Below are 70,422 nucleotides of genomic sequence, written 5' to 3' on the forward strand. Positions count from 1 at the left end.
AAGAGCTGAATTCTCAATATATTTGTTTTGTGCTTCTTCTGAGATTGTTAAGATACATGTCTCATATCAGGGAAATGCCATTTAAACACGAGAAGATCTGTTTCAAGGAGGTAACATCTGTGCATCCCAGTCAGTAAGCCCTGTGGATTACAGCGACTTTCCAACATCCATAGTAGCTGTACCCTGACACAAGTGCTCTTTTTTTGGCAACCCCTCTTACTGTTCTCACCATGACTCTTATTCCAGGCAAATTTACAAGAGTGATGATGCAGGACCCAAGGAGAAACAGCAGTCTCTTCCAAACACAGGTGATGCATGCCACCCTGGCCCCTTCTCAAGATTTCACTCCAGCCCTGAACTCTGACAGAACCTTCATTTGAGACAACCAACAGGGTTCACAGGACACAAGCAATGATGTAGGAAGTACATTCCTCCCAATTATTTTCCTTGCCTTTATTTTTTTTCTGTGAACGTTTGGGGCCATATGTGGCATGAGACAACAGTTAATTCTGTCATAGGTCTTAGGTTTAGCTTCCACCATCATGCTGTTATTACACACTTAGTCCCTCTCCCTTGTATTTCCAACAAAGAGCTGAGTTCTCAATATATCTGTGTCAAGTGTCTTCTGAGACCTTTAAGGAATATGTCTAAATTACCAAGGCAATGTCATTTAATCAGACAAGGCAGATGTGACTTTTCTTGGTTCTGATAGTTCAGAGGATCTCCACTTTCCTTGCAAATATTTCATTCTCTTCCATTCATTTAAAAAATACGATTAAATGTTTTAAATGAAAATGAAGAAAAGCTATCATGCAGTGCTACAGACAGTGGAGTCCTTCCATAGGGAAGTGAGGGTAGACACAACAAGTGCTGAGCACCATGGCCAGGAGCTGTAATCACAGCACTTCAGAAGTGGACTTTTGAATGAAGTGGCCCTCGTTGGCCACACAGCAAGTTCAAGAACAGCCTGCATGCACTAAATGAGGCCTCCATCTCACTTTTAAATGTGGGGCTGGGAAATGGTTCAGTAGGGAAAGTGACTGCCAGCCAGCAGGAAGACATGATTGTGACCCCCAACATAGATGTAAAACAGTAGCCAACATTTCACTGGGTTCTGAGACCGAGAAAGGTGGCTTCAAAGAGGGTGCTGGTCATCCTGCCGAGTTATAACTATGGGCTGACATTTAGAGCCATAATGGGATCCAGAAGAGGCTAACCTAGGGCTGGCTAGAGAGATATCTCTGCAGTAAGAGTACATGCTGCTCTTGCAGAGGGCCTAAGCTTGAATCCCAGCACACAAAACAGACAGTCAAAATGCAATGTAACTAAGCTCCATGTGATCTGACACTCTTCTGGTTTTTACAGCCATCCACATATATGTGCACAAACCACCATCAGGCACACATATATGCACATCATTGATAAATGAAAATCAAGAGTCTGGAGAGTATGTACTTGTCTTCCAGAGGACTCAGATAGACTCCTGTCAACCTCCTGCACCAGGAGGCTCACAACCACCTCTCACTTCACCTCCAAAAACACAACAGTCTGCCTCTGTAGGCATCTGTACACACACACACACACACACACACACACTTGCAGTTAATATAACAAAAATAGTCCAAGGTGATTCCCTCTCCAATTGTCTGAGTATGTGCCTTTTTCAGGAATGTAGCAAGTTGGAAGAAAACCAGGCATGTCTGAGGTCTCTGCTGATCAAGGAACACTTGTTTCCTTAGCCCTCCTCTGGCTGCCTACATGTATGCGGGGAAAAAAGAAAAAAAGAACAAAAATAAATGTTTTATATATTTTTATTACACATTTTCCTCATTTACATTTTCAATGGTATTCCAAAAGTCCCCCATACTCTCCCCCCTCCCCTATTCACCCACTCCCTCTTTTTGTCCCTGGTGTTCCCCTGTACTGGGGTATATAAATTTGCATGTCCAGTGGGCCTCTCTTTCCAGTGATGGCCAACTAGGCCATCTTCTGATACATATGCAGTTAAAATAAAGAGCTCCGGGGTACTGGCTAGTTCATAATGTTGTTCCACCTATAGGGTTGCAGTTCCCTTTAGCTCCTTGGGTACTTTCTCTAGCTCCTAAATTGCGGGCCATGTGATCCACCAAATAGCTAACTGTGAGCATCTACTTATCTGTTTGCTAGGCCCCGGCATAGTCTCAGAAGACACAGCTATATGGGATGGAGAGATGGCTCAGCTGTTAACAACAAAAATAAATTTAAAAAAAACTTACAATAATATGCAAAGTGCTAGAGGTTGTCCCTCAATGTTGACCTCTGCCCAGCCTTGTGAACAGATGGGTTCCTATCTTGAAAATACATGTGTAAACACATGCACAGACTACACATGCATAGGGTGAAATTGTTTTAATTAAAAGAGAGAAGTCAGTCATGTATTTGGATTGACACACAAAGCTTTTAATACTTCCACTATAAATGTTGTAAAAAATAATGGAATTTATAAAAAAGGAATTAGAGGAACTCATGAGAAAAGTGTTGACAAAGGTTATCAAACTGTTTTACAGATAACAATTAAAAATTCAGAAGAAATAAAAAATAAAAAAAATCTATAAATAAAAAATAACATGAGGACTCATTAGGTAGCTGTGAATATAAAATATCTTACCAGCAGTTCTAATGACCCGATTTCCATACCCAGGACCCACATAATGGAAGGAGAGAAAGTTGTCCTGTGATATCCACATAGGAAGCACTGGTCCCTTCCCCTCAGCAATAAATAAATGAAATAAAGTATATATCCTAACAGAATTATTTATAAAGTAAAGACAAATAACTTCATTGAATAAAAATCACTGCAGCAGCCAATAAGAGAACTGGTTAGACTTGAAGATTGGAGGGTTGAGAGTACTCAGTCTGAGGAATGGAAATAAGAGAAGAGGGTAGTCTAGAAGATGGGTCAGTTGAGAGTACTCAGTCTGAGGAATGGAAATAAGAGAAGAGGGTAGCCTAGAAGATGGGTCAGTTGAGAGTACTCAGTCAGAGGAATGGAAATAAGAGAGGAGGGTAGTCTTGAAGATGGGTCAGTTGAGAGTACTCAGTCTGAGGAATGGAAATAAGAGAAGAGGGTAGTCTAGAAGATGGGTCAGTTGAGAGTACTCAGTCTGAGGAATGGAAATAAGAGAAGAGGGTAGTCTAGAAGATGGGTCAGTTGAGAGTACTCAGTCTGAGAAATGGAAATAAGAGAAGAGGGTAGTCTAGAAGATGGGTCAGTTGAGAGTACTCAGTCTGAGGAATGGAAATAAGAGAAGAGGGTAGTCTTGAAGATGGGTCAGTTGAGAGTACTCAGTCTGAGAAATGGAAATAAGAGAAGAGGGTGGTCTTAAAGATGGGTCAGTTGAGAGTACTCAGTCTGAGGAATGAAGAAGAAGATTTTGAAAGTACTGGGAAGTGTGGGATTGGATGGGTAGGGAGAGTGGGCAAAAGTACCTTAGGAAAAGAAAAATGTAGGGGTTAACAGGATGCATCCATGGGTAAAGATGTTTGCATCCAAGCTTGGTGTCCTGAGTTTGGTGCCCAGGTTCCTCACAGTAAGACAGAACTGATTCCCACAGGTTGTCCTATGGTTTGTGGGTATGTGCCATGGCATACATCCCATAATACAAGGAAATAAAATATAAATTTAAAAAGAAAAATTGTGAGAACCCCTGAGTACAATGCCCAAGAATTAGAAGGTCTAGAGGAAGGGGGGAAATGAAGACTTGGAGAAATAATGGCAAAATGTGTAAATACTGCAAATCCTACACCATTAGCCAAGGAAAAAGCCTAACCTCATTAAAGCACCCTAAACTGAGATTGACACCAAGACTCTCCTGCTCCTGATAAAGAAAAGGATTGCTTGACAACAGCAGCAAAGAAGAAGCGCCTTATGCAAAGACACGTAAATATAAGGAAGAGCACTCTCGTGAACATGGGGGGCAGCAAGTACTGAGACCAGCATATTTAAGGCAGTGAAAGGAGCCTTGAAAGCCCCGTGGATGGATATTTCTAGATGTGACCAGAACAATTATTCAAAAAGGACAGAGGATGGTAGCAATTGCCATTATCCCAGAAACCAGGAGGAGGAAGCAGGAGGAACAGATTAACATTCTGGAGATGCTTACCGAACACTGTCTCAAAAATATTTTTTAAAGAAGGGACATAGAATAACAATATGAAGTGAGAGATGGGCAGTTGTAAAATGATATAGATTGCAATATATTATTTTAATAATGTATAATAAAAATAGAGCATCCAAAGGAAAGGAAAACACACCATAATAAAGCACAATAGATAAAGTGGATGTTCTAACCACAAGCAGCAATATACATATTGTTTACAAACATACAGGGAATATTCTCCACATAGATAATATAATAAGTGAAAACAACACTTGTCAGTAAATTATAAAAATTAAAGCAGGCTCCATGCACACTTCATAACTGTAGATTCCAGAATCATAAACGGGGAAATAAATGGTTGTCTTTATTTAGAAAGAGTGTCATTTTCTATTTTTAGATGCGGTCATATGTCCCTCTCTGAACACAAACTCACTCTGTACACTAGCATGGCCCTGGCATCTACCTCCTCACAGGATAGCATTACAATGCAGTTCAGAGATCATGTGACTTTAAGCATGCTGGGTAAGGACAATGCAAACTGAGCTACAGCCCTAGCCCTGAAATGTATGTCTTTACTGTTTTGACTACACTAGGTCTAGAAAAAACAATTCTCCTGTGCTTGACACAAGCAATGATGGGATTCAGAGCAAAGAGAGCAGAAAAACTAGGAAAGAGACACATGTAGGCTTCGTTGTGAGGTAGTTATCAGAGCTGTGAGCTAAGTCTTACTCAAGGAAAACTCCAGGGCTCCAGGATATTCCCACCCTACACTAGAAACAGTGTGGAAATATGATAGTGGTGCAGGGCCTTCTATTTTAAGAGTGAGCAGAACATGTTGGGAAAATGTGGCTGCATTGGGACGAGTCTGAGCACATACCAACACAGGGTCTGCTTGACAGACAGTCCTGGGATAGAGACCCAGGTATAAAAGCATGCTTTCTCAGAGTTCTGTGTGTGTGTGTGTGTGTGTGTGTGTGTGTGTGTGTGCGTGTGTGTGTGCCTTCGAGACAAATGTGACAAAGCTCAGCACAGGTATGACAAGTCTCATAGCTTTTACCAGTACTTACCAAAACTTGACAGTACTACTAACCTACCCGAATCCCTGCACCGCAAGCCCTGGTGAAGTTGAGCCCTCTGATCGTTCTTCTGAGCCAGCAGGACCAGCAAGTCTACCCAAGCTCCTGTAAAGGCAGAGCATGGAAGCACAACAAGCTCTGTGTTAGCTACCCTCCTCTTTACCTGGTGGCCTGCTTAGAGTTTCAGAGGGTGAATCCACAATCATGATGGCAGGAAGCATGGCAGCAGGTAGGCAGGCATGGCACTAGAGGAGTAGCTGGGAGCTTGTATCTTCTTCACCAACAGGCTCTCAAGAGAGGGGACATGTATTAATTTGGAATGGTGTGGGCCTTTGAAACCTGAAAGCCCACGCCTAACAATAAGCCTCTTCCCACAAAGCCAGACCTCCTCTAACAAGGCTATAGCCCCCAGTCCTTTCCAAGTACTTCTACCAACTGGAGACCTAGAATTCAAATATATGTGTCTATAGGCAGTCATTCTCATTCAAACCATCACAGGATCTAAGTTCACTTTCTGTGACAGCCCAAAGGAACAGGCCTCCTAGATAATCACATTGATGTAACTTCTTTTCTCTGCCACCTACCAGGGAATCAATGTGGAGCACTAGACCAAGAGGTAGTTCTACAAACATTTTCCTCAAGGGCTCCAGAGTTACTGGGAGATATTTTCTTGCTCCCCACAACTTGGCTTCTACACAGTTGACCACCATCCCCTCGGTAGGAATAAAATTCAATAAGGTCAGAGAAGTCAGCTGAGATGCAGTTTCAAAGGTTATTTCTGCATCTCTACTTCCCCGAGGTTTGTGTCCTCCCTGAAAACATACCCTGCTCATCCCAGCAACAAACTCCTCTCACCAGGGCACCTCAGGGTGAGCACCTAATGGTCCTCATTATAGCACCTCTGGGCACCTACCTCACCATAGCAACAGGTGATGAGCATGAAGCCAGAACGTTCCATCTCTAACTGGATACATAGTAATGTGGAACGGGCTGGAAGAAATCTCTTCCAGGTCAACGGTCACCGCTCTGCTCTATTACCGGAACTACCTCAGGATTACCACAGAGCTTCAAGGTCAGTCAACGGATGTGAGACTAAAATGGACAGCACCCAAGGTATGGACTGTTACAACATCAAGTACTTGTTCATTCGGGTAGTATATGAGGGTGAGGGTACAGGAGATGGTCAGTACGTAGCTGGAATGGTCAGTAGGTAGGTGGAATGGTGATATAACTATATCCCTGAGAGACATGGAGGTGGCTCGGGAGGCATGATGGGAATGGCGCCATGGGCAGCTGTCATCTCTGCGACTTGCTGCCTACTTTTGGCGGCAAGGTTGACTTTTCTCTATTTTCCCACCTCCAGGTACCAAGGTTTTGCCGGCTGAAGAGGGAAAAAATGAAGAAGATGGAGGACAGGTGGAGTCGGCATTGGGAGCCACAGCCGCAAGGGGTAGAGGAAAAGAAGCATTAAATGGAGAGAGTCCCGCCGCTGCTGGCACTGCAGGCCTTGTAGAGGAAGACAGGAACAAGGAAGATGGTGGCACCAAGGGAGGTGAGAAGAATGAGCAGGAAGTGAGGGAGCAGATTCCTGAGCATGTTGAAGGAGAGAGTGACCAGGCTGAAGCGCCAAGGCAGGTGCCACGACGTCGATTGCACCATAGATTCACCCAGTGGCAGCTGGACGAACTGGAGAGAATTTTCCGGATGAATTAATTTCTCAGTCTAGAAGCAAGGTGAGGAGATTGCCTGGCCTTTTCTCCTACTTGATGGGAGCAAGTGCTGGTCCGAAGTGACCATTAACCTCCTCCCTGCTCCCCCACAGAGCCTCGTTTTTGAATTTATATTTTAAATACAGACCTTCATTTATTTGGTGGGGGTGGGCATGTGGCGGGTCGGTGGATTTGCATGTGTGTGAGTATATGCACCACCTGGCACATGAGGAGGCAAGAGGACACTTACAGCGTTTAGTTTTATAATCCATCATGTGGGTACAAGACATCAAACTGAGAACATCAGGGCTATCCGGAAAGCACAGGGACCCACTTAGCCATCTTGTCAGTCCCCACAAACTCTTGCCTCTTGAAATCCTAATCACCTGGGAAATTCAGACTGCCAGATCCAGTGTCCTCCACTATGGTTCCGAGGTAGGGGTAAGAGTCATACAAAATGACCTTGAAGGTATTTTCATACAGTATTCACATGAGTCCAAGTACAAAACTTCCGTCCATGTCTCCTACAGTAGTTATGTTCTTTTAAAAGAGATATGCAAGGCTGAGCTATGGTTGCCATACTACAGAGGGGTATCCTGCTGTTCTTAAAGTTTTTGATATATCTGTACATCATGTATTTTTCCTTTAAGTGTTTTATAATTAGAAACTCACTGACAAATTTCTCTCCTTACCGACCACCTCCAAGATCTCTCTAGGAATCCCTTCCTGGTCTGGCACTCACATTATAGCAGCAGACTGATCTCAAACTCACAGAGATCCTCCCACCTTTGCCTCTCAAGTGCTGGGACAACATGCTCCACCAAGCCTGGCTCCCAACATTCTCCTAGTTTTTTTGGCTTTGCTTCCCCCCCCCAAACTGCCCACAGAAAATGGTCCACAAAACCAGGACTTAATATTGAGCATGTGTAAGAGCTTTTGTGCTGAGATCTAAGGCATGTTCAGCTTAGCTGGGTTTCCCTTTCTGTTTATTCTTGTCTGCTCACTCTGTAGTCCAGGCTCACCTGGAACTCACAGGGACCCATTGTCTGAATTTCCATCCTCTGTCATTCTGGGAATCCAAGAAGCATTTGCCAGTACTATGGAGGGTTGTTTTTCTTGTTCTTTGATTCTTTTGTGGATTTGTTTGATTGTTTCTTTTCTGTCTGAAGTGCTTTTGATATTTTCTTGCCCAAGGCTTGTGAGATTATGGTTCAGTGGGTAAAAGTACTTGCCACCAACCTGGAGAACCAGAGTTTTGTCCCCAGTATCCACATCCATATGATAGAAAAAGGAAACTAACTTCCAGTAGGTGCCCTCTAACATCTACATGTTCACTAGGGCATAGGAGTGTGTGTGTATGTGTGTATACACACCCCCAAAGAGTAATTCAAAGAAATGTAACATTTCATTTCCCCCAACACTCTGTACATTAGAAGTCCTCTTATACTAATGGCACATTAGAAATTTTCCTGTCCTCCCTATTAATCCATCTTCTCTTGAGTTTAACCTTCTGTCCTGACAAAGGGCCTCTCACAGCATTCCTGTGTGCATTTGCTTTGCAACTATTGCTCTGTTTGCTTTTCTCTTGTTTTTAGAGGCAGGGTCTCATACACCACCACAGAGAATATTGACAGCATTTCCTTAAGGTTTTTGACGCCTGTGTTGTGGCTTTTAATAATGCTTTCTAGGGGCATGCATGGATGCTCATGTGTATGAACGGTCCATTAATAATAAATAAAATTACATATAGAATTTGTTTAAATCTTCAAATCCTTCCAGATAAATGTCAAAGAAGTTGGGGAATGAGACCAACATTTTAAAGCAAATATATAAGATGATTCACATTTTTTTCTTTCATGTATATCGGTAAATACTGAACATCTATCCTTTTACCCTCAGTAAACAACTGGCCCGATGGATGGGTGTGAATGAAGCCATAGTGAAGGTCAGTAAACCAAAGAAAGACCTTTGGCAGGACAGCCAGTTTACAACTTGCCTTATGTCTTGGTCGCATTCATCTTATCCATGAAATTGTTAACATAAAACTGTTTCAGAGTATTTTCCAAGATTGTTTTATTTTTACTATGTGTATGTCTCTGTGTATAAAATATGTGGCCAAGTGCCAAAAAAATCCAGAGGAGATCATTTATTCCCTGACGCTGGATTTACAAAATCCAGAGGAGGACACTTATTCCCTGACCCTGGATTTACAAAATCCAGAGGAGGACACTTATTCCCTGAAGCTGGATTTAGAGGTCATCTTGATGCACCAGGCTCAGACACTGGGAAGCAAACTCTGGCCCATGTGCAGGAGCAGCAAGGACTCTTAGCCACTGAGCTGTCTCTGCTGTCTGCACCAAGTTACTTTTCAGCTCTAAGGTCTTTGTGAGTAGACATGGAATAAGGAAGCCTCACCATGCACAAAGGGCATATTTCAAAATGGAACGTGACTTCCTAAACAAATAAAGAAGAGCACTGAACGACTTTCATTTCTTAGACACATACCTATTACACATACATGTACTCTGTAGGTAAATTATAAATACAGATGTCTTAACTTATAACACAGGTATTTAGTAGAGATGATTACATTAATTATGTATACATATACAGACATACATACATAACTATGTGCAATTCCTTGTAATGCTGGTGTTTTAAGGTAGAGTTACTCTGTGACATCATACTGAAGTTAGGAGCTGCACAATCATAATCTATCTCAAATGCTCAAAACCAAACGTAAATTTTATCCTTGCAGAAGGAATATTAGTTAGGCCATAGCTGAAAGGCTGAACCCAGCACTCATAAAGCTGGTGAATAGGCTGGTGCATCTGCCTGAAAATGCTGCCCACTTGCTAAAATGTGAATTCAGTAGAGAGGGAAACAAGGTGAGCAACCTTTGAATACTTTTCTGGGACTATTTTGCAGTGCTGCTGTGGAAAGCAGGGTCTACAACATTCTAGGCAAGCGCTGAACAGCTTGCTAACCCTTTAGTCCCTCAGAAAATTAGAAAGAAGGGTTAGACACCAGGTTAAAGTAACACTGATATATGAACTTACATGGTATGCTTTTTTTTCAATTATGGTCCTAAAAGTTTGCTTCTCTGAACCAATTCCTTCTTCTCACTCATTGTAGAGATGGTTTCAGAAGAGGAGAGAACAATACAGGTGGTATAAGAGGCTATAAGGTCTCAGAAGTTCTCCTCCTGCTTCTCAGAACATCTTTCCTGAAGACTGTGGAGGAACCCTGCAGTGCCACTATCGCCAAGGCAACATAGAGAGAGGAATTGTTTTCTTCTCCTAACGATATGTTATTAAACTCTTATATCTGAAGCGATTATATTTCAATAACAATATGAATTTTCAATATAATTGTCCCATGTGCCTTTTGATTTAGTATAATATATATTTATAAGCTCTGTTTTTTCCATATTGTAACTTTTAAAATAGTTCCTGGTAAACACTTACAACTTAAAATTCAAGAACACAACTTTGTTCATGTTCTGGTCACGGTAATTCTGAAACACTCTACCTACATTGATGTGCCAGCAGTATACCAGCTGAAGAATGCTGGCCCTCACTATCAGGATCATGGCCCCCAGTTCAGAGATCAACATGTTCGAACTCAAATAATTTTTCCAGAAGAAGTATGGAATCTCTCATTCAGGAGCCTTTCACGATGAAAAAAAAACAAAAACAAAACAAAACTATGAAAAAATCCTGGTGGCTGTGTGGTACAAATTAGACGTCTCTGCTTCTCTGCAAGATTATGAGGAGAACATCTCCTAGCTGCTCTTTTCCTTCTATCACCATAGGCTTAGTAGTAAAGTTGCTTTAGCACAGAAGTCCAATTATCTCCTTGAAATAGTATAGCGTATCAATACATTTTACATCATACCTCAGTACAATAGAGAAATTCTTGTTGTGTTAATTATGTTTATTCTAAATTATAAATCTCTATAAGCAAGTCACTTTGGTGATAATATTCCTGAGAGACTACTTTACATGGACTAAAATAAATCCGTTTCATAAAACAACAATCCAAGAACACCGAGTGTACATCACTGTATTCACCCTATGGCACTGTGTGCCTGAGATCTTCCAGAGTCATGGAAGATTCAGAGATGCAAATTTACCAGAGACCATAGTTGCCAATGTGTTCATTACAGATGCAGAAGCTGACACTCTCCCCATCTTCTGTGGGGCTGGAATTCATGATTAGATGCCCTGTCAAACTCAGACCCCAGCTGCTTGCACCTTCTGCCATGCTGTACCCCTCACTCCTCATCCTGGAAATACGGGCTGGTCATTCACAGAGATGCAAGAGAGGCATCTTTCACTTAAGGGAGCCGAGAGAGGCATGGGATGATGTTTTCTCTCAGGACCTAGAGTACATAGATAAAATATAAGAAGCCAGCAGAAACCTCAATTTCAAAATTGATTTTTGTGATAAGTACAAAGGATGTATTTTCATAGATCGTTTCTGGAGTTCTTACTAGAAAACAAGAACCAGAAACAACAAATTGAGCTGGAAAAGAAACTCTGCAGGGTGCATCAAAGCCAAAAGAGAATAAAAGGAATTCTCATATAAAGAGGAAAAAGTCCATTAGAACAACACCAGAGTCCTCAGTGGAAACTCGGAAATCCTGAGGACCCTGGCGCAATGTTCTAAAGGATGGCAACTGCCAGTCTAGACTACTATACCCAGCAAAACTATACACCAAAATTGTAAAAGAAAGAAAAAAGGTCTTGTTACATGCATGGTAGAATTCATGTCCACCAAACCAGCTCTACAGAGAATATTGGAGGCAAAATGTCAGAATGAGGAGAAAAAATGAGCATATCAATTGACTCTATATGAACAGGTGAAGCTATGGTTACTGAAACACAACATGGGACCACACACACACAAAACAAAGAAGAACAATAAAACTGCTGCAAACAACACACACATTTCAATAACACCTTTAACGATTCATAGCCTTAACTACTCCACAAAAAGACACAATTTGGATGAACAAATTAAGAAAGAAACTCTAACTTTTGCTGTCTAAAAGAAACTCTTCTTATCTTGAAGGACAGTGAAAGGTTGTGTGGAAAAATATTCCAAGCAAATGGGACCAGGAAACAAGAACATGGTCCTATCCTAATATCTGAGCAAAAATCCCCTTGCCTTCCAACTAAAATTGATCATAAACAATAAGGGAGAACACTTTATTCTAAGCGAAAGACACTAAACACATACACTCACACACACATGGATAAATACAAACATGTAAACACTCATATACACACACTCACACTCCACCTTACACACTCAGTTAAAGTCACACATGCACTCACACTAACACCCAAAACACAATAACACAACACACACTCACTCCCACAACTCTCTTTCATGCACACTCATATACATGCACACACTCACACATTCACACATACTCACACACTTAACCATTATACCACACTTAGTAGAGATACACACTCATACAGAAATACAGTAATTCAGTCACAAAAGAACACACATGGCATGCACTCACTAATAAGTGGATATTAGCCCAAATGTTCAGAATATCCAAGATTCAATTCACAGACCATATGAAGCCCAAAAAGAAGTAAGACCAAACTGTGGGTGCTTTACTACTTCTTAGAAGGCTGAACAAAATATTCACAGGAGCAAATATGGAGAGAAAGTATGGAGCAGAGAGTGAAAAAAGGCCACCCAGAGACTGTACCACCTAGGGATCCATCCCATATATAGCTACCAAATCCAGACGCTACTGTAGATGCTGGGAAGTGCTTGCTGATGGAAGCCTGATATGGCTGCCTCCCGAGACACTCTGCCAAAGCCTGACAAATACAGAGGTGGGTGCTCACAACCAACCATTGGACTGAGCACAGGGTTCTCCGATGGAGGAGTTGGAGAAGGGACTGAAGGAGCTGAGGGGCTTTGCAGCCCCATGAAGGGAGCAACAGTGTTAACTGGCCAGATCCCCTGGATTTCCAAGGGACTGGACCACCGATGAAAGAATACACATGGAGGCGCCCATGGTACTGGCCACATATGTGGCAGAGGATGGCCTGATGAGACATCAGTGGGAGGAGAGGCCCTTGGGACTTAGGGTGTAAAAAAAGAATTACAGAGTGTGATGAATTGTGCCAGAAGAAGATAAATATGTGGACAACATTATATAGTTAAATTAGTATTACCTATAGTATATATTACATTTTATAGTAATATTTTATATTAATATAATGTATTTACATTAATGTTTTATAGCAAAATATTATATTATATATTTATATTCATATCATAAATTGTTATACATTATTAACATAATGTATAACAATTATTTTTATCAATATTTAGAGTCTATATGAAAAGTAGTACAAGACAATACTTTTGCTAGTGTAAGTTACAGGAGAGAACTTTTTTCTCTTTTCTCTTTTCCCCTCTTTTTATTAAAAATAGGGCTTCGGTCATACAATGTATCCTGATTACAGTTGCCTTACCCTTCCCTCCACTCCTTCCAGTAACTCCCTCTTCCCCTTTCATCCTGGTCTAATCCTATTTTCTTTCTGAGGAAGGAATAGGCTTCTGATAGATAACAACAAAACATAACAAATGTATACATATATTGTAATAGAACAAACACCATCATATGAAAAGTAAACAATCAAACCAACAGGAGGAGAACAGAAAAATCAGAGAACACACACCTAGCACATGGTAGCTCACAATCATCTGTGACTCCAGTCCCAGGGAATCCTCAGCCCTCCTCTGGACTGCTCAGGAACTGCACAGATGTAGTGCAGAGCCATTCATGCAGAAGAAAGCTGTGTGTGTGCATGTGTGGGGGTGTATGTGTTCTGTAATATATATAAAATGAAAGTATCTTAAAAGAAAAATCTGCCAGAAAATGAAATATTAAAAATGCAGAAACAGACAAGTAAATTTCAAAGAAATGTACCATGACCTTAATACCAGGCAAGACTAAATTCTGGGTAAAGACTTCAGTGAATTAAAAATTGCTTCAAAATCATGTAGACTGAGATCAAAATGGAGAGGTAGTATTTCACTTCCTACATCATCAGTTTCTCTTTATGGTGATTGCCCAAGGGATATGTATGCATGTGTTGGTGTGGTGTGTCCATGTATGCTTGTGCACTCGAAGTCAGATGACTATGTCAGGTGTCTTTGTCAACTGCAATCTGGTTTTGTTTGTTTTTCTTTTTTGTTTATTTTTTTCATTAATTTATATTATTCACTTTATATCATGATAACTGCCCCATTTCCTCCAGGTACCTTCCAAGCAGGACATCTGCTACATATATATGGGGGTTTAAGTCCCGCCGGTGTATACACTTTGGTTGGTGGTTCATTTTCTGAGAGCTCCCAAGAGTGACTTGATCCTGTTGGTCCAACTATGGAGTTCGTAGCCACTCCAGGTCCCTCACTCCTTCTACAAACTCTTCAATAAGACATCCAACAAATTCGATCACTGAACATCTCAGGACATCCCATGACTCCCGGGAACTTTGAATCTTCACCTGACACCCAGCTCCATCAGCCCTGGGTTTGGAGATGTCTCCCGCAACTGCATTGCCTGAACTTTTTACATGATGTTGAGAATTAAAGGGGAAAATGCTTGCAAGCCAAATACAGGCATATATTTAAAAAATCAATAAAGTGGCAGGATACAAAACCAAGTTACAAAATCCAGTTGCCCTTGTATACACTAACAATTAGACATAGTGACAAGAGAGATCATGGATTCATTCCTACATATACACGTGTCAAAAAAAAATGTCATGCTGCAGAGATGGCTCAGTGGTTATGAGCACAGATTGCTCTTGCAGAGGTATTGATTCCCAGCAACCACATGGTGGCTCACAACCATCTGTAATGGGGTCCAATGCCCTTGTGTGTGTGTGTGTGTGGGGGGGTGTCTGAAGACAACCACAGTGTACCCAAACAAAGAAAAATCTGACAGACCACTAAAATCAAGATATCAAATGACCCAATTAAAAAAAAAAAAAGAAAGAGGGTCTATGGATCTGAACACAGAGGTCTTAGGATAGAAAATAAAAAACGATTAAAGTAAAAAACCAAATCTCTAATGTGTTCAACACCCTTAGCAATTAGAAAAGTTCAAATGAAAACTACTTTTAAATTCATCTTCCCCCAATCCACAGTGGTTAAACTCAGGAAACCTGTGAAGCACAAATGCTGCCAATTATGTGGGAAAAGGGAACCTTTGTTCACTGGAGGTGTGGCCACAAGCTGATGTCATCACTCTGAAAATCAGTGTGGAGAACCTTCAAGATACTGAAATTATATACAGAGTGGTTCCAGGACTTCCAGGGGCTACAGAGAGAAACCTAGTCTTGAAATTAAAACCAAAAACAAAGAAACAAACAAACAAAATGCAAAAGGAAAAAAAAAAAGAACAGAGAAGAAAAGAGAAGAAAAAAAGAAATGACTGTTACGGATTTGCCAAGGAGAACATTATGTTTGTTAGGCAAGGATTCTATGTAGCAAGCTGTATTTTTCAACACAAAAATTGATATCTCTATAATCTTGACCAGAATTATACATAAAAAAAATATCCAGGTTCTGTGCACCCTGAAACCACAGTAGTTTCAGGCTACACAACAAAGAACAAACAGGGCCAGAAACATGTATGTGTAAGTTTGGTTTTAAGAAAGGTCCAGAATATTGAGGTATGTCTTTTGGGTGGAGAAGAACCCCTCCTCTGGCATCAAGACCCCAGAATATTCCCACCCTAGAAAAACAACCACCTGGAGATGGCCTAGTTCCTAGGGGCTATTCCTAGTCTCTGAGTGGCCAGAGCCTGTTGTAAAATGTTTGCTCCTAAAGACCAGTTTGACCACATGCCTGCAGAGGGGCTGCTTATCTGACAGTATCTGGATAGAGACTGGCGCCTGCTCTCGACCCTTTGACCTTCCAGCGAACACATTAGGAAGGCCCATTCAAGAGAAATGCAGGGAACCTTAGCAAGGTATGGCGATTTACTCAGTCCTTCACAGTTTTAACCAGTCTGTCCAGGACTAATAACCCCCCATCCTCACCCAAGCTCCTGAAAAGGCACACCATGGACACATGGCAGACTCTAACTGAGCTTTCTGTGAACACTCAAAGGAAGAGACCTGGTGGATCACCTTCTCCGTTTAATTTCTCTTCTCTATCAAGTAACAGGCCGCTAGTATAAACTACTAGGCCTAGAGGAAAGACACTCTGTGTTTTGAGAGGAGGTGGTCTCACTGTGGTTCTGGTTTTCTGAAAATCACCATGTAAACAAGCCTGGCCTGAAACTCAGAATCCACTTCATTCTTTCCCCTGAACGCTGGGATGAATGTCGTGAAAAGACACCCCCCAACTAAACAAGAGATATTCTAAAAACACTTGTGTATTGTCTCCAGAGCTTTTCTTCTTCAGTACGAGTCGTTTGGCACAGTTGAACATAGACAGTAATTTATCCAACTGCGAGGTGGGTCACCACATGTGCATCCATACCAGCTTGAGTACCATGCGGTCCCTGCAATGATATCCTGCTCCTTGCAGCACAAACCTGTTCTGTTTTGCACCTGAGGCTCAACCCATAGCTGCAGGAGATCAAATGGAGGTCAGGATAGCTCACCTATGATTGGACACTTGGTAACCTGCACTACCGCCCCCAAGGGCTATGAGAGAATCTCTTCCTGGTTGCAAAGCTAGGTTTTCGGCTTTCAGCTTTCGGCTTTCGGCTTTCGGCTTTCGGCTTTCGGCTTTCGGCTTTCGGCTTTCGGCTTTCGGCTGTCGGCTGTCGGCTGTCGGCTTTCGGCTTTCGGTTTTCACAACCTCAGGAACTCCGACTCAGAATCTGCTGGGGAAAGCTGCAGGGAAGCACTCAGGACATGGAGCATCAAAACACCAACTACCTACTTCATGAGGGACTTGGCAAGGACAAGGAAAATTTGAATGGTGAGTGCCTTCTGGGAATGGTGGATTGTCCACATCCATGAGAGGAGGAATGTGTCCCACAGAGGTGACTTGAGAGTTGCAGTGCTCTGGAGCCTTTCCTGAGACTTAACAACACCTCAGCACCAGCCTAGGCCCTGATGCCTGTTTGTTTGTTTGTTTGTCTTGTTTTGTTTTGTTTCCCCACATACAGGTGGGAAGACACAGACAGTCTTACCACTGGATGGAGAGGGAAGAAATGAGGGAGAGAGTGTACTGGGCCAGTCCGGAGCCGCAGCAGTGGAATGGGACAAAGCAGAAGAATTAAGTGGAGAAGGTGGGCCTGCTGCTGGTGATGCAGACCTCATGGATAACAGCAACCAAGAGGACCAGGACACCAGTGGCAGTGCCCAGGAGGAGGAGAAGCTGCCAGAGGAGCCAGTTCTCAGGGATGCTGTGGTCATAGACAAAGTGCAGCCTATTCCAGTGCTGGTATCTGGTGTGCGGCCTAAGTCAGTGTGGGTACAGCAGCGTAGCTTACACTACAATTTCCAATGGTGGCAGCTGCAGGAGCTGGAGCGCATTTTCCAGCAGAATCACTTCATCCGTGCAGAGGAAAGGTAAGCAGATTCTTGTTTCCTGGGAGCACAGAGCAGTCCATAGTGGCTGTCGGGTCCTTCAACTGCTACCCCCTTAAAACTGCACATTCTCTCTGTATTTGTTGATTTGTCTATGACAGTGCACGTGTGTTCATGTGGGTGTAGAGTACAGCTTGTGTTAGGCTGTTCTCTCCTTGCACCTAGTGAGTCTCTGTGTCAAATGTAGGCCGTCAGTCACTTCCTTCACCTTCACCTTTGTCTCTATCTTTACCTTCTTCACCTTAATCTTCTGGGCTATTTCCTCAGCTGGCCTGTTACCCTAAATTAAAGCCACTTCCAAAATCAAGGCTGCCAGAATCCTGCATCCTGTAGTAGTGTGGTAGGGTAGTGTGCTGGGGTAGGTGGGAGACTTGTGCAAATGTTTGTTCTGGATACTTTGATATCCACATAAGACAAGCTAGAGTTCTCAGAGAGGAGGGATTCTCAGTTGAGAACAAGTTTCCATAAGAGCAGGCTCTGTGATGAGCGTCACAGTATAAGTGATGAGGCCTCAACAGTTAGGAGCAATAGCTGCTCTTCCAGAGGAGTCAGACTTAAACCCCAGCACCCAGGTGGCAGGTCGCAATGGTCTGTAACTGCAGTTCCAGAGGATCTGGCACCCTCACATACGCATGCCTGCAGGCCAAACATCAATGCCAATAAAATAAGGAACATATATGTTTTTTAAGACCAGGTGATAGAAGTCTTTAGGGTACTTTCATGATTGTTGGTTAAAGTGAGAGGGCCCAGCCTATTGTGGGTGAGGCCACCCCTGGGCTGATGGTCCTGGATTCTATAAGAAAGGAGACTGAGCAAGTCATGGGGAGCAAGCAGCATTCCTCCATGGCCTCTGCATCAGCTCCTGCCTCCAGGCTCCTATCCTACTTCTGTTCCTATTCTTAGTGTTAGCGAAATACGGAACTGAGCAAAATAAACTCTGTCCTCTCCAACTTCCTTTAGGTCAGGTAGTTTCATCGCATCAATTGTAAATCTGTCTAAGACAAAGAGGATGAAGGTATTTTCAGATAGTATTTAAATGTATCAGAGGAAAACTTCAGGCTATGTATTCTCTATAAGCAGGGCCCTACTGAAAGTGTGAAAGGTGGATTGTTTGGAATTATAGCAACTTCGTAAATCTGTATATCGTGTGTTTGACTTTTAAGTTCCTTTGTTTGTTTGTTTGTTTGTTTTACTTATGAGTGCATTATCTCTTCAGGGTCTCCCTAAATATACTTGTGTGTGTATATATATATATATGTGTGTGTGTGTGTGTGTGTGTGTGTGTGTGTGTGTGTGTGTGTGTGTATCTCGCTGGCTGGCATGGAACCTATCTAGCTCAAGTGGTGGTGCAAGCCTTTTATACCAGCACTCGGGAGGCAGAAGCAGGGGAATTTCTGAGTTCAAGGCCAGCCTGGTCTACAAAGTGAGTTCCAGGACAGCCAGGTCTGCACAGAGAAACTCTGTCTCAAAAAAAAAAAAAAAAAAAACAAAATAAGAAAAAAGAAAAGAAAAGAAAAGAAAAGAAAGGAAAGAAAAGGAATTCATAAAATTTTCTGCCTGCGTTTGACTTCCAAGTGCTTTCATTAAACATAAAAACCACAGAACCTGGTGACACCTTTCCCTTAGTTAATGGGGTTTTTGTTTTTTCCATACATTTTGTTTCCCTTTCCTTAAAAAAATGGTCTGTAACCAAGATTCAATACTCGGCAGGATGGCATCTTTCAGTAACCCTGGTGCTATGAATGCCAAGCCTGCACAGGGGTGGCTTTCCTTCTCAGTTTGGGCTACTGTCTTAGTTCCTTTCCTCTTGCTGTTATAAGACGCCATGACCAAGGCACCTTATTAAAACTGAGTTTTGGGAGAGTTCCTGAATATCACGGCGGGGAGCATGGCAGCAGGCAGGCAGGTACAGGCACTAGCTAAGATCTTGAGATACAACCACAGGCAATGATAGAATCTCATGAGTTTTGAAAGTTCAAAGCCTACCTCTCCTCCAACAAGATCTCAAGTTCCATTTCCTTCGAAACAGTTCTACCAACTGGGGATTTTATTCAATACAATAAGCGTTCAAACATGTGAGTCTGTGGGAGAGTGATATTCTCACAGTGTCAAAGTGAAACATTATCTGAAAACATTATTTTACAAAAGCACAATGCACAATCCTGGCTGTCCTGGAACTCACTCTGTAGAACAGGCTGACCTGGAAGTCACAGAGATCCACGTGCCTCTGCTTCCTAACAGCTGGGACCAAAATCCCAGTGGAATTTAATTAAGTTTCAAAAATCTTCAAGGTGAATGTGACAGATAGTGAAGGGTGGATAAATATTTAGAGAAGTATGAATAAAACATTTCATTTCCTTCAAAATGCCCAATACTGAATATCTGCCATTTTTCCCCCAGAAGACATCTGGCAAGATGGATAGGTGTGAGTGAAGCCAGAGTTATGGTAAGGAGAAGAAGACAATTTGACAGGAGAGCCATTCTAGAACTTGATTCTTATCTTGGATACTTTTATCCTATACACAAAGTGGTGGTGGTAGTGGTGGTGTTTGAAGTGTTACGTTTCAAAATGACATTTTAAAAATCTTTTTTATAATTTTCATTCACGTGTATAGATTTGCCTGTGTGTGCATGTAGCATGTGTGCAGGTGTTCTCAGAGAGAGAAGAGGATATCAGTTTTCCTGGATTTAGGAGTGGTTATGCATGGGCTAGGAACCAAACTTGGTTCTTCCCCTACAAGAGCATCAAGTGCTCTTAACTCTTCTCTACAGCCTCCTTATAATGACTTTTGAGCCTTATGTTCTTTCTGAGTATAAAATTGAATAAGAGACCCCAACCAACTTGAAATGGTTCATTTTAACACAGAGCATACCTTCTCAAAGGAACACAGAACACACACACACAGATCAGATATAGATGTATCTTGCATATAAACTACAAATATATGTTGTACCACATACTCTCTATGCATTAATACTTGTATTAATAAAATTGATATTCAAACTCACATATATACATATATATGAAATTCTTTGGAACATTGATATCTTCAGGATATCAATGATGAGATATCCCACTGGGGTTATGAAATATAAATTATTTAAACAAGAATCATATTACTGGAGATAACCCTGATTCTAAAGAATTGAAATAGTGAAAACTAAGCATAAATTCTAACCTTATAGGAGCAATTTGAGTTCACCGCAAAAGGTTAGTTCTCAGGCAGAGCCAGGCACTCAGAAAGCTGATGTAAACTTGGTTAAACAGAGACTGTGGACATGGGGGAAGCATAGAGTCCAGTCCTCCTGGTGTTTGGAGGTGCCTAGTGAAGCCAAACAGATACAGACACCCGTCATGATAACTCTCAGGACCATGCTGCTGCATCTGCCCGAAAGTGCTGATAAGTATCTGCAGAGGCTTCTACAGTAGAGACAGAAACCTGGTGTGCAATGTTTGGTCCACTGTCCGGGAACTATTTTGCACTGCAAGGGCCACACAAGTGGGTCTCCCACATTCTAGGCAAACTCTGCACTGTGTACCAGGTCTTCATGTACTCATAGAATTACAGCAGTGAGATACCAGGGTCTTCTGAGCACGATATTATTAATATAAATTCTATTGATGTAAAGTATAGAGGGCAACTACTATTAAATGATGTGGTTTCTGATTTATAATCGTGAAAATAATACAGAACAAATCCCTGTTCCCTCTCATGGTAGAGATGGTTTAAGAAGAGGAGAGAGCACTTCAGAAGAGGACAAAGTCAGTTAGGAATGAATGATGATGCCCCTGTGGGGTCCCACTCTACCTTTCTCTGAAGATGGCACAGGAGGCCTGGTGTACCACCCTTGACCAGGAGCCACATGCAGACACCTGCGGCCTTCCACCAGCATGTTATTGCATCTCTATTCCCTAAGCATTTGTATGTGAAATAAATAGATTCTCAGTTTCTTTGACTCATGTGTCTTTTTGATTAGTATGGTAGGTGTGGCCCTAATCAAGGAAATGCCATTTAAAGAGGGCAACAAGGTCTCCTTCTGTGAGTTGATGTTACTGCGGGACCATCAGTAGCTGTTTAATATCACAGAAGGTTGTCACATGTCACAGTGAGTGTGCATTGACCCATACATTGTTTTTGTCCTCCTAACATAATTTTCTCACCGGATGAGCTGGCACTTTTAAAGGGACAGGTCTACATTATACAGGCCTCAAGATTTCAGAAACACAATGATTATTAAAATAGGTTCCCACACTTGTAATTTCTTAAACAGTGCCTGATGAAAACTAAACACCACTTAAATTCCAAGAAACACCTAATGACCCGTACTACCCTGTCCACCCTCTGGCTCTGGGAAGCAAACATGCAACTGTCATTTCTTAGGGACACCAATGGTGCACGGCACACTGAATAGTAGCTGGATGTCTTTCTACCCTATGTCGAAGCGCTCCAGTGATTGAATTTGCCCTGCAGTGGATGTGCCCACCTGGGCAGAGCAGGAAGGACTCAGAAGCTGCTCCATCACACACACGCCCCTGCCACCCCCCCTCACCACTCTGCTCAGACTCCTCCCTTCCTCACCTTACATCCTGCACATGCCTCGAGTCCAAATATATCAAGGACCTCAGCACAAGACCTGATACCCTGAACCCAATGCTGGAGAAAGTGGGCAATATGGCTCGTCATCCTAGCAGAGGAAAGGACTTCCTCAACTGGGTCCTGGTGATGTGGGCAGTAAACTTATCAGTTGACCAATGAGAACTCAGAAAAAGAAAAGCTCGAGCAAAGAGAAGGAGAACATCCTTGTGACAAAGAGACTGCATACAGAATGGTGGAAAAACCTTTACCAAGTTCAATTATGTCAAAGTGTTGGTGTGTAGAATATACAAAGAACCTTAAAAACTAAATGGCAGGAAAACATGCACCCAGTTAAACATTTCAGCTTGAATTAAACAGGGAGTACTCACCAGGGCACTGTGTATATGAATTCATCCCCTGTGACTACTTATAAAAGACCTGCACAGAAAAAGGCTAGCCAAAATGCTACTGCGAATAGGAGAAAGCCTTGGGAATGTCCATTCAAATGGTAAGGGTGACCATTGACTTCAGCTGGGGGAAGGAGAGTCACTTTGCTGCCATGTTAACATCATGAGGATGTTATGCATGCTGCAGTAATGGTCTTACATCAGTATACACACAGGCAGCAAAAAGGAGACTAAGTAGGTGTTAAAAACATAAAATAGGAAGGGAGAAGTAGAGAGGAAAAGGGCAGGGGTAATTTTAGGAAAGAGAATGCGAAGGTGGATTTGAGCTGCTGCATTATAAGCAAGGATGCAATGCTCACAACGTAAAATTAGACAAAATGTAAATCAATTCGGCCGCTCACTGCATGACAGGATAGTAGATGAATGAGAATTGTTAAGCCGAAATGAATGCCCAATTTTTTTTTTTTTACACAGAAACTCACGTCTCAGGAAATTACCTTATTGAGACATAACCTTGTTAAAGAAAAACTTCTGAACACACTCACTAACTAAAGATGGTTTGGAAAAGCTGAGCAGCCTGCCTCTCTCTGCCAGTGCTCACATTACAGGCACTGCAGCATTGAGCCTCCATGCTTGCTCCTTCAGTGCTCCAGGTAAACCATGGGTGGCTTTATACATGTTAGGTAAGACTCTGCAAACTGAGCTACATCTCCAGCAATAAACATATGTCGTCACTATTTTTCCTGACTGGAGAGTAAATTCTCCAGTGCTTGACACTGACACGAGCAATGCCAGGATTTAGAGCAAAGAGGGAAGAAAATCTAGGAAAGAGAAACATGTAGGCTTTGTTGTGAGGTAGTTATCAGAGCTGTGAGGTGAGTCATGTCCAAGGAGAACTGCAGCACCAGGAGTGCACTCCAAACAAGGGACAGTGTGGAAAAATGATAGTGGTGCAGGGCCTTCTATTTGTGAGGGTGAGGTGAAGAACTCTGGGTGTAGGATCAGAAACGGAGGCAACATTTGCAATATATATATATATATATATATATATATATATATACACACACATATATATAGACATACATACATAAATACATATATATACACATACATACATACATATGAATACATATATTCACACACACATCCCCAAAGACATAATTGACCAGACCATGGAAAAATGTGGCTGCCTTAGGATGAGTCTGACTACATCCCAATGTAGGATCTGTTTGAATGTCAGTTCCATAACGTTTGTATGTGTGTATGTTAGTATGCACAGGCATGTTGTGCTGTGCTTGTGTGTGCATGTTAACAAGACTGCATATCTGGAGGCTAGAAGACAGCTTGTGGGAGTTGTTTCTTGTTTGCATCCTGTGAGCCATGGGTTTTGAACTCAGGGATGCAGGCTAGCAACTTTATCATCCAGCAACATTAGTGAGCGCCAGGCCAGCCTCTGCTGCACAGCGCAAGTCTATCTTTAAGCTATTAAAATAAACAAATAAAGCCAACAAAGCAAAAAGAAAACCTAACAAACAACCAGCAGCAGCAGCAGGCTGAATGAGAACGAGGCAGTATATGTCTGTAAGCCCCGTTCTTGGCCGGTAGCTCCCAAGTTCAAAGTTATCTCAGTTATGTAATGAGCCCCATGCCAGGCCATTCTCCATTAGGCCATTTGTGTTGTGATTGACAGCATACTCCACCATATGTTTTCTGTTTGCTTGGTTGGTTGGTTGTTCCTGGCAGGGGTGGAGGAGATGTGTTCAGAGACCCTCTTTTGATGTTTGATCCTAGATCTCACTGTGTAACTCGGCTTCCCTGGAACTTGCAGGGAGCTTGGGCCTCAGATTTCAATCATGTTTGGAATCCAGGACTGTGTGGTCAGTGTGGTGAGGTTTTCTAATACTCATTTCCTGTCTGCTGTGGCTTCTAATATTTCCTTACCCATAGTGGAAGATGACTCAGCAGAAAAAGGCATTTACTATGAGACCCTGAGTCCCAATCAGAGGACATACATAGAAGATCACTCGCTCACCCTGTCCTCTTAGATCCGCACGTGCAATAGGGACATGCACACACTAAAAAATAAATTTAAAAAAGAAATGTGATATTTGATTTTTCTGGTAATCAGCGATTGGAGTCCCTCATTCTTAACTGAATATTAAAATTTTTTGGATGCTTTCCATTAAGCTTCTTTGTTGGAGTTTCCTTTTATCCTGTCAGAACACTTTGTTTTTCCTGATGCCATTTGTTTTGTAGTTTTTGTCTTGTTTTCAGTTGTTTTGTTTGAGATAGCATCTCCTGTACCACTGTTGACATTGTTAGGAACATTTCTTTTGAAGGTTTTACGGTCTTCATTAGTGCTTTAAAACTTGCTTATTACAGTCATGCTTGGGTTTGCATATATCTATTAATAACTAACTTGGTAATCAAATACTACCTGTATCATTTGCTCTAAGCACCTCAAAATTTTCAGGGTGAATATCAGAGAAAATATGAATTGAGACAAACCATTCAAAACAATATCTAATATATAAACAATATCTATCTTGTTGATTTTCTCAAAGAACCAACTCATCGTTTGGTTAATTCTTTGAATAGTTCTTCTTGTTTCCACTTGGTTGATTTCACCCCTGAGTTTGATTATTTCCTGCCGTCTACTCCTATCTCCTTGTACTAAGGTCAAATCTAAGTGGATCAAGGAACTTCACATAAAACCAGAGACACTGAAACTTATAGAGGAGAAAGTGGGGAAAAGCCTTGAAGATATGGGCACAGGGGAAAAATTCCTGAACAGAACAGCAATGGCTTGTGCTGTAAGATCGAGAATCGACAAATGGGACCTAATGAAACTCCAAAGTTTCTGCAAGGCAAAAGACACCGTCAATAAGACAAAAAGACCACCAACAGATTGGGAAAGGATCTTTACCTATCCTAAATCAGATAGGGGACTAATATCCAACATATATAAAGAACTCAAGAAGGTGGACTTCAGAAAATCAAATAACCCCATTAAAAAATGGGGCTCAGAACTGAACAAAGAATTCTCACCTGAGGAATACCGAATGGCAGAGAAGCACTTGAAAAAATGTTCAACATCCTTAATCATCAGGGAAATGCAAATCAAAACAACCCTGAGATTCCACCTCACACCAGTCAGAATGGCTAAGATCAAAAATTCAGGTGACAGCAGATGCTGGCGAGGATGTGGAGAAAGAGGATCACTCCTCCATTGTTGGTGGGAGTGCAGGCTTGTACAACCACTCTGGAAATCAGTCTGGCGGTTCCTCAGAAAACTGGACATAGTACTACCAGAGGATCCAGCAATACCTCTCCTGGGCATATATCCAGAAGATGCCCCAACAGGTAAGAAGGACACATGCTCCACTATGTTCATAGCAGCCTTATTTATAATAGCCAGAAGCTGGAAAGAACCTAGATGCCCCTCAACAGAGGAATGGATACAGAAAATGTGGTACATCTACACAATGGAGTACTACTCAGCTATTAAAAAGAATGAATTTATGAAATTCCTAGCCAAATGGATGGACCTGGAGGGCATCATCCTGAGTGAGGTAACACATTCACAAAGAAACTCACACAATATGTATTCACTGATAAGTGGATATTAGCCCCAAACCTAGGATACCCAAGATATAAGATATAATTTGCTAAACACATGAAACTCAAGGAGAATGAAGACTGAAGTGTGGACACTATGCCCCTCCTTAGATTTGGGAACAAAACACCCATGGAAGGAGTTACAGAGACGGAGTTTGGAGCTGAGATGAAAGGATGGACCATGTAGAGACTGCCATAGCCAGGGATCCACCCCATAATCAGCATCCAAACGCTGACACCATTGCATACACTAGCAAGATTTTATTGAAAGGACGCAGATGTAGCTGTCTCTTGTGAGACTATGCCGGGGCCCAGCAAACACAGAAGTGGATGCTCACAGTCAGCTAATGGATGGATCATAGGGCTCCCAATGGAGGAGCTAGAGAAAGTAGCCAAGGAGCTAAAGGGATCTGAAACCCTATAGGTGGAACAACATTATGAGCTAACCAGTACCCCGGAGCTCTTGACTCTAGCTGCATATATATCAAAAGATGGCCTAGTCGGCCATCACTGGAAAGAGAGGCCCATTGGACTTGCAAACTTTATATGCCCCAGTACAGGGGAATACCAGGGCCAAAAAGGGGGAGTGGGTGGGCAGGGGAGTGGGGGTGGGTGGATATGGGGGACTTTTGGTATAGCATTGGAAATGTAAATGAGTTAAATACCTAATAAAAAATGGAAAAAAAAGGCTCTCCATATGCCTAAATATGGATCAAACAATGGGAGGAGGGTACCCATAAAGGATTTAATAAAGGCAGAACCGTTTCTGTTTGGCAGGGGTACATATTACTCTTAATGAGGGGAATGAACACTAACAGTTAATTCCAGTGTGAGTCTTTTGAAACAGTTTTCTTAGCTGTCATTTCAGTGTTCAGTTCGTACATTCCATCTTCCTGGAGCAGCTGTTCCATTTCAGCCATAACTGCTGGTCTGTTATCTGACCCTTTGGTGAAAGAAACGCCAAAGCGAGGGAAGATCTCCATTAAGAGAAGTTGGACCTCCAGGTATCTTTTCGTGTGTGTGCAGACAGAGAAAGCTTCCACCCAGCTTTTGAAAGATTACAGAAAGGCTAGCAGATTGCAGCCTTAGACACAAAGCATTTCAATGAAGTCCACAATTATATTTCACTAGGAAATATCAGTTACAAGGAAAATCAACTACCCATGCTTTAAAAGACATTCTAAATATCCAGAAATGAGGTCAACCTGGACAAAAGGAGGGTTTCTGGTGGTTAAATAAAAGTTTGCATTCCTCAGGAACCTGTGAAACTGGTTTCCAGATGCCAAAAGGAATCATTTCTCTCATGTCTGGTAGAAGGAACATAAGATCATCCGTGGTACCTGTGAGCATCAAAGGGTATTTTCGTTGACTTCATTTAACATCACTTTTTCCCTGAACATCTTTTTATGTATGTATGTATGTATGTATGTATGTATGTATGTATGCATACACACACATACACACACATACACACAATCATACATACATAGAAGTTTCCTATATACATATTAGGAAACTTCTATGTAGTGGGTTTTTTTATGACTTTATAGAAATTTCTTCTGTGTTAATTACCCCTTCCCACTCTCCTCTAACCATTTACAGTGGTGCATTTCATTTCAAATTTCATGATAACTTTTCTTCTTCAACTACAGACTCTCACTAGTTTTCTGACATCTATGGGTTGCCAAATGGAACATACATATTTCAAGTTTCAAAGGTAACATTTGTAAATGAGAAAGCGTGCAACATCTACCTTTCTGCATCTGGATTTTCTCACTCAGAGTAATTGTTTCCAACTCTATTCATTTGCTTATGAATCTCAGACTTTCACTTTTCTTTAGGGCTGAGTAATATTCCGATGTTCCTACATTCATTACCCATTTATAAACCCATGGACAGCTAGGCTATCTCCATCCCTTGGCTATTGTAATACAACAGTGAACATGGATGAGCAAGATTCTTTGCTGTCAGATATATGCCCCTTGAGTATATGGCAAACAGTGGTATAGCTGGATCATGTGGTAGATCTATTTCTAGCTTTTTTTATTTTTTGTAAAGCAACACTGATTTCAATAGTGACCACACTAGTTTGTAAGTGCTCATGTTTCCCCTCACCCACACTGGCATTTGTCTTCATATTGTTTGTTTTTATTTTTGTCATTTTGACATCGATCAGCGTATGACTGTTCCATAGAACCAGAATGATGAAAACAATAAGCCACTGGGTGGCTATTTATTTATTTATTTATTTATTTTTAAAGTCACGTTCAGTTTTCAGGAACTTTTTTTTTTTTTAGGTTTTGGAGAAACACTGATGTTTGCCCAGTTTCTGAAGCCATGAGAATTATACAGTTTGAAAATACCTCAAAGAGTGTCACCCACCTTCTGCTCTGGAGAGGAGGGATGGTGTGTTTCTCGGGCTGCAGGGGTAGGACACAAAAGAGAAGGAAGTGCTCTTGCAGCCTGAATGGGATGTGGCTTCTAGTGGCTGTGAAGCACCCACACTGGAAGTCACTTCTAGTGTCCTAGCTGCTTCATACAGTGGGAGAGCTGCAGGGAGAATTGGGAAGACTTGCTGCCTGCTTCCCTTGAATTTTTGACTGCCCTCTTGGGAAGTTTCTGTCAAAGCCCAAGGTTAGAGCCTGATTCCAAGGTTTAACCCTGTTTGGAAAAAAATTTTTTCCTCACTAAGGACTTGTCTTCCCTTCCTTCCACATTTGTGGTCTCACAAGTAGAGAGGGCAGGAGTGAGGGCAGCATGATAGTGGGACAGAAAGGAATGTGTGAGTCAGAGCAAAACCAAGCAAGGTACTTGGGAAACATGCGTTATTATGTACATGGGACATAATGACGTTGACTTAGTGATGTCATTTTATGGAAAGATACCTTGTCATCCTGTTTTAGGACAGCTCTTTGGTAACTTTACAAGTTTCATACTAATTTGTAAAAACAAATGCAGCAAAGGTGCAGAGACTTCACTTCTTTATTAGAAATACAGATGCTGCGGACATAAAACCGTAGGTGGCAGCAACAACTTGTCACTATCCAGCTCCGGCACACGGATGGTTCTCTAGTTCTCCTGCATAGTCTTCAGAGGCACGTCGGAGCATTTATAGCTTCTGCTGCCTCCGATATGGTTCTTGTCTTCCCTTAAGCCAATTCTACAACAAGCCAGAAAAAAAATGGTTCGGTATCATAATGAGAATTATACATCAGAAACCACATCATGTAATATTAGTTGCCCTCTATACTTTTACGTCAATAGAGTTTATATTAATATCAGAAGACCCTGGTGTCTCACTCTGTAATTCTGTGAGGTGCTGAAGACCTGGTACAGAGTGCAGGGCTTGCCTAGAATGTGGGAGCCCGACTTGTGTGGCCTTTGAAGTGCAAAATAGTTCCCGGACATTGGACCAAACATTGCACACCAGGTTTCTGTCTCTACTGTAGAGCCCTCTGCAGATACTTATCAGCATTTTTGGGCAGATGCAGCAGCATGGTCCTGAGAGTTATCATGACGGGTGTCCGTATCTGCTTGGCTTCACTAGGCACCTCCAAACAGCAGGAGGACTGGATTCTATGATTTCCCCATGCCCACAGTCTCTGTTTAACCAAGTTTACATCAGCTTTCTGTGTGCCTGGCTCTGACTGAGAACTAACCGTTTGTGGTGCACTTAAATTGCTCCTATAAGGTTAGAATTTATGCTTAGTTTTCACTATTTCAATTCTTTAGGATCAGGGTTATCTCCAGTAATATGATTCTTATTTATATAATTTATATTTCATAACCCCAGTGGGATGTCTCATAATTGATATCCCGAAGATATCAATGTTTTAAAGAATTTCATATATATGTATATATGTGAGTTTGAATATCAATTTTATTAATACAAGTATTAATGCATAGAGAGTATATGGTACAATATATATTTGTAGTTTATATGCAAGATACATCTATATCTGATCTGTGTGTGTGTGTTCTGTGTTCCTTTGAGAAGCTATGCTCTGTGTTAAAATGAGCCATTTCAAGTTGGTTGGGGTGTCTTATTCAATTTTATACTCAGAAAGAACATAAGGCTCAAAAGTCATTATAAGGAGGCTGTAGAGAAGAGTTAAGAGCACTTGATGCTCTTGTAGGGGAAGAACCAAGTTTGGTTCCTAGCCCATGCATAACCACTCCTAAATCCAGGGAATTTCATATCCTCTTCTCTCTCTGAGAACACCTGCACACATGCTACATGCACACACAGGCAAATCTATACACGTGAATGAAAATTATAAAAAAGATTTTAAAAATTTCATTTTGAAACATAGCACTTAAAACACCACCACCAGCAGCACCAGGACCACCACCACCACTTTGCGCCTAGGTTAAATGTATCCAAGATAAGAATCAAGTTCTAGAATGGCTCTCCTGTCAAAATGTCTTCTTCTCCTTACCATAACTCTGGCTTCACTCACACCTATCCATCTTGCCAGATGTCTTCTGGGGGAAAAATAGCAGATATTCAGTATTGGGCATTTTGAAAGAAATGAAAAGCTCCAGCAAAGAGAAGGAGAACATCCTTGTGACAAAGAGACTGCATACAGAATGGTGGAAAAACCTTTGCCAACTATAATTCTGTCAAAGTGTTGGTGTCTAGAATATACAAAGAACCTTCAAAACTAAATGGCAGGAAAACATGCACCCAGTTAAACATTTCAGCTTGAATTAGACAGGGAGTACTCACAAGGGCCCTGTGTATATGAATTCATCCCCTGTGAATACTTATAAAAGCCCTGCACAGAAAAAGGCTAGCCAAAACGCTAAGGCGAATAGGAGAAAGCCTTGGGAATGTCCATTCAAATGGTAAGGGTGACCAGTGACTTCAGCTGGGTGAAGGAGAGTCACTTTGCTGCCATGGTAACATCATGAAGATGTTATGCATGCTCCAGTAATGGTCTTACATCAGTATACACACAGGCAGCAAAAAGGAGACTAAGTAGATGTTAAAAACGTAAAATAGGAAGAGAGAAGTAGAGAGGAACAGGGCAGGGGTAATTGGAGCAAAGAAAATGTGAGGGTGGATTTGAGCTGCTGCATTATAAGCAAGGATGCAATGCTCAGACAGTAAAATTAGATAAAATGTAAATCAATTCGGCCGCTCACTGTATGACAGGATAGTAGATGAATGAGAATTGTTAAGCTGAAACGAATGCCCTATATTTTTTTTGACACATAAACTCATGTCTCAGGAAATTACCTTATTGAGACATAACCTTGTTAAAGAAAAACTTCTGTATACACTCAGTAACTAAAGATGGTTTGGAAAAGCTGAGCAGCCTGCCTCTCTCTGCCAGTGCTCACATTACAGGCACTGCGGCATTGAGCCTCCATGCTTGCTCCTTCAGTGCTCCAGGTAAACCATGGGTGGCTTTATACATGTTAGGTAAGACTCTGCAAACTGAGCTACATCTCCAGCAATAAACATATGTCGTCACTATTTTTCCAGACTGGAGAGATAAATTCCCCAGTACTTGACACTGACAAGAGCAATGCCAGGATTTAGAGCAAAGAGGCAAGAAAATCTAGGAAAGAGAAACATGTAGGCTTTGTTGTGAGGTAGTTATCAGAGCTGTCCAAGGAGAACTGCAGCACCAGGAGTGCACTCCAAACAAGGGACAGTGTGGAAAAATGATAGTGGTGCAGGGCCTTCTATTTGGGTGGATGAGGTGAAGAACTCTGTGTGTAGGATCAGGAACGGAGGCAACATTTGCAATATATATATATACATATACTCACACACACACATCCCCACACACATAATTGACCAGACCATGGGAAAATATGGCTGCCTTACAATGAGTCTGACTACATTCCAATGTAGGATCTGTTTGAATGACAGTTCCAGGACGTGTGTGTGTGTGTGTGTGTGTGTGTGTGTGTGTGTCCAAGACAAATGTGAGGAAGTTCAGCACAGGTAGGACAATTCTCACGGCTTTTACAAGCACTTATCAAAGCCTGAGAGTAATTCTAACTCCTCCCCAGAAACCCTGGCGAAGGTGAGTCCTCTGCTCTCTCTGCTGAGCCAGCAGGGCCTGCAATTCTGCCCAAGCTCCCGTAAAGGCCGTCCTGGAAGCAGGATACACTACGTGAACTTCACTTTCTGTGAAAGCCCTAAGGAAGAACCTCCCACATAGAATCATTAGCTTATATCCGGTCTCAGCCATGGATCAGGGATGCAATGTGGAGAAATAGACGAAGCGGTATTGTCCACACATTTCCGCAAGGCCTCCGGAGGTACAGAGGTATCTTTTCTTACTCCCCGCAAATGGGTTTCCTCAGTGAACTGCCATCTCTTCCTTAGGAAGTTAATTAAACAAGGCAGGAGGACTCAAGGAAGATGCAAAGTAGAAGCCCCTAATATACCTGACTTGCAAAGAGGAACCATCATTTCCTTCTAATAATTCCTGCTCTGTTAACATTTCCACTGTCCTGAGTTTTGCAGCGTGGACTTCAGTCGCAGCAACAGGAGTACAACCAGAAGGCAGGACACACTACCATAATTGGATATATGCTAATATTGAAGATGGGGACCGGAGGTGTGGCGGCAGACCATTGGTGGCTTAGAAGCTCTACTTCCGGAATTGTTGGGGGGTGTAACAGTGAATAAGGACTTCCACGGCTTTACAGACATGGAGCGACAAAGCGTCAATTACAAGCTTGATGTGGGACCTGAGGAGGATGAGGAAAATGCGAATGGTCAGTGAGTTTAGGGAAGGGTGGGTTGATGATATCCACAAGGGGAGGAGCGTCCCTTATAGGACTCAACTGGAGCTGTGCGCCACAGGCTTTGGCCTGACTCCATGACACCTCCTCAGCAGCCTAGGCACTGAGGCCTGGTTTTTCGTTTCCCCACTTAAGGTGTAAAGACTCTGATGGTCTTGCTGGCTGGAGAGGGAAGAAACGAGGGAGAGAGTGGACGGGGCCTGCCTGGGTCGGGAGCCTCAGCAGCGGAAGGATACAGAGCAGGAGAAATAAGTGCAGGTGGGCCTGCTGCGCCAGTAGCCGACCTCATGGATAACAGCAACCAAGAGGACCTTGGTGCCACTGGCTGTGACCAGGAGAAGGAGAAGCAGCCAGAGGAGCCAGTCCCTGATTCCATGGGAGATTTGGAAAATGTAAAGCGTGTGTCCGGGCCGTGGTCCACTGTTAATCCTGTGAGAGTGTTGGTGCCCGAATTCCGCCACGGTTGGCAACAGAGCTTCAATGTGCTGCAACTACAAGAGCTGGAGAGCATCTTCCAGTGCAATCACTACATCAGCACTAAGGAGGCGTGAGTACATTGCCTAGCTTGCATCAGTTGGATGGGGGAATGAAGTTATGCACAGAGAGTTTCTCCTCCTTCCTGGTCCCCCTTTTGCCCACCTTTTATATTCAATTTTTTATTTTATTTTTGGATGTACTTTTTTTTAAGTCTCTCTCTCTCTCTCTCTCTCTCTCTTTCTCTTTCTCTCTCTGTGTGTGTGTGTGTGTGTGTGTGTGTGTGTGTTTGTGTGTGTATTTGTATGCACAGGCCTGTTGTGCTGTGCTTGTGTGTGCATGTTAACAAGACTGCATATCTGGAGGCTAGAAGACAGCTTGTGGGAGTTGTTTCTTGTTTGCATCCTGTGAGCCCTGGGTTTTGAACTCAGGCATGCAAGTTAGCACCTTTATCATCCAGCAACATTAGTGAGTGCCAGGCCAGCTTCAGCTGCAGAATGCAAGGCTATCTTTAAGCTATTAAAATAAACAAATAAAGTCAACAAAGCAAAAAAAAAAACCAAACAAACAACCACCAGCAGCAGCAGGCTGAATGAGAACGAGGCAGTACATGTCTGTAAGCCCCGTTCTTGGCCGGTAGATCCCAAGTTCAAAGTTATCTCAATTATGTAATGAGCCCCATGCCAGGCCCTTTTCCATTAGGCCATTTGTGTTGTGATTGACAGCATACTCCACCACATTTTTTCTGTTTGGTTGGTTGGTTGGTTGTTCCCCGCAGGGGTGGAGGAGGTGTGTTCAGAGTCCCTCTTCTGATATTTGATCCAAGATCTCACTGTGTAAGACGGCTTCCCTGGAACTTGCAGGGAGCTTGGGCCTCATATTTCAATCATGTTTGGAATCCAGGAATGTGTGGTCAGTGTGGTGAGGTTTTCTTTTTTTTTTTTTTTTTTCCATTTTTTATTAGGTATTTCGCTCATTTACATTTGCAATGCTATACCAAAAGTCCCCCATAGCCACCCACCCCTTCTCCCCTACCCACCCACTCCCCTTTTATGGCCCTGGCGTTCCCCTGTACTGGGGCATATAAAGTTTGCGTGTCCAATGGGCCTCTCTTTCCAGTGATGGCCGACTAGGCCATCTTTTGATGCATATGCAGCTAGAGTCAAGAGCTCCGGGGTACTGGTTAGTTCATAATGTTGTTCCACCTATAGGGTTGCAGATCCCTTTAGCTTCTTTGGTACTTTCTCTAGCTCCTTCATTGGGGGCCATGTGATCCATCCAATAGCCGACTGTGAGCATCCACTTCTATGTTTGCTAGGCCCAGGCATACTCTGACAAGAGACAGCTATATCAGGGTCCTTTCAGCATAATCTTGCTAGTGTATGCAATGGTGTCCGCATTTGGAAGCTGATTATGGGATGGATCCCCGGATATGGTAGTGTCTACATGGTCCATCCTTTTATCTCAACTCCAAACTTTGTCTCTGTAACTCCTTCCAAGGGTGTTTTGCTCCCACTTCTAAGGAGGGGCATAGTGTTCACACTTCAGTCTTCATTTTTCTTGAGTTTCATGTGTTTAGGAAATTGTATCTTATATCTTGGGTATCTTAGGTTTTGGGCTAATATCCACTTATCAGTGAGTACATATTGTGTGAGTTCCTTTGTGAATGTGTTACCTCACTCAGGATGATGCCCTCCAGGTCCATCCATTTGGCCAGGAATTTCATAAATTCATTCTTTTTAATAGCTGAGTAGTACTCCATTGTGTAGATGTACCACATCTTCTGTATCCATTCCTCTGTTGAGGGGCATCTGGGTTCCTTCCAGCTTCTGGCTATTATAAATAAGGCTGCTATGAACATAGTGGAGCATGTGTCCTTCTTACCAGTTGGGGCATCTTCTGGATATATGCCCAGGAGAGGTATTGCTGGATCCTCCGGTAGTACTATATCCAGTTTTCTGAGGAACCGCCAGACTGATCTCCAGAGTGGTTGTACAAGCCTGCAATCCCACCAACAATGGAGGAGTGTTCCTCTTTCTCCACATCCTCGCCAGCATCTGCTGTCACCTGAATTTTTGATCTTAGCCATTCTGACTGGTGTGAGGTGGAATCTCAGGGTTGTTTTGATTTGCATTTCCCTGATGATTAAGGATGTTGAGCATTTTTTCAGGTGCTTCTCTGCCATTCGGTATTCCTCAGGTGAGAATTCTTTGTTCAGTTCTGAGCCCCATTTTTTAATGGGGTGATTTGATTTTCTGAAGTCCACCTTCTTGAGTTCTTTATATATGTTGGATATTAGTCCCCTATCTGATTTAGGATAGGTAAAGATCCTTTCCCAATCTGTTGGTGGTCTTTTTGTCCTATTGACGGTGTCTTTTGCCTTGCAGAAACTTTGGAGTTTCATTAGGTCCCATTTGTCAATTCTCGATCTTACAGAGCAAGCCATTGCTGTTCTGTTCAGGAATCTTTCCCCTGTACCCATATCTTCAAGGCTTTTCCCCACTTTCTCCTCTATAAGTTTCAGTGTCTCTGGTTTTATGTGAAGTTCCTTGATCCACTTAGATTTGACCTTAGTACAAGGAGATAAATATGGATCGATTCGCATTCTTCTACATGATAACAACCAGTTGTGCCAGCACCAATTGTTGAAAATGCTGTCTTTCTTCCACTGGATGGTTTTAGCTCCCTTGTCGAAGATCAAGTGACCATAGGTGTGTGGGTTCATTTCTGGGTCTTCAATTCTATTCCATTGGTCTACTTGTCTGTCTCTATACCAGTACCATGCAGTTTTTATCACAATTGCCCTGTAGTAAAGCTTTAGGTCAGGCATGGTGATTCCACCAGAGGTTCTTTTATCCTTGAGAAGAGTTTTTGCTATCCTAGGTTTTTTGTTATTCCAGATGAATTTGCAAATTGCTCCTTCTAATTCGTTGAAGAATTGAGTTGGAATTTTGATGGGGATTGCATTGAATCTGTAGATTGCTTTTGGCAAGATAGCCATTTTTACAATGTTGATCCTGCCAATCCATGAGCATGGGAGATCTTTCCATCTTCTGAGATCTTCTTTAATTTCTTTCTTCAGAGACTTGAAATTTTTATCATACAGATCTTTTACTTCCTTAGTTAGAGTCACGCCGAGATATTTTATATTATTTGTGACTATTGAGAACGGTGTTGTTTCCCTAATTTCTTTCTCAGCCTGTTTATTCTTTGTGTAGAGAAAGGCCATTGACTTGTTTGAGTTAATTTTATATCCAGCTACTTCACCAAAGCTGTTTATCAGGTTTAGGAGTTCTCTGGTGGAATTTTTAGGGTCACTTATATATACTATCATATCATCTGCAAAAAGTGATATTTTGACTTCCTCTTTTCCAATTTGTATCCCCTTGATCTCCTTTTGTTGTCGAATTGCTCTGGCTAATACTTCAAGTACTATGTTGAAAAGGTAGGGAGAAAGTGGGCAGCCTTGTCTAGTCCCTGATTTTAGTGGGATTGCTTCCAGCTTCTCTCCATTTACTTTGATGTTGGCTACTGGTTTGCTGTAGATTGCTTTTATTATGTTTAGGTATGGGCCTTGAATTCCTGATCTTTCCAAAACTTTTATCATGAATGGGTGTTGGATCTTGTCAAATGCTTTTTCTGCATCTAACGAGATGATCATGTGGTTTTTGTCTTTGAGTTTGTTTATATAATGGATTACATTGATGGATTTTCGTATATTAAACCATCCCTGCATCCCTGGAATAAAACCTACTTGGTCAGGATGGATGATTTCTTTAATGTGTTCTTGGATTCGGTTAGCGAGAATTTTATTAAGGATTTTTGCATCGATATTCATAAGAGAAATTGGTCTGAAGTTCTCTATCTTTGTTGGATCTTTCTGTGGTTTAGGTATCAGAGTAATAGTGGCTTCATAAAATGAGTTGGGTAGAGTACCTTCTACTTCTATCTTGTGAAATAGTTTGTGCAGAACTGGAATTAGATCTTCTTTGAAGGTCTGATAGAACTCTGCACTAAACCCATCTGGTCCTGGGCTTTTTTTTTGGTTGGGAGACTATTAATAACTGCTTCTATTTCTTTAGGGGATATGGGACTGTTTAGAAGGTCAACTTGATCCTGATTCAACTTTGGTACCTGGTATCTGTCCAGAAATTTGTCCATTTCATCCAGGTTTTCCAGTTTTGTTGAGTATAAGCTTTTGTAGAGGGATCTGATGGTGTTTTGGATTTCTTCAGGATCTGTTGTTATGTCTCCCTTTTCATTTCTGATTTTGTTGATTAGGATTTTGTCCCTTTGCCCTCTAGTGAGTCTAGCTAAGGGTTTATCTATCTTGTTGATTTTCTCAAAGAACCAACTCCTCGTTTGGTTAATTCTTTGAATAGTTCTTCTTGTTTCCACTTGGTTAATTTCACCCCTGAGTTTGATTATTTCCTGCCGTCTACTCCTCTTGGGTGAATTTGCTTCCTTTTTTTCTAGAGCTTTTAGATGTGTTGTCAAGCTGCTAGTATGTGCTCTCTCCCGTTTCTTCTTGGAGGTACTCAGAGCTATGAGTTTCCCTCTTAGAAATGCTTTCATTGTGTCCCAAAGGTTTGGGTACGTTGTGGCTTCATTTTCATTAAACTCTAAAAAGTCTTTAATTTCTTTCTTTATTCCTTCCTTGACCAAGGTATCATTGAGAAGAGTGTTGTTCAGTTTCCACGTGAATGTTGGCTTTCCATTCTTAATGTTGTTATTGAAGATCAGTCTTAGGCCATGGTGGTCTGATAGGATACATGGGACAATTTCAATATTTTTGTATCTGTTGAGGCTTATTTTGTGACCAATTATATGGTCAATTTTGGAGCAGGTCCCGTGAGGTGCTGAGAAGAAGGTATATCCTTTTGTTTTAGGATTAAATATTCTGTAGATATCTGTCAGGTCCATTTGTTTCATAACTTCTGTTAGTTTCACTGTGTCCCTGTTTAGTTTCTGTTTCCACGATCTGTCCATTGATGAAAGTGGTGTGTTGAGGTCTCCCACTATTATTGTGTGAGGTGCAATGTGTGCTTTGAGCTTTACTAAAGTGTCTTTAATGAATGTGGCTGCCCTTGCATTTGGAGCGTAGATATTCAGAATTGAGAGTTCCTCTTGGAGGATTTTACCTTTGATGAGTATGAAGTGTCCCTCCTTGTCTTTTTTGATAACTTTGGGTTGGAAGTCGATTTTATCCGATATTAGAATGGCTACTCCAGCCTGTTTCTTCAGACCATTTGCTTGGAAAATTGTTTTCCAGCCTTTCACTCTGAGGTAGTGTCTGTCTTTTTCCCTGAGATGGGTTTCCTGTAAGCAGCAGAATGTTGGGTCCTGTTTGTGTAGCCAGTCTGTTAGTCTATGTCTTTTTATTGGGGAATTGAGTCCATTGATATTAAGAGATATTAAGGAAAGGTAATTGTTGCTTCCTGTTATTTTTGTTGTTAAAGTTGGCATTCTGTTCTTGTGGTTGTCTTCTTTTAGGTTTGTTGATGGATTATCTTCTTGTTTTTTCTAGGGCGTGGTTCCCGTCCTTGTATTGTTTTTTTTCTGTTATTATCCTTTGAAGGGCTGGATTCGTGGAGAGATAATGGGTGAATTTAGTTTTGTCGTGGAATACTTTGGTTTCTCCATCTATGGTAATTGAGAGTTTGGCTGGGTATAGTAGCCTGGGCTGGCATTTATGTTCTCTTAGTGTCTGTATAACATCTGACCAGGCTCTTCTGGCTTTCATAGTCTCTGGTGAAAAATCTGGTGTAATTCTGATAGGCTTGCCTTTATATGTTACTTGACCTTTTTCCCTTACTGCTTTTAGTATTCTATCTTTATTTAGTGCATTTGGTGTTCTGATTATTATGTGTCGGGAGGAATTTCTTTTCTGGTCCAGTCTATTTGGAGTTCTGTAGGCTTCTTGTATGTTCATGGGCATCTCTTTCTTTAGATTTGGGAAGTTTTCTTCAATAATTTTGTTGAAGATGTTTGCTGGTCCTTTGAGTTGAAAATCTTCATTCTCATCCACTCCTATTATCCGTAGGTTTGGTCTTCTCATTGTGTCCTGGATTTCCTGGATGTTTTGAGTTAGGATCTTTTTGCATTTTCCATTTTCTTTGATTGTTGTGCCGATGTTCTCTATGGAGTCTTCTGCACCTGAGATTCTCTCTTCCATCTCTTGTATTCTGTTGCTGATGCTGGCATCTATGGTTCCAGATTTCTTTCCTAGGGTTTCTATCTCCAGCGTCGCCTCACTTTGGGTTTTCTTTATTGTGTCTACTTCCCTTTTTAGGTCTAGTATGGTTTTGTTCATTTCCATCACCTGTTTGGATGTGTTTTCCTGTTTTTCTATAAGGACTTCTACCTGTTTGGTTGTGTTTTCCTGTTTTTCTTTAAGGACTTGTAACTCTTTAGCAGTGTTTTCCTGTTTTTCTTTAAGGACTTGTAACTCTTTAGCAGTGTTCTCCTGTATTTCTTTAAGTGAGTTGTTGAATTCCTTCTTTATGTCCTCTACCATCATCATGAGATATGCTTTTAAATCCAGGTCTACCTTTTCAGGTGTGTTAGGGTGTCCTGGATTGGGCGAAGTGGGCGTTCTGGGTTCTGATGATGGTGAGTGGTCCTGGCTTCTGTTAGTAGGATTCTTACGTTTACCTTTCGCCATCTGGCAATCTCTGGAGTTAGTTGTTATAGTTGTCTTTGTTAAAAGATTGTTCCTCTGTTGATTTTGTTACCCTCTATCAGCAGGCGTGGGAGACAAGCTCTCTTCTCTGAGTTTCAGTGGTCAGAGCAGTCTCTGTAGGCAAGCTCTCCTCTCTCAGGGAAGGTGTACAGTTATCTGGTGTTTGGACCTCCTCCTGGCTGAAGGTGAAGGCCCAAAACAGAATCTTTCCCAGAAGCTGTGTTGCTTTGGCCAGGAAGGTGGCCAGTTGTCTGGAGTCGAAGATGTCGCAGCCTCAGAAGCTCTGTGGCTCTTGCCGGGAAGGTGGCTGGTTGTCTGGAGCTGAGGATGGTGCCGCCCCAGAATCTCTGCGACTCTCTCGCCCGTCCCAGAAACGGCTGGCACTCTGTATTCCACACGGTCACCCGTGCAGCCTGCCCTCCGCGGAGTCCCGGAGCCAAGAAGGCTCCCGCCGGCGCCTGTGCCACAAACCTCTCAGGCCAGGCAGACCCCCGTGCTCTCACCAGGAAGGTGGCCGGCTGTCTGGAGCTGAAGATGGCGCCGCCCAGAAGCTCTGCGACTCTCTCGCCCGTCCCAGAAACAGCTGGCACTCTGTATTCCACACGGTCACCCGTGCAGCCTGCCCTCCGCGGAGTCCCGGAGCCAAGAAGGCTCCCGCCGGCGCCTGTGCCACAAACCTCTCAGGCCAGGTAGACCCCCGTGCTCTCACCAGGAAGGTGGCCGGCTGTCTGGAGCTGAAGATGGCGCCGCCCAGAAGCTCTGCGACTCTCTTGCCCGTCCCAGAAACAGCTGGCACTCTGTATTCCACACGGTCACCCGTGCAGCCTGCCGTGGTGAGGTTTTCTAATACTCATTTCCTGTCTGCTGTGGCTTCTAATATTTCCTTACCCATAGTGGAAGATGGCTCAGCAGAAAAAGGCATTTACTATGAGACCCTGAGTGCCAATCTGAGGATACACACAGAAGATCACTCCCTCATGCTGTCCTCTTACATCCGCACGTGCAATAGGGACATGCACACACTAAATAATAAATTTAAAAAAGAAATGTGATATTTGATTTTTCTGGTAATAATCAATTGGAGTCCCTCATTCTTAACTGAATATTAAAAATTTTTGGATGCTTTCCATTAAGATTCTTAGTTGCAGTTTCCTTTTATCCTGACAGAACACTTTGTTTTTCCTGTTGGCATTTGTTTTGTAGTTTTTGTCATGTTTTCAGTTGTTTTGTTTGAGATAGCATCTCCTGTACCACTGTCGCCATTGTTAGGAACACTTCTTTTGAAGGTTTTACTGTCTTCATTAGTGCTTTAAAACTTGCTTATTACAGACATGCTTGGGTTTGCATATATCTATTAATACTAACTTGGCAATCAAATACTACCTGTATCATTTGCTCTAAGCACCTCAAAATTTTCAGGGTGAATATCAGAGAAAATATGACTTGAGACAAACCATTCAAAACAATGATAAAATATCCCTCTCCAATTTTATTCCACATATCCATAATTCTGAATGCTGAATGTCTTTTTATTTTACCTGTAGAAATCGCCTGGCAAGATCCATGGGAGTGAGTGAAGCCACAGTGCAGGTCAGTCCCCACACAAAAGCTGTTTGGTAGGACAGCCATTCTGAAACCTACTGCATCTATAGGTCCTTCTGGTTCTCTCAGTGGAATTGTGTTGCCTTTGATAACATGTCCAAACCATGTTTGAAAATTACATTTTTATGATTTATCTCTAGTTTTTTTTTACTATAAATAATTTTTATTTGTTTGCATTTTTTGCATGGCTAATGTTCCAGTTTGCTAGTAGAGTGGGTTTACACAGTTGAAGAGATAAACTTCCTTTGATTACAGGTGGACAAATCAAACAGAAAGGAATAAGAGTGTATAATGTTACATACATGTGAGTATCAGAGAGACTTTCTGTAGCCTTGAAACATGGAACAGAACCAGGAGTAAATCATCCCCAAAAGGAAATTTAATTGAGATGAATAAATATAAAAAGGAGGGAGAACGGGAGGGGGTGGGGAGAAAATACTTAAAAATAAATAAGGTAGTGAGGTATTTCTAAGTGGGAATACAGAAAAGAAAGTGTCAGATTTAATGTTACACATCACATGCTGTGGATGATGTCGGATTTACTGCTTAGTGTCCATATCTCTAGTTTTTTTAATGTATGTTTGGGAGCGTGTGTATGTGTCGCACGTTCATGCCATATGTGTGTGGTTGATCCAGGAAACCAGCAGAGGGCATATATTTCACATATACGGAAGAACAAGTATTTATAAGCAGCACAAATGGTCCTAGGAGCTAAACTCAATTCCTCTACAAGACCAACAAGCAGGAACCACTAGAACATCACTCTAAACCAACGAATATGGCTTTCGAGATTCGTGGGTATTGTGGGTAGAAAATGGAATAAGAAAGCCCTACTCCTAAAGATTGGCTCATTTCCTGGACACACAAACTTCCTAAGGAACAAAGAAGTGTACCAAGCGTATTTTCACTAAGTACATATTTATATATCACATACATGTATCCTGTGGGTAAATCATTATATGCATTATAACTTAGAAAGTGTTACACCTTATGTGTAAAATAGTTGTATTCTGTATAGATGTGTAGGACTTATATACGTATATGCACATTAAAAACTATATGTGTGTGTATATATATGTATATAACCATATATAAATATATTGTCAGGCTAGTATGCTTTGGTGTATATGTGTGTATGTGTGATTTGTTTCTGGGAGACAGTTTCTCTGTGTAGCCCTCCCTGTCCTGAACTCACTCTGTAGACTAGGCAGGCCTCAAAATCACAGAGATCCTCCTGCCTGTGCCTCCCTAGTGCTTAAATTGAATATTTGTGCCACAATGACCTGGCCAAGCCTAGTGTTCTGGGGAGTAACACTATTAGTGTGACATATGAATTATGCAAATTGGTATAGCTAGAGCATCCCTGAAACTATTCATAAAAATATTCATAAAGTATATCCTTACAGTTAGAATAGGGGGGAGGTAATAATTACAGGTCAAATCCACAGAACTATTTAAAATTAACTGTGCAGAGACTTATGGAAATGGAGAAGATAGCAAGTCAAAATACCCACCTTGCTGGTTTTGTTAGTTCTTTGATCTCCTTGTATGTGTTTTGACCATATTTATCCTGTTCCCCATGAAACTTTGTGTCCCCTAATTTTAATAATCCATCAAGATCAATTTGTGCTGCTCAAATACATACATACACACGTGTGTGTGTGTGTGTGTGTGTGTGTGTGTGTGTGTGTGTGTGTGTGTGAGTGTGTGTATACACCCTGATGTACCAAGAAATCACTGTTTCCTTGTGGTCATACACAGCCTCTTTCCATCCTTTTTCCCAAAAGATCTCTGAGCCTTGGGAGGAGGACACGTGGTGTGTATGTTCTACTAGGGGATGAGACTTCTTCAATCTCTTGTTTTCTACGCTTTGATCAGTAGAAGATCTCTATGTCGATCACTACTCAAAGTAGAAGTTTCTCTGATGAGAGCTGAGAACTGCACTAATTAGAACGATACAACATTAGTTGTCAGTTTAATGCTATGCTGACATGGCAGAGTAATAGGAAGAGGGTCTTCCCCTAGGATTTGTCTAGGTTAAGTTTCTTAGCCCTAATAATGGTGCCAGGTCCAGTTTTCAACGTGTGGAGTAGACCTGAATTCAATTGAAAAACTAGTTGATTACTACAAATAGGAAACGAATACTGTAGATTCTTTCTGGTTTTTATTAAGTACTTCAACTATAATCCTAGTGGTTTACTACTGTCTACCAATTCCTTTTTCACAATGACTGTAGGAATGGTTTTTGAAGAGGAGAGAAAAATACAGGAGTTATAAGAGGCTGTAAATGCTCAGAGGTCCTCTTCCTGCTTCCCACAGCATCTCTCTGTGAAGGCTATGGAGAAGCCCCAGGGATCCACGCTTCCTCAAGGCGCCATAGCCAGACGATGTTTTCCCGCCAAAGTCCTGTTACAACACAGTTATCTCCTCAATACTTGTATTAGCAATAAAGAGCTGAATTCTCCATATATTTGTTTTGTGCTTCTTCTGAGATTGTTAAGATACATGTCTCATATCAGGGAAATGCCTGTTTGAAACAAGATCTGTTTCCAGGAGGTAACATCTGTGCATCACAGTCAGTAAGCCCTATGGATTACAGGGACTTTCCAACATTCGTAGTAGCAGTACTTTGACACAACTGTTCTTTTTTTGGCACCTCCTCTTATTCCATGCAAATTTACAAGAGAGATGATGCAGGACCCAAGGAGAAACAGCAGTCTCTTCCAAACACAGGTGATGCATGCCACCCTGGCCCCTTCTCAAGATTTCACTCCAGCCCGGAACTCTGACAGACCCTTCATTTGAGACAACCCACAGGGTTCACAGGACACAAGCAATGATGTAGGAAGTACATTCCTCCCAATTATTTTCCTTGCCTTTATTTTTTTCTGTGAACGTTTGGGGCCATATGTGGCATGAGACAACAGTTAATTCTGCCGTAGGTCTTAGGTTTAGCTTCCACCCTCATGCTGTTATTACACACTTAGTCCCTCAGCCCTTGTATTTCCAACAAGGAGCTGAGTTCTCAATATATCTGTGTCAAGTGTCTTCTGAGACCTTTAAGGAATATGTCTAAATTACCAAGGCAATGTCATTTAATCAGACAAGGCAGATGTGACTTTTCTTGGTTCTGATAGTTCAGAGGATCTCCACTTTCCTTGCAAATATTTCATTCTCTTCCATTCATTTAAAAAATACGATTAAATGTTTTAAATGAAAATGAAGAAAAGCTATCATGCAGTGGTACAGACAGTGGAGTCCTTCCATAGGGAAGTGAGGGTAGACACAACAAGTGCTGAGCACCATGGCCAGGAGCTGTAATCACAGCACTTCAGAAGTGGACTTTTGAATGAAGTGGCCCTCGTTGGCCACACAGCAAGTTCAAGAACAGCCTGCATGCACTAAATGAGGCCTCCATCTCACTTTTAAATGTGGGGCTGGGAAATGGTTCAGTAGGGAAAGTGACTGCCAGCCAGCAGGAAGACATGATTGTGACCCCCAACATAGATGTAAAACAGTAGCCAACATTTCAGTCTGGATACTGAGACAGAGAAAGGTGGCTTCAAAGAGGGTGCTGGTCATCCTGCCGAGTTATAACTGTGGGTTGAGGTTTAGAGACATAATGGGATCCAGAAGAGGCTAACCTAGGGATGGCTAGAGAGATGTCTCTGCAGTAAGAGTACATGCTGCTCTTGCACAGGGTCTAAGCTTGAATCCCAACACACACAACATATAGTCAAAATGGCATGTAACTCAAGCTCTATGTGATCTGACACTCTTCTGGCTTTTACAGCCATCCAGACATATGTGCACAAACCACCATCAGGCACACATATATGTACATCATTGATAAATGAAAATCAAGGGTCTGGAGAGTATGTACTTGTCTTCCAGAGGACTCAGATAGACTCCTGTCGACCTCCTGCACCAGGAGGCTCACAATCATCTCTCACTTCAGCTCCAAGAAACACAACAGTCTGCCTTGTAGGCATCTGTACATACACACACACACACACACACACACACACACACACACACACACGCACGCACGCACACGCACACACACACGCACACACTTGCTGTTAAAGTAACAAAAATAAATTTTAAAAAACTTACAATAATATGCAAAGTGCTAGAGGTTGTCGCTCAATGTTGACCTCTGCCCAGACTTGTGAACAGATGGGTTCCCATCTTGAAAATACATGTGTAAACACATGGACAGACTACACATGCATAGGGTGAAAATTGTTTTAAGTAAAAGAGAGAATTCAGTCATGTATTTGGATTGAGACACTAAACTTTTAATACTTCTACTATAAATGTTGTAAAAAAAAAGTTTAATGGAATTTATAACAAAGGAATTAGAGGAACTCAAGAGAAAAGTGTTGACAAAGGATATCAAACTGTTTTCCATATAACAAATAAACATTCACAAGAAATATAAAAAAATAAAAATTCTATAAATAAAAAATAACATAAGGACTGATGAGGTAGCTGTGAACATAAAATATTTTGCCAGCAGTTCTAATGACCCAATTTCCATACCCAGGACCCACATAATGGAAGGAGAGAAAGTTGTCCTATGATATCCACATAGGAAGCACTGATCCCTTCCCCTCAGCAATAAATAAATGAATTAAAGTATATATCGTAACAGCATTATTTATAAAGCAATGACAAATAACTATATTGAATAAAAATCACTGCAGCAGCCAATAAGAGAACTGGGTAGTCTTGAAGATGGGTCAGTTGAGAGTACTCAGTCTGAGAAATGGAAATAAGAGAAGAGGGTAGTCTTGAAGATGGGTCAGTTGAGAGTACTCAGTCTGAGAAATGGAAATAAGAGAAGAGGGTAGTCTAGAAGATGGGTCAGTTGAGAGTACTCAGTCTGAGGAATGAAGAAGAAGATATTGAAAGTACTGGGAAGTGTGGGATTGGATGGGTAGGGAGAGTGGGCAAAAGTACCTTAGGAAAAGAAAAATGTAGGGGTTAACAGGATGCATCCATGGGTAAAGATGTTTGCATCCAAGCTTGGTGTCCTGAGTTTGGTGCCCAGGTTCCTCACAGTAAGACAGAACTGATTCCCACAGGTTGTCCTATGGTTTGTGGGTATGTGCCATGGCATACATCCCATAATACAAGGAAATAAAATATAAATTTAAAAAGAAAAATTGTGAGAACCCCTGAGTACAATGCCCAAGAATTAGAAGGTCTAGAGGAAGGGGGGAAATGAAGACTTGGAGAAATAATGGCAAAATGTGTAAATACTGCAAATCCTACACCATTAGCCAAGGAAAAATCCTAACCTCATTAAAGCACCCTAAACTTGAGATTGACACCAAGACTCTCCTGCTCCTGATAAAGAAAAGGATTGCTTGACAACAGCAGCAAAGAAGAAGCGCCTTATGCAAAGACACATAAATATAAGGAAGAGCACCCTCGTGAACATGGGGGCCAGGAAGTACTGAGATCAGCATATTTAAGGCAGTGAAAGGAGCCTTGAAAGCCCCGTGGATGGATATTTCTAGATGTGACCAGAACAATTATTCAAAAAGGACAGAGGATGGTAGCAATTGCCATTATCCCAGAAACCAGGAGGAGGAAGCAGGAGGAACAGATTAACATTCTGGAGATGCCTACCGAACACTGTCTCAAAAATATTTTTTAAAGAAGGGACATAGAATAACAATATGAAGTGAGAGATGGGCAGTTGTAAAATGATATAGATTGCAATATATTATTTTAATAATGTATAATAAAAATAGAGCATCCCAAGGAAAGGGAAACTCACCATAATAAAGCACAATAGATAAAGTGGGTGTTCTAACCACAAGCAGCAATATACATATTGTTTACAAACATACAGGGAATATTCTCCACATAGATGATATAATAAGTGAAAACAACACTTGTCAGTAAATTTTAAAAATTAAAGCAGGCTCCATGCACATTTCATAACTGTAGATTCCAGAATCATAAACGGGGAAAGAAATGGTTGTCTTTATTTAGAAAGAGTGTCATTTTCTATTTTTAGATGCGGTCATATGTCCCTCTCTGAACACAAACTCACTCTGTACACTAGCATGGCTCTGGCTTCTACCTCCTCACAGGACAGCATTACAATGCAGTTCAGAGATCATGTGACTTTAAGCATGCTGGGTAAGGACAATGCAAACTGAGCTACAGCCCTAGCCCTGAAATGTATGTCTTTACTGTTTTGACTAGACTAGGTCTAGAAAAAACAATTCTCCTGTGCTTGACACAAGCAATGATGGGATTCAGAGCAAAGAGAGCAGAAAAACTAGGAAAGAGACACATGTAGGCTTCGTTGTGAGGTAGTTATCAGAGCTGTGAGGTAAGTCTTACTCAAGGAAAACTGCAGGGCTCCAGGATATTTCCACCCTACACTAGGGACAGTGTGGAAACATGATAGTGGTGCAGGGCCTTCTATTTTAAGAGTGAGCAGAACATGTTGGGAAAATGTGGCTGCATTGGGACGAGTCTGAGCACATACCAACACAGGGTCTGCTTGACAGACAGTCCTGGGATAGAGACCCAGGTATAAAAACATGCTTTCTCAGAGTTCTGTGTGTGTGTGTGTGTGTGTGTGTGTGTGTGTGCCTTCAAGACAAATGTGACAAAGCTCAGCACAGGTATGACAAGTCTCATAGCTTTTACCAGTACTCACCAAAACTTGACAGTGCTACTAACCTACCGGAATCCCTGCACCACAAGCCCTGTTGAAGTTGAGCCCTCTGATCGTTCTTCTGAGCCAGCAGGACCAGCAAGTCTACCCAAGCTCCTGTAAAGGCAGAGCATGGAAGCAAAACTAGCTCTGTGTTAGCTACCCTCCTCTTTACCTGGTGGCCTGCTTAGAGTTTCAGAGGGTGAATCCACAATCATGATGGCAGGAAGCATGGCAGCAGGTAGGCAGGCATGGCACTAGAGGAGTAGCTGGGAGCTTGTATCTTCTTCACCAACAGGCTCTCAAGAGAGGGGACATGTATTAATTTGGAATGGTGTGGGCCTTTGAAACCTGAAAGCCCACGCCTAACAATAAGCCTCTTCCCACAAAGCCAGACCTCCTCTAACAAGGCTATAGCCCCCAGTCCTTTCCAAGTACTTCTACCAACTGGAGACCTAGAATTCAAATATATGTGTCTATAGGCAGTCATTCTCATTCAAACCACCACAGGATCTAAGTTCACTTTCTGTGACAGCCCAAAGGAACAGGCCTCCTAGATAATCACATTGATGTAACTTCTTTTCTCTGCCACCTACCAGGGAATCAATGTGGAGCACTAGACCAAGAGGTAGTTCTACAAACATTTTCCTCAAGGGCTCCAGAGTTACTGGGAGATATTTTCTTGCTCCCCACAACTTGGCTTCTACAGTTGACCACCATCCCCTAGGTAGGAAGAAAATTCAATAAGGTCAGAGAAGTCAGCTGAGATGCAGCTTCAAAGGTTATTTCTGCATCTCTACTTCCCCGAGGTTTGTGTCCTCCCTGAAAACATACCCTGCTCATCCCAGCAACAAACTCCTCTCACCAGGGCACCTCAGGGTGAGCACCTAATGGTCCTCATTATAGCACCTCTGGGCACCTACCTCACCATAGCAACAGGTGATGAGCATGAAGCCAGAACGTTCCATCTCTAACTGGATACATAGTAATGTGGAACGGGCTGGAAGAAATCTCTTCCAGGTCAACGGTCACCGCTCTGCTCTATTACCGGAACTACCTCAGGATTACCACAGAGCTTCAAGGTCAGTCAACGGATGTGAGACTAAAATGGACAGCACCCAAGGTATGGACTGTTACAACATCAAGTACTTGTTCATTCGGGTAGTATATGAGGGTGAGGGTACAGGAGATGGTCAGTACGTAGCTGGAATGGTCAGTAGGTAGGTGGAATGGTGATATAACTATCTCCCTGAGAGACATGGAGGTGGCTCGGGAGGCATGACGGGAATGGCGCCATGGGCAGCTGTCATCTCTGCGACTTGCTGCCTACTTTTGGCGGCAAGGTTGAATTTTCTCTATTTTCCCACCTCCAGGTACCAAGGTTTTGCCGGCTGAAGAGGGAAAAAATGAAGAAGATGGAGGACAGGTGGAGTCGGCATTGGGAGCCACAGCCGCAAGGGGTAGAGGAAAAGAAGCATTAAATGGAGAGAGTCCCGCCGCTGCTGGCACTGCAGGCCTTGTAGAGGAAGACAGGAACAAGGAAGATGGTGGCACCAAGGGAGGTGAGAAGAATGAGCAGGAAGTGAGGGAGCAGATTCCTGAGCATGTTGAAGGAGAGAGTGACCAGGCTGAAGCGCCAAGGCAGGTGCCACGACGTCGATTGCACCATAGATTCACCCAGTGGCAGCTGGACGAACTGGAGAGAATTTTCCGGATGAATTATTTTCTCAGTCTAGAAGCAAGGTGAGGAGATTGCCTGGCCTTTTCTCCTACTTGATGGGAGCAAGTGCTGTTCCGAGGTGACCATTAACCTCCTCCCTGCTCCCCCACAGAGCCTCGTTTTTGAATTTATATTTTAAATACAGACCTTCATTTATTTGGTGGGGGTGGGCATGTGGCGGGTCGGTGGATTTGCATGTGTGTGAGTATATGCACCACCTGGCACATGAGGAGGCAAGAGGACACTTACAGCGTTTAGTTTTATAATCCATCATGTGGGTCCAAGACATCAAACTGAGAACATCAGGGCTATCCGGAAAGCACAGGGACCCACTTAGCCATCTTGTCAGTCCCCACAAACTCTTGCCTCTTGAAATCCTAATCACCTGGGAAATTCAGACTGCCAGATCCAGTGTCCTCCACTATGGTTCCGAGGTAGGGGTAAGAGTCATACAAAATGACCTTGAAGGTATTTTCATACAGTATTCACATGAGTCCAAGTACAAAACTTCCGTCCATGTCTCCTACAGTAGTTATGTTCTTTTAAAAGAGATATGCAAGGCTGAGCTATGGTTGCCATACTACAGAGGGGTATCCTGCTGTTCTTAAAGTTTTTGATATATCTGTACATCATGTATTTTTCCTTTAAGTGTTTTATAATTAGAAACTCACTGACAAATTTCTCTCCTTACCGACCACCTCCAAGATCTCTCTAGGAATCCCTTCCTGGTCTGGCACTCACATTATAGCAGCAGACTGATCTCAAACTCACAGAGATCCTCCCACCTTTGCCTCTCAAGTGCTGGGACAACATGCTTCACCAAGCCTGGCTCCCAACATTCTCCTAGTTTTTATGGCTTTGCTTCCCCCCACCCCAAGCTGCCCACAGAAAATGGTCCACAAAACCAGGACTTAATATTGAGCATGTGTAAGAGCTTTTGTGCTGAGATCTAAGGCATGTTCAGCTTAGCTGGGTTTCCCTTTCTGTTTATTCTTGTCTGCTCACTCTGTAGTCCAGGCTCACCTGGAACTCACAGGGACCCATTGTCTGAATTTCCATCCTCCGTCATTCTGGGAATCCAAGAAGCATTTGCCAGTACTATGGAGGGTTGTTTTTCTTGTTCTTTGATTCTTTTGTGGATTTGTTTGATTGTTTCTTTTCTGTCTGAAGTGCTTTTGATATTTTCTTGCCCAAGGCTTGTGAGATTATGGTTCAGTGGGTAAAAGTACTTGCCACCAACCTGGAGAACCAGAGTTTTGTCCCCAGTATCCACATCCATATGATAGAAAAAGGAAACTAACTTCCAGTAGGTGCCCTCTAACATCTACATGTTCACTAGGGCATAGGAGTGTGTGTGTATGTGTGTATAAACACCCCCAAAGAGTAATTCAAAGAAATGTAGCATTTCATTTCCCCCAACACTCTGTACATTAGAAGTCCTCTTATACTAATGGCACATTAGAAATTTTCCTGTCCTCCCTATTAATATATCTTCTTTTGAGTTTAACCTTCTGTCCTGACAAAGGGCCTCTCACAGCATTCCTGTGTGAATTTGCTTTGCAACTATTGCTCTGTTTGCTTTTCTCTTGTTTTTAGAGGCAGGGTCTCATACACCACCACAGAGAGTATTGACAGCATTTCCTTAAGGTTGTTGACGCCTGTGTTGTGGCTTTTAATAATGCTTTCTAGGGGCATGAGTGGGTGCTCATGTGTATGAACGGTCCATTAATAATAAATAAAATTACATATAGAATTTGTTTAAATCTTCAAATCCTTCCAGATAAATGTCAAAGAAGTTGGGGGATGAGACCAACATTTTAAAGCAAATATATAAGATGATTCACATTTTTTTCTTTCATGTATATCGGTAAATACTGAACATCTATCATTTTACCCTCAGAAAACAACTGGCCCGATGGATGGGTGTGAATGAAGCCATAGTGAAGGTCAGTAAACCAAAGAAAGACCTTTGGCAGGACAGCCAGTTTACAACTTGCCTTATGTCTTGGCCGCATTCATCTTATCCATGAAATTGTTAACATAAAACTGTTTCAGAGTATTTTTAAAGATTGTTTTATTTTTACTACGTGTATGTCTCTGTGTATAAAATATGTGGCCAAGTGCCAAAAAATCCAGAGGAGGACATTTATTCCCTGACGCTGTATTTACAAAATCCAGAGGAGGACACTTATTCCCTGAAGCTGGATTTAGAGGTCATCTTGATGCACCCAGCTCAGACACTGGGAAGCAAACTCTGGCCCATGTGCAGGAGCAGCAAGGACTCTTAGCCACTGAGCTGTCTCTGCTGTCTGCACCAAGTTACTTTTCAGGTCTAAAGTCTTTGTGAGTAGACATGGAATAAGGAAGCCTCACCATGCACAAAGGGCATATTTCAAAATGGAACGTGACTTCCTAAACAAATAAAGAAGAGCACTGAACGACTTTCATTTCTTAGACACATACCTATTACACATACATGTACACTGTAGGTAAATTATAAATACAGATGTCTTAACTTATAACACAGGTATTTAGTAGAGATGATTACATTAATTATGTATACATATACAGACATACATACATAACTATGTGCAATTCCTTGCAATGCTGGTGTTTTAAGGTAGAGTTACTCTGTGACATCATACTGAAGTTAGGAGCTGCACAATCATAATCTATCTCAAATGCTCAAAATCAAACATAAATTTTATCCTTGCAGAAGGAATATTAGTTAGGCCATAGCTGAAAGGCTGAACCCAGCACTCATAAAGCTGATGAATAGGCTGGTGCATCTGCCTGAAAATGCTGCTCACTTGCTAAAATGTGAATTCAGTAGAGAGGGAAACAAGGTGAGCAACCTTTGAATACTTTTCTGGGACTATTTTGCAGTGCTGCTGTGGAAAGCAGGGTCTACAACATTCTAGGCAAGCGCTGAACAGCTTGCTAACCCTTTAGTCCCTCAGAAAATTAGAAAGAAGGGTTAGACACCAGGTTAAAGTAACACTGATATATGAACTTACATGGTATGTTTTTTTTTTCAATTATGGTCCTAAAAGTTTGCTTCTCTGAACCAATTCCTTCTTCTCACTCATTGTAGAGATGGTTTCAGAAGAGGAGAGAACAATACAGGTGGTATAAGAGGCTATAAGGTCTCAGAAGTTCTCCTCCTGCTTCTCAGAACATCTTTCCTGAAGACTGTGGAGGAACCCTGCAGTGCCACTATCGCCAAGGCAACATAGAGAGAGGAATTGCTTTCATCTCCTAACGATATGTTATTAAACTCTTATATCTGAAGCGATTATATTTCAATAACAATATGAATTTTCAATATAATTGTCCCATGTGCCTTTTGATTTAGTATAATATATATTTATAAGCTCTGTTTTTTCCATATTGTAACTTTTAAAATAGTTCCTGGTAAACACTTACAACCTAAAATTCAAGAACACAACTTTGTTCATGTTCTGGTCATGGTAATTCTGAAACACTCTACCTACATTGATGTGCCAGCAGTATACCAGCTGAAGAATGCTGGCCCTCACCATCAGGATCATGGCCCCCAGTTCAGAGATCAACATGTTCGAACTCAAATAATTTTTCCAGAAGAAGTATGGAATCTCTCATTCACGAGCCTTTCACGATGAAAAAAAAAAAAACAAAACTATGAAAAAATCCTGGTGGCTGTGTGGTACAAATTAGAAGTCCCTGCTGCTCTGTAAGATTATGAGGAGAACATCTCCTAGCTGCTCTTTTCCTTCTATCACCATAGGCTTAGTAGTAAAGTTGCTTTAGCACAGAAGTCCAATTATCTCCTTGAAATAGTATAGCGTATCAATACATTTTACATCATACCTCAGTAAAATAGAGAAATTCTTGTTGTGTTAATTATGTTTATTCTAAATTATAAATCCCTATAAGCAAGTCACTTTGGTGATAATATTCCTGAGAGACTACTTTACATGGACTAAAATAAATCCGTTTCATAAAACAACAATCCAAGAACACCGAGTGTACATCACTGTATTCACCCTATGGCACTGTGTGCCTGAGATCTTCCAGAGTCATGGAAGATTCAGAGATGCAAATTTCCCAGAGACCATAGTTGCCAATGAGTTCATTACAGATGCAGAAGCTGACACTCTCCCCATCTTCTGTGGGGCTGGAATTCATGATTAGCTGCCCTGTCAAACTCAGACCCCAGCTGCTTGCACCTTCTGCCATGCTTTACCCCTCACTCCTCATCCTGGAAATACGGGCTGGTCATTCACAGAGATGCAAGAGAGGCATCTTTCACTTAAGGGAGCCGAGAGAGGCATGGGATGATGTTTTCTCTCAGGACCTAGAGTACATAGATAAAATATAAGAAGCCAGCAGAAAGCCTCAATTTCAAAATTGATTTTTGTGATAAGTACAAAGGATGTATTTTCATAGATCGTTTCTGGAGTTCTTACTAGAAAACAAGAACCAGAAACAACAAATTGAGCTGGAAAAGAAACTCTGCAGGGTGCATCAAAGCCAAAAGAGAATAAAAGGAATTCTCATATAAAGAGGAAAAAGTCCATTAGAACAACACCAGAGTCCTCAGTGGAAACTCGGAAATCCTGAAGACCCTGGCGCAATGTTCTAAAGGATGGCAACTGCCAGTCTAGACTACTATACCCAGCAAAACTATACACCAAAATTGTAAAAGAAAGAAAAAAGGTCTTGTTACATGCATGGTAGAATTCATGTCCACCAAACCAGCTCTACAGAGAATATTGGAGGCAAAATGTCAGAATGAGGAGAAAAAATGAGCATATCAATTGACTCTATACAGTGAACAGGTGAAGCTATGGTTACTGAAACACAAAACGGGACCACACACACACACACAAAACAAAGAAGAACAATAAAACTGCTGCAATCAACACACACATTTCAATAACACCTTTAACGATTCATAGCCTTAACTACTCCACAAAAAGACACAATTTGGATGAACAAATTAAGAAAGAAACTCTAACTTTTGCTGTCTAAAAGAAACTCTTCTTATCTTGAAGGACAGTGAAAGGTTGTGTGGAAAAATATTCCAAGCAAATGGGACCAGGAAACAAGAACATGGTCCTATCCTAATATCTGAGCAAAAATCCCCTTGCCTTCCAACTAAAATTGATCATAAACAATAAGGGAGAACACTTTATTCTAAGCGAAAGACACTAAACACATACACTCACACACACATGGATAAATACAAACATGTAAACACTCATATACACACACTCACACTCCACCTTACACACTCAGTTAAAGTCACACATGCACTCACACTAACACCCAAAACACAATAACACAACACACACTCACTCCCACAACTCTCTTTCATGCACACTCATATACATGCACACACTCACACATTCACACATACTCACACACTTAACCATTATACCACACTTAGTAGAGATACACACTCATACAGAAATACAGTAATTCAGTCACAAAAGAACACACATGGCATGCACTCACTGATAAGTGGATATTAGCCCAAATGTTTAGAATATCCAAGATTCAATTCACAGACCATATGAAGCCCAAAAAGAAGTAAGACCAAACTGTGGATGCTTTACTACTTCTTAGAAGGCTGAACAAAATATTCACAGGAGCAAATATGGAGAGAAAGTATGGAGCAGAGAGTGAAAAAAGGCCACCCAGAGACTGTACCACCTAGGGATCCATCCCATATATAGCTACCAAATCCAGACGCTACTGTAGATGCTGGGAAGTGCTTGCTGATGGAAGCCTGATATGGCTGCCTCCCGAGACGCTCTGCCAAAGCCTGACAAATACAGAGGTGGGTGCTCACAACCAACCATTGGACTGAGCACAGGGTTCTCCGATGGAGGAGTTGGAGAAGGGACTGAAGGAGCTGAGGGGCTTTGCAGCCCCATGAAGGGAGCAACAGTGTTAACTGGCCAGATCCCCTGGATTTCCAAGGGACTGGACCACCGATGAAAGAATACACATGGAGGCGCCCATGGTACTGGCCACATATGTGGCAGAGGATGGCCTGATGAGACATCAGTGGGAGGAGAGGCCCTTGGGACTTAGGGTGTAAAAAAAGAATTACAGAGTGTGATGAATTGTGCCAGAAGAAGATAAATATGTGGACAACATTATATAGTTAAATTAGTATTACCTATAGTATATATTACATTTTATAGTAATATTTTATATTAATATAATGTATTTACATTAATGTTTTATAGCAAAATATTATATTATATATTTATATTCATATCATAAATTGTTATACATTATTAACATAATGTATAACAATTATTTTTATCAATATTTAGAGTCTATATGAAAAGTAGTACAAGACAATACTTTTGCTAGTGTAAGTTACAGGAGAGAACTTTTTTCTCTTTTCTCTTTTCCCCTCTTTTTATTAAAAATAGGGCTTCGGTCATACAATGTATCCTGATTACAGTTGCCTTACCCTTCCCTCCACTCCTTCCAGTAACTCCCTCTTCCCCTTTCATCCTGGTCTAATCCTATTTTCTTTCTGAGGAAGGAATAGGCTTCTGATAGATAACAACAAAACATAACAAATGTATACATATATTGTAATAGAACAAACACCATCATATGAAAAGTAAACAATCAAACCAACAGGAGGAGAACAGAAAAATCAGAGAACACACACCTAGCACATGGTAGCTCACAATCATCTGTGACTCCAGTCCCAGGGAATCCTCAGCCCTCCTCTGGACTGCTCAGGAACTGCACAGATGTAGTGCAGAGCCATTCATGCAGAAGAAAGCTGTGTGTGTGCATGTGTGGGGGTGTATGTGTTCTGTAATATATATAAAATGAAAGTATCTTAAAAGAAAAATCTGCCAGAAAATGAAATATTAAAAATGCAGAAACAGACAAGTAAATTTCAAAGAAATGTACCATGACCTTAATACCAGGCAAGACTAAATTCTGGGTAAAGACTTCAGTGAATTAAAAATTGCTTCAAAATCATTTAGACTGAGATCAAAATGGAGAGGTAGTATTTCACTTCCTACATCATCAGTTTCTCTTTATGGTGATTGCCCAAGGGATATGTATGCATGTGTTGGTGTGGAGTGTCCATGTATGCTTGTGCACTCGAAGTCAGATGCCTATGTCAGGTGTCTTTGTCAACTGCACTCTGGTTTTGTTTGTTTTTCTTTTTTGTTTATTTTTTCCATTAATTTATATTATTCACTTTATATCATGATAACTGCATCATCTCCTCCAGGTACCTTCCAAGCAGGACATCTGCTACATATATATGGGAGTTTAAGTCCCGCCGGTGTATACACTTTGGTTGGTGGTTCATTTTCTGAGAGCTCCCAAGAGTGACTTGATCCTGTTGGTCCAACTATGGCGTTCCTAGCCACTCCAGGTCCCTCACTCCTTCTGCAAACTCTTCAATAAGACATCCAACAAATTCGATCACTGCACGTCTCAGGACATCGCATGACTCCCGGGAACTTTGAATCTTCACCTGACACCCAGCTCCATCAGCCCTGGGTTTGGAGATGTCTCCCGCAACTGCATTGCCTGAACTTTTTACATGATGTTGAGAATTAAAGGGAAAAAAGCTTGCAAGCCAAATACAGGCATATATTTAAAAAATCAATAAAGTGGCAGGATACAAAACCAAGTTACAAAATCCAGTTGCCCTTGTATACACTAACAATAAGACATGGTGACAAGAGAGATCATGGATTCATTCCTACATATACAGGTGCCAAAGGAAAAAAAATGTCATGCTGCAGAGATGGCTCAGTGGTTATGAGCACAGATTGCTCTTGCAGAGGTATTGATTCCCAGCAACCACATGGTGGCTCACAACCATCTGTAATGGGGTCCAATGCCCTGTGTGTGTGTGTGTGTGGGGGGGTGTCTGAAGACAGCCACAGTGTACCCAAACAAAGTAAAATCTGACAGACCACTAAAATCAAGATAGCAAATGACCCAATTAAAAAAAAAAAAAGAAAGAGGGTCTATGGATCTGAACACAGAGGTCTTAGGATAGAAAATAAAAAACGATTAAAGTAAAAAACCAAATCTAATGTGTTCAACACCCTTAGCAATTAGAAAAGTTCAAATGAAAACTACTTTTAAATTCATCTTCCCCCAATCCACAGTGGTTAAACTCAGGAAACCTGTGAAGCACAAATGCTGCCAATTATGTGGGAAAAGGGAACCTTTGTTCACTGGAGGTGTGGCCACAAGCTGATGTCATCACTCTGAAAGTCAGTGTGGAGAACCTTCAAGATACTGAAATTACATACAGAGTGGTTCCAGGATTTCCAGGGGCTACAGAGAGAAACCTAGTCTTTAAATAAAAATCAAAAACAAAGAAACAAACAATCAAAATGCAAAAGGAAAAAAAAGAAAAGAGAAAAAAAGAAAAAAAGAAATGACTGTTACGGATTTGCCAAGGAGAACATTATGTCTGTTAGGCAAGGATTCTATGTAGTAAGCTGTATTTTTCAACACAAAAATTGATAACTCTATAATCTTGACCAGAACTATACATAAAAAAAAAATATCCAGGTTCTGTGCACCCTGAAACCACAGTAGTTTCAGGCTACACAACAAAGAACAAACAGGGCCAGAAACATGTATGTGTAAGTTTTGTCCAGAATATTGAGGTATGTCTTTTGGGTGGAGAAGAACCCCTCCTCTGGCATCAAGACCCCAGAATATTCCCACCCTAGAAAAACAACCACCTGGAGATGGCCTAGTTCCTAGGGGCTATTCCTAGTCTCTGAGTGGCCAGAGCCTGTTGTAAAATGTTTGCTCCTAAAGACCAGTTTGACCACATGCCTGCAGAGGGGCTGCTTATCTGACAGTATCTGGATAGAGACTGGCGCCTGCTCTCGACCCTTTGACCTTCCAGCGAACACATTAGGAAGGCCCATTCAAGAGAAATGCAGGGAACCTTAGCAAGGTATGGCGATTTACTCAGTCCTTCACAGTTTTAACCAGTCTGTCCAGGACTAATAACCCCCCATCCTCACCCAAGCTCCTGAAAAGGCACACCATGGACACATGGCAGACTCTAACTGAGCTTTCTGTGAACACTCAAAGGAAGAGACCTGGTGGATCACCTTCTCTGTTTAATTTCTCTTCTCTATCAAGTAACAGGCCGCTAGTATAAACTACTAGGCCTAGAGGAAAGACACTCTGTGTTTTGAGAGGAGGTGGTCTCACTGTGGTTCTGGTTTTCTGAAAATCACCATGTAAACAAGCCTGGCCTGAAACTCAGAATCCACTTCATTCTTTCCCCTGAACGCTGGGATGAATGTCGTGAAAAGACACCCCCCAACTAAACAAGAGATATTCTAAAAACACTTGAGTATCATCTCCAGAGCTTTTCTTCTTCAGTACGAGTCGTTTGGCAAAGTTGAACGTAGACAGTAATTTATCCAACTGCGAGGTGGGTCGCCACGTGTGCATCCATACCAGCTTGAGTACCATGCGGTCCCTGCAATGATATCCTGCTCCTTGCAGCACAAACCTGTTTTGTTTTGCACCTGAGGCTCAACCCATAGCTGCAGGAGATCAAATGGAGGTCAGGATAGCTCACCTATGATTGGACACTTGGTAACCTGCACTACCGCCCCCAAGGGCTATGAGAGAATCTCTTCCTGGTTGCAAAGCTAGGTTTTCGGCTCTCAGCTTTCGGCTTTCGGCTTTCGGCTTTCGGCTTTCGGCTTTCGGCTTTCGGCTTTCGGCTTTCGGCTTTCGGCTTTCGGCTTTCGGCTTTCGGCTTTCGGCTGTCGGCTTTCGGCTTTCGGTTTTCACAACCTCAGGAACTCCGACTCAGAATCTGCTGGGGAAAGCTGCAGGGAAGCACTCAGGACATGGAGCATCAAAACACCAACTACCTACTTCATGAGGGACTTGGCAAGGACAAGGAAAATTTGAATGGTGAGTGCCTTCTGGGAATGGTGGATTGTCCACATCCATGAGAGGAGGAATGTGTCCCACAGAGGTGACTTGAGAGTTGCAGTGCTCTGGAGCCTTTCCTGAGACTTAACTACACCTCAGCACCAGCCTAGGCCCTGATGCCTGTTTGTTTGTTTGTTTGTCTTGTTTTGTTTTGTTTCCCCACATACAGGTGGGAAGACACAGGCAGTCTTACCACTGGATGGAGAGGGAAGAAATGAGGGAGAGAGTGTACTGGGCCAGTCCGGAGCCGCAGCAGTGGAATGGGACAAAGCAGAAGAATTAAGTGGAGAAGGTGGGCCTGCTGCTGGTGATGCAGACCTCATGGATAACAGCAACCAAGAGGACCAGGACACCAGTGGCAGTGCCCAGGAGGAGGAGAAGCTGCCAGAGGAGCCAGTTCTCAGGGATGCTGTGGTCATAGACAAAGTGCAGCCTATTCCAGTGCTGGTATCTGGTGTGCGGCCTAAGTCAGTGTGGGTACAGCAGCGTAGCTTACACTACAATTTCCAATGGTGGCAGCTGCAGGAGCTGGAGCGCATTTTCCAGCAGAATCACTTCATCCGTGCAGAGGAAAGGTAAGCAGATTCTTGTTTCCTGGGAGCACAGAGCAGTCCATAGTGGCTGTCGGGTCCTTCAACTGCTACCCCCTTAAAACTGCACATTCTCTCTGTATTTGTTGATTTGTCTATGACAGTGCGCGTGTGTTCATGTGGGTGTAGAGTACAGCTTGGGTTAGGCTGTTCTCTCCTTGCACCTAGTGAGTCTCTGTGTCAAATGTAGGCCGTCAGTCACTTCCTTCACCTTCACCTTTGTCTCTATCTTTACCTTCTTCACCTTAATCTTCTGGGCTATTTCCTCAGCTGGCCTGTTACCCTAAATTAAAGCCACTTCCAAAATCAAGGCTGCCAGAATCCTGCATCCTGTAGTAGTGTGGTAGGGTAGTGTGCTGGGGTAGGTGGGAGACTTGTGCAAATGTTTGTTCTGGATACTTTGATATCCACATAAGACAAGCTAGAGTTCTCAGAGAGGAGGGATTCTCAGTTGAGAACAAGTTTCCATAAGAGCAGGCTCTGTGATGAGCGTCACAGTATAAGTGATGAGGCCTCAACAGTTAGGAGCAATAGCTGCTCTTCCAGAGGAGTCAGACTTAAACCCCAGCACCCAGGTGGCAGGTCGCAATGGTCTGTAACTGCAGTTCCAGAGGATCTGGCACCCTCACATACGCATGCCTGCAGGCCAAACATCAATGCCAATAAAATAAGGAACATATATGTTTTTTAAGACCAGGTGATAGAAGTCTTTAGGGTACTTTCATGATTGTTGGTTAAAGTGAGAGGGCCCAGCCTCTTGTGGGTGAGGCCACCCCTGGGCTGATGGTCCTGGATTCTATAAGAAAGGAGACTGAGCAAGTCATGGGGAGCAAGCAGCATCCCTCCATGGCCTCTGCATCAGCTCCTGCCTCCAGGCTCCTATCCTACTTCTGTTCCTATTCTTAGTGTTAGCGAAATACGGAACTGAGCAAAATAAACTCTGTCCTCTCCAACTTCCTTTAGGTCAGGGAGTTTCATCGCATCAATTGTAAATCTGTCTAAGACAAAGAGGATGAAGGTATTTTCAGATAGTATTTAAATGTATCAGAGGAAAACTTCAGGCTATGTATTCTCTATAAGCAGGGCCCTACTGAAAGTGTGAAAGGTGGATTGTTTGGAATTATAGCAACTTCGTAAATCTGTATGTCGTGTGTTTGACTTTTAAGTTCCTTTGTTTGTTTGTTTTACTTATGAGTGCATTATCTCTTCAGGGTCTCCCTAAATATACTTGTGTGTATATATATATATGTGTGTGTGTGTGTGTGTGTGTGTGTGTGTGTATCTCACTGGCTGGCATGGAACTTATCTAGCTTAAGTGGTGGTGCAAGCCTTCAATACCAGCACTCGGGAGGCAGAAGCAGGGGAATTTCTGAGTTCAAGGCCAGCCTGGTCTACAAAGTGAGTTCCAGGACAGCCAGGTCTGCACAGAGAAACTCTGTCTCAAAAAAAAAAAAAAAAACCAAAATAAGAAAAAAGAAAAGAAAAGAAATGAAAGGAAAAGAAAGGAAAGAAAAGGAATTCATAAAATTCTCTGCCTGCGTTTGACTTCCAAGTGCTTTCATTAAACATAAAAACCACAGAACCTGGTGACACCTTTCCCTTAGTTAATGGGGTTTTTGTTTTTTCCATACATTTTGTTTCCCTTTCCTTAAAAAAATGGTCTGTAACCAAGATTCAATACTCGGCAGGATGGCATCTTTCAGTAACCCTGGTGCTATGAATGCCAAGCCTGCACAGGGGTGGCTTTCCTTGTCAGTTTGGGCTACTGTCTTAGTTCCTTTCCTCTTGCTGTTATAAGACGCCATGACCAAGGCACCTTATTAAAACTGAGTTTTGGGAGAGTTCCTGAATATCACGGCGGGGAGCATGGCAGCAGGCAGGCAGGTACAGGCACTAGCTAAGATCTTGAGATACAACCACAGGCAATGATAGAATCTCATGAGTTTTGAAAGTTCAAAGCCCACCTCTCCTCCAACAAGATCTCAAGTTCCATTTCCTTCGAAACAGTTCTACCAACTGGGGATTTTATTCAATACAATAAGCGTTCAAACATGTGAGTCTGTGGGAGAGTGATATTCTCACAGTGTCAAAGTGAAACATTATCTGAAAACATTATTTTACAAAAGCACAATGCACAATCCTGGCTGTCCTGGAACTCACTCTGTAGAACAGGCTGACCTGGAAGTCACAGAGATCCACGTGCCTCTGCTTCCTAACAGCTGGGACCAAAATCCCAGTGGAATTTAATTAAGTTTCAAAAATCTTCAAGGTGAATGTGTCAGATAGTGGAGGGTGGATAAATACTTAGAGAAGTATTTATAAAACATTTCATTTCTTTCAAAATGCCCAATACTGAATATCTGCCATTTTTCCCCCAGAAGACATCTGGCAAGATGGATAGGTGTGAGTGAAACCAGAGTTAAGGTAAGGAGAAGAAGACAATTTGACAGGAGAGCCATTCTAGAACTTGATTCTTATCTTGGATACTTTTATCCTATGCACAATGTGGTGGTGGTAGTGGTGGTGTTTGAAGTGTTACATTTCAAAATGACATTTTAAAAATCTTTTTTAAATTTTCATTCACGTGTATAGATTTGCCCGTGTGTGCATGTAGCATGTGTGCAGGTGTTCTCAGAGAGAGAAGAGGATATCAGTTTCCCTGGATTTAGGAGTGGTTATGCATGGGCTAGGAACCAAACTTGGTTCTTCCCCTACAAGAGCATCAAGTGCTCTTAACTCTTCTCTACAGCCTCCTTATAATGACTTTTGAGCCTTATGCTCTTTCTGAGTATAAAATTGAATAAGAAACCCCAACCAACTTGAAATAGCTCATTTTAACACAGAGCACAGGTTCTCAAAGGAACCCAGAACACATACACACAGATCAGATATGTATATATCTTTCATATAAACTACAAATATATGTTGTACCACATACTCTCTATGCATTAATACTTGTATTAATAAAATTGATATTCAAGCTCAAATATATACATATATATATGTATATATATATATATATATATATATATATATATATAAAATTATTTTGAACATTGATATCTTCAGGATATCAATGATGAGACATCCCACTGGGGTTATGAAATATAAATTATTTAAACAAGAATCATATTACTGGAGATAACCCTGATTCTAAAGAATTGAAATAGTGAAAACTAAGCATAAATTCTAACCTTATAGGAGCAATTTGAGTTCACCGCAAAAGGTTAGTTCTCAGGCAGAGCCAGGCACTCAGAAAGCTGATGTAAACTTGGTTAAACAGAGACTGTGGACATGGGGGAAGCATAGAGTCCAGTCCTCCTGGTGTTTGGAGGTGCCTAGTGAAGCCAAACAGATACAGACACCCGTCATGATAACTCTCAGGACCATGATGCTGCATCTGCCCGAAAGTGCTGATAAGTATCTACAGAGGACTCTATAGTAGAGACAGAAACCTAGTGTGCAATGTTTGGCCCACTGTCCGGGAACTATTTTGCACTGCAAGGGCCACACCAGTGGGTCTCCCACATTCTAGGCAAGCCCTGCACTGTGTACCAGGTCTTCAGGTCCTCATAGAATTACAGCAGTGAGATACCAGGGTCTTCTGAGCAAGATAATATTAATATAAATTCTATTGATGTAAAGTATAGAGGGCAACTACTATTACATGATGTGGTTTCTGATTTATAATCATGAAAATAATACAGAACAAATCTCTGTTCCCTCTCATGGTAGAGATGGTTTAAGAAGAGGAGAGAGCACTTCAGAAGAGGACAAAGTCAGTTAGGAATGAATGATGATGCCCCTGTGGGGTCCCACTCTACCTTTCTCTGAAGATGGCACAGGAGGCCTGGTGTACCACCCTTGACCAGGAGCCACGTGCAGACCCCTGCTGCCTTCCACCAGCATGTTATTGCATCTCTATTCCCTAAGCATTTGTATGTGAAATAAATAGATTCTCAGTTTCTTTGACTCATGTGTCTTTTTGATTAGTATGGTAGGTGTGGCCCTAATCAAGGAAATGCCATTTAAAGAGGGTAACAAGGTCTCCTTCTGTGAGTTGATGTTACTGCGGGACCATCAGTAGCTTTTTAATATCACCGAAGGTTGGCACATGTCACAGTGAGTGTCCATTGACCCATACATTGTTTTTGTCCTCCTAACATAATTTTCTCACCGGATGAGCTGGCACTTTTAAAGGGACAGGTCTACATTATACAGGCCTCAAGATTTCAGAAACACAATTATTCTTAAAATTGGTTCCCACACTTGTAATTTCTTAAACAGTGCCTGATGAAAACTAAACACCACATAAAATTCCCAGAAACACCTAATAACCCGTACTACCCTGTCCACCCTCTGGCTCTGGGAAGCAAACATGCAACTGTCATTTCTTAGGGACACCAGTGGTACCCGGCACACTGAATAGTAGCTGGATGTCTTTCTACCATATGTCGTAGCGCTCCAGTGATTGAATTTGCCCTGCAGTGGATGTGCCCACCTGGGCAGAGCAGGAAGGACTCAGAAGCTGCTCCATCACACACATGCCCCTGCCCCCCACCCTCACCACTCTGCTCAGACTCCTCCCTTCCTCACCTTACATCCTGCACATGCCTCGAGTCCAAATATATCAAGGACCTCATCACAAGACCTGATACCCTGAACCCAATACAGGAGAAAGTGGGCAATATGGCTCGCTATCCTAGCAGAGGAAAGGACTTCCTCAACTGGGTCCTGGTGATGTGGGCAGTAAACTTATCAGTTGACCAATGAGAACTCAGAAAAAGAAAAGCTCGAGCAAAGAGAAGGAGAACATCCTTGTGACAAAGAGACTGCATACAGAATGGTGGAAAAACCTTTACCAAGTTCAATTATGTCAAAGTGTTGGTGTGTAGAATATACAAAGAACTTTAAAAACCAAATGGCAGGAAAACATGAACCCAGTTAAACATTTCAGCTTGAATTAAACAGGGAGTACTCACCAGGGCCCTGTGTATATGAATTCATTCCCTGTGACTACTTATAAAAGACCTGCACAGAAAAAGGCTAGCCAAAATGCTACTGCCAATAGGAGAAAGCCTTGGGAATGTCCATTCAAATGGTAATAGTGACCATTGACTTCAGCTGGGGGAAGGAGAGTCAGTTTGCTGCCATGTTAACATCATGAGGATGTTATGCATGCTGCAGTAATGGTCTTACATCAGTATACACACAGGCAGGAAAAAGGAGACCAAGTAGGTGTTAAAAACATAAAATAGGAAGGGAGAAGTAGAGAGGAAAAGGGCAGGGGTAATTTTAGGAAAGAGAATGTGAGGGTGGATTTGAGCTGCTGCATCATAAGCAAGGATGCAATGCTCAGACAGTAAAATTAGACAAAATGTAAATCAATTCGGCCGCTCACTGAATGACAGGATAGTAGATGAATGAGAATTGTTAAGACGAAACGAATGCCCAATTTTTTTTTTTTGACACATAAACTCACGTCTCAGGAAATTACCTTATTGAGACATAACCTTGTTAAAGAAAAACTTCTGAACATACTCACTATCTAAAGATGGTTTGGAAAAGCTGAGCAGCCTGCCTCTCTCTGCCAGTGCTCTCATTACAGGCACTGCGGCATTGAGCCTCCATGCTTGCTCCTTCAGTGCTCCAGGTAAACCATGGGTGGCTTTATACATGTTAGGTAAAGACTCTGCAAACTGAGCTACATCTCCAGCAATAAACATATGCCGTCACTATTTTTCCAGACTGGACAGTAAATTCTCCAGTGCTTGACACTGACACGAGCAATGCCAGGATTTAGAGCAAAGAGGCAAGAAAATCTAGGAAAGAGAAACATGTAGGCTTTGTTGTGAGGTAGTTATCAGAGCTGTGAGGTGAGTCTTGTCCAAAAAGAACTGCAGCACCAGGAGTGCACTCCAAACAAGGGACAGTGTGGAAAAATGATAGTGGTGCAGGGCCTTCTAGATCAGGATATAAAGTTCTCAGTCATTGCTCCAGTGCTGTGTTTGTATGCTTCCCATCATGATAATGGACTAACCCCCGAAACTGTAAGCTAGCTCCAAATTAAATACTCTCTTTTATTACAGCTGCCTTGGTCATGGTGTCTCTTCACAGCAACAGAACAGTAACTGAGGAACGTATGTGTTTGCATGCATGTATATTTGTTTACAACATGCATTTCCTGGTATTGGTGGAAGCCAGAAGAGGGCACCAGATCCCTTGGGATTGGACAGATGTTTGTGAGCCATAATTTGGGTGATAGAAGTCAAGCCTGGATTGTCTGGAAGAGTAGCCAGCATTCTTAACTGCTGAGGCATCTCACCAGCCCATGGAGCATAGATAGATTTTGATAAATGGATACAATAAAGTAGGATCCACATAGCCCCTTGACCTGATCAAGTTATATGAATACAGTGGTCACCACTAGAGGAGGTCCTTGAAACACAAAAAGGGACCAGATTAGGGCCAGTGGACAGAGACTATACATCCTATATCAAAGAGAGGAAACTGCTCTAACAGAAACCCTCTTCACTACAAATCCAGTTATCTGGAGCTGTTTCAACTCAATGTATAGCAAAAGTTAAGAGCAATAGATAAAGACAAAGGGTTGCAGAGCGTTACAATGGGACAAAACCAGGACACATAATTAACACTCATCAGTACCTTAATGTGCCTCCACACATGGGCTGGCCAGCTTCGGGTGTGACCACCAGAACAGAGCTGTAGGTATCTGCTTTTGTCAGGTCCTCTGGTCTTGCTGAGTCATCAGATGCCACAGCCTGGTCTGTCCAGAGGGTCAGCTTGCATGGTATTGATGTGTCAGGAACGCATTCCCAGCCACCAGGAAATGAGTTTCACTCTGCTAGGATGGACTCAAAAGATCACGTCTGTACCTTTAGTGCAGCAAGGGTGAATAAAACGACAGTGAGCACACCTTTCCAGAGGGGTTTCAGGGGCCATGCATTCTATTTTCTACCATACTGCAGCTCCTGCTTTAAAGGAGAGGGCATCTCTTGTGACGCTCACAGGCGGCTGTTCTCAGTCACTATGATGTATAGTAATCAAGGCTGAGTCAAGGGCCTGTATTTGTTGTTTTAAAATGATACCTTAGGGCTCTCCATATGCCTAAATATGGATCAAACAATGGGAGGAGGGTACCCATAAAGGATTTAATAAAGGCAGAACCGTTTCTGTTTGGCAGGGGTACATATTACTCTTAGTGAGGGGAATGAACACTAACAGTTAATTCCAGTGTGAGTCTTTTGAAACAGTTTTCTTAGCTGTCATTTCAGTGTTCAGTTCGTACATTCCATCTTCCTGGAGCAGCTGTTCCATTTCAGCCATAACTGCTGGTCTGTTATCTGACCCTTTGGTGAAAGAAACGCCAAAGAGAGGGAAGATCTCCATTAAGAGAAGTTGGACCTCCAGGTATCTTTTCGTGTGTGTGTGCAGATAGAGAAAGCTTCCACCCAGCTTTTGAAAGATTACAGAAATGCTAGCAGATTGCAGCCTTAGACGCAAAGCATTTCAATGAAGTCCACAATTATATTTCACTAGGCATTATCATTTACAAAGAAAATCAACTACCCATGCTTTAAAAGACATTCTAAATATCCAGAAATGAGGTCAACCTGGACAAAAGGAGGGTTTCTGGTGGTTAAATAAAAGTTTGCATTCCTCAGGAACTTGTGAAACTGGTTTCCAGATGCCAAAAGGAATCATTTCTCTCATGTCTGGTAGAAGGAACATAAGATCATCCGTGGTACCTGTGAGCATCAAAGGGTATTTTCATTGACTTCATTTAACATCATTTTTTCCCTGAACATCTTTTTATGTATGTATGTATGTATGTATGTATGTATGTATGTATGTATATATATATGTACACACACACAATCATACATACCTAGAAGTTTCCTAATATATATATATATATATATATATATATATATGTAGTGGGTTTTTTTAATGACTTTATAGAAATTTCTTCTGTGTTAATTACCCCTTCCCACTCTCCTCTAACCATTTACAGTGGTGCATTTCATTTCAAATTTCATAATAACTTCTCTTCCTCAACTACAGACTCTTACTAGTTTCCTGACATCTATGGGTTGCCAAATGGAACATACATATTTCAAGATTCAAAGGTAACATTTGTAAATGAGAAAGCGTGTAACATCTACCTTTCTGCATCTGGATTTTCTCACTCAGAGTACTTGTTTCCAACTCTATTCATTTGCTTATGAATCTCAGACTTTCACTTTTCTTTAGGGCTGAGTAATATTCCGATGTTCCTACATTCATTACCCATTTATAAACCCATGGACAGCTAGGCTATCTCCATCCCTTGGCTATTGTAATACAACAGTGAACATGGATGAGCAAGAATCTTTGCTGTCAGATATATGCCCCTTGAGTATATGGCAAACAGTGGTATAGCTGGATCATGTGGTAGATCTATTTCTAGCTTTTTTTTTTTTTTTTTTGTAAAGCAACACTGATTTCATTAGTGACCACACTAGTTTGTAAGTGCTCATCTTTCCCCTCACCCACACTGGCATTTGTCTTCATATTGTTTGTTTTTGTTTTTGTCATTTTGACATCGATCAGCGTATGACTGTTCCATAGAGCCAGAATGATGAAAACAATAAGCCACTGGGTGGCTATTTATTTATTTATTTATTTATTTATTTATTTATTTTTAAAGTCACGTTCAGTTTTCAGGAACTTTTTTTTTTTTTTTAGTTTTTTGGAGAAACACTGATGTTTGCCCAGTTTCTGAAGCCATGAGAATTATACAGTTTGAAAATACCTCAAAGAGTGTCACCCACCTTCTGCTCTGGAGAGGAGGGATGGTGTGTTTCTCGGGCTGCAGGGATAGGACACAAAAGAGAAGGAAGTGCTCTTGCAGCCTGAATGGGATGTGGCTTCTAGTGGCTGTGAAGCACCCACACTGGAAGTCACTTCTAGTGTCCTAGCTGCTTCATACAGTGGGAGAGCTGCAGGGAGAATTGGGAAGACTTGCTGCCTGCTTCCCTTGAATTTTTGACTGCCCTCTTGGGAAGTTTCTGTCAAAGCCCAAGGTTAGAGCCTGATTCCAAGGTTTAACCCTGTTTGGAAAAATTTTTTTTCCTCACTAAGGACTTGTCTTCCCTTCCTTCCACATTTGTGGTCTCACAAGTAGAGAGGGCAGGAGTGAGGGCAGCATGATAGTGGACAGAAAGGAATGTGTGAGTCAGAGCAAAACCAAGCAAGGTACTTAGGAAACATGCGTTATCATGTACATGGGACATAATGACGTTGACTTAGTGATGTCATTTTATGGAAAGATACCTTGTCATCCTGTTTCAAGGACAGCTCTTTGGTAACTTTACAAGTTTCATACTAATTTGTAAAAACAAATGCAGCAAAAGTACAGAGACTTCACTTCTTTATTAGAAATACAGATGCTGCGGACATAAAACCGTAGGTGGCAGCAACAACTTGTCACTATCCAGCTCCGGCACACGGATGGTTCTCTAGTTCTCCTGCATAGTCTTCAGAGGCACGTCGGAGCATTTATAGCTTCTGCTGCCTCCGATATGGTTCTTGTCTTCCCTTAAGCCAATTCTACAACAATCCAGAAAAAAAAATGTTTTGGTATCATAATGAGAATTATACATCAGAAACCACATCATGTAATATTAGTTGCCCTCTATACTTTACGTCAATAGAATTTATATTAATATTATCTTGCTCAGAAGACCCTGGTGTCTCACTCTGTAATTCTGTGAGGTGCTGAAGACCTGGTACAGAGTGCAGGGCT

The 70,422-nt window shown here is 41.9% G+C and overlaps 5 protein-coding genes, 1 long non-coding RNA gene, 1 other non-coding gene and 1 pseudogene across 15 annotated transcripts in view; 7 read left to right on the forward strand and 1 right to left on the reverse strand.

Moving 5' to 3' along the window:
* Window positions 1–18, forward strand: part of Rhox2d (reproductive homeobox 2D) — a 4,306-nt gene extending 4,288 nt beyond the window's left edge. The window contains exon 4 of the mRNA NM_001081669.2: window positions 1–18. This exon is cut by the window's left edge and continues 213 nt beyond it. The gene's annotated coding sequence lies outside the window, so the exon portion shown is untranslated.
* A 1,601-nt stretch (window positions 19–1,619) lies between these two features.
* Gm26494 lies at window positions 1,620–1,762 on the forward strand. The gene has a single exon (XR_003953174.1). It is a non-coding gene; the product is annotated as a small nucleolar RNA SNORA67 (small nucleolar RNA).
* Window positions 6,147–10,109, forward strand: Rhox3d-ps (reproductive homeobox 3D, pseudogene; annotated as a pseudogene).
* On the forward strand, window positions 16,688–21,479 carry Rhox4d (reproductive homeobox 4D). Of its 3 annotated transcripts, none has more exons than XM_017318598.1 (4): window positions 16,688–16,908; window positions 17,099–17,504; window positions 19,926–19,968; window positions 21,243–21,479. In XM_017318598.1, exons 1-4 carry the CDS (start codon window positions 16,842–16,844, stop codon window positions 21,339–21,341), a joined length of 615 nt encoding a protein of 204 aa, XP_017174087.1. In that variant the 5' UTR covers window positions 16,688–16,841; the 3' UTR covers window positions 21,342–21,479. The 3 variants fall into 3 exon arrangements, with proteins under 3 accessions (XP_017174087.1, XP_006541594.1, NP_001034784.1); NM_001039695.1 differs by having other exon boundaries at window positions 16,838–16,908; window positions 19,923–19,968; window positions 21,243–21,478; XM_006541531.4 differs by lacking the exon at window positions 19,926–19,968 and having other exon boundaries at window positions 16,690–16,908; window positions 21,243–21,327.
* An 11,145-nt stretch (window positions 21,480–32,624) lies between these two features.
* On the forward strand, window positions 32,625–44,112 carry Rhox2e (reproductive homeobox 2E). Of its 2 annotated transcripts, XM_006541418.4 has the most exons (5): window positions 32,625–32,865; window positions 33,028–33,439; window positions 41,593–41,638; window positions 41,906–41,954; window positions 43,887–44,112. In XM_006541418.4, exons 1-4 carry the CDS (start codon window positions 32,799–32,801, stop codon window positions 41,930–41,932), a joined length of 552 nt encoding a protein of 183 aa, XP_006541481.1. In that variant the 5' UTR covers window positions 32,625–32,798; the 3' UTR covers window positions 41,933–41,954; window positions 43,887–44,112. The 2 variants fall into 2 exon arrangements, with proteins under 2 accessions (XP_006541481.1, NP_001078817.1); NM_001085348.1 differs by lacking the exon at window positions 41,906–41,954 and having other exon boundaries at window positions 32,771–32,865.
* Window positions 44,113–49,277: 5,165 nt separating this feature from the next.
* On the forward strand, window positions 49,278–53,200 carry Rhox3e (reproductive homeobox 3E). Its single transcript, NM_001184969.1, has 4 exons — window positions 49,278–49,458; window positions 49,709–50,078; window positions 51,956–52,001; window positions 53,150–53,200. Exons 1-4 carry the CDS (start codon window positions 49,278–49,280, stop codon window positions 53,198–53,200), a joined length of 648 nt encoding a protein of 215 aa, NP_001171898.1.
* A 6,514-nt stretch (window positions 53,201–59,714) lies between these two features.
* Window positions 59,715–64,586, forward strand: Rhox4e (reproductive homeobox 4E). Of its 3 annotated transcripts, none has more exons than NM_201236.3 (4): window positions 59,715–60,003; window positions 60,194–60,599; window positions 62,993–63,038; window positions 64,350–64,585. In NM_201236.3, exons 1-4 carry the CDS (start codon window positions 59,937–59,939, stop codon window positions 64,446–64,448), a joined length of 618 nt encoding a protein of 205 aa, NP_957688.2. In that variant the 5' UTR covers window positions 59,715–59,936; the 3' UTR covers window positions 64,449–64,585. The 3 variants fall into 3 exon arrangements, with proteins under 3 accessions (NP_957688.2, XP_017173927.1, XP_006541508.1); XM_017318438.1 differs by having other exon boundaries at window positions 59,758–60,003; window positions 62,996–63,038; window positions 64,350–64,586; XM_006541445.2 differs by lacking the exon at window positions 62,993–63,038 and having other exon boundaries at window positions 59,758–60,003; window positions 64,350–64,434.
* Window positions 64,587–70,044: 5,458 nt separating this feature from the next.
* Window positions 70,045–70,422, reverse strand: part of Gm38640 — a 13,732-nt gene continuing 13,354 nt past the window's right edge. For all 4 annotated transcript variants that reach the window (XR_882291.3, XR_882293.2, XR_882290.2 and 1 more), the window contains one exon: window positions 70,045–70,226. This is a non-coding gene — a long non-coding RNA (predicted gene, 38640). The remainder of the gene's footprint in view (window positions 70,227–70,422) is intronic.

The sequence above is a fragment of the Mus musculus genome, chromosome X, assembly GCF_000001635.26.
Source record: "Mus musculus strain C57BL/6J chromosome X, GRCm38.p6 C57BL/6J".
In the NCBI taxonomy this organism is placed as follows: domain Eukaryota; kingdom Metazoa; phylum Chordata; class Mammalia; order Rodentia; family Muridae; genus Mus; species Mus musculus.

Excerpts from the sequence above, each read along its gene's own strand:
- Rhox4d (NM_001039695.1), top strand. The coding sequence starts at position 16,842 with ATGGAGCATCAAAACACCAACTACCTACTTCATGAGGGACTTGGCAAG. Across the intron at positions 17,505-19,922 it reads TTCATCCGTGCAGAGGAAAG|AAGACATCTGGCAAGATGGA; the intron begins GTAAGCAGATTC and ends TTTTTCCCCCAG. Across the intron at positions 19,969-21,242 it reads TGAGTGAAGCCAGAGTTATG|AGATGGTTTAAGAAGAGGAG; the intron begins GTAAGGAGAAGA and ends CTCTCATGGTAG.
- Rhox2e (NM_001085348.1), top strand. The coding sequence starts at position 32,799 with ATGGAGCGACAAAGCGTCAATTACAAGCTTGATGTGGGACCTGAGGAG. Across the intron at positions 32,866-33,027 it reads GGATGAGGAAAATGCGAATG|GTGTAAAGACTCTGATGGTC; the intron begins GTCAGTGAGTTT and ends TCCCCACTTAAG. Across the intron at positions 41,639-43,886 it reads TGAGTGAAGCCACAGTGCAG|GAATGGTTTTTGAAGAGGAG; the intron begins GTCAGTCCCCAC and ends CAATGACTGTAG.
- Rhox3e (NM_001184969.1), top strand. The coding sequence starts at position 49,278 with ATGAGCATGAAGCCAGAACGTTCCATCTCTAACTGGATACATAGTAAT. Across the intron at positions 49,459-49,708 it reads TAAAATGGACAGCACCCAAG|GTACCAAGGTTTTGCCGGCT; the intron begins GTATGGACTGTT and ends TCCCACCTCCAG. Across the intron at positions 50,079-51,955 it reads TTTCTCAGTCTAGAAGCAAG|AAAACAACTGGCCCGATGGA; the intron begins GTGAGGAGATTG and ends TTTTACCCTCAG.
- Rhox4e (NM_201236.3), top strand. The coding sequence starts at position 59,937 with ATGGAGCATCAAAACACCAACTACCTACTTCATGAGGGACTTGGCAAG. Across the intron at positions 60,600-62,992 it reads TTCATCCGTGCAGAGGAAAG|AAGACATCTGGCAAGATGGA; the intron begins GTAAGCAGATTC and ends TTTTTCCCCCAG. Across the intron at positions 63,039-64,349 it reads TGAGTGAAACCAGAGTTAAG|AGATGGTTTAAGAAGAGGAG; the intron begins GTAAGGAGAAGA and ends CTCTCATGGTAG.